Consider the following 72,089-nt stretch of genomic DNA (forward strand, 5'->3'; position numbering starts at 1 on the left):
AGTAGGTAAAGTCTGCGTAGAGATCCTGCATCCTAGGCATTTTCTCTGATGTCCTCATTCCCTTTATGACATTTTTGGGTTTCTTCAAAACTCCCTTCATCACACCTATGGCACCTCACCTGATTTGTCTTTTTTGGCTATAATCCATGTTTTGGCTTTAAATAAGAACCTTAGTTAAAGTATAATTGATATACAACAAACTCCTCTTATTTATAGAGTATGATTTGATAATCTTTGACATATGTGTACCTCGGTGGTCACTACAATCAAGACAATGAACGTATCTACCACCAACCAACGTTTCCTCATGCTTCTTTATGAGCCCTCTTCCCACCTATCCTTGAGCCCCACTTCATCCCTAGACAGCATAGATTTATTTTTATTTTCTAATATTTTATATAAATTGAATCATAAAGTGTGTGTCCTTTTTGGTGCGTAGTTTAGTTTGGCTTTTTTCACTCAGCATTATTATTTTCAGATTCGTCCATGTTGCTTTGCATATTAGTAGTTCATTCTTTTTATTGCTGGTAGTATTCCTCTGGACAGACATACCACAATTTATTTATTTACCTGCTAATGAGTATTTGGGTTGTTTCCAATTATTGGTTAATACAAATGAAGCTGCTATGAACATTACGCACAAGGGTTTGTTTGGACATGTTTTCATATTTCTTGAGCATTTACCTAGTATGTACAAATGGCTGGGGCACATGCTAGATATACGTTTAACTTTTTAAGAAACTGCCAAACTCTTTTCCAAAGTAATTGTACCACTTTACATTCCAGTTGCTCCTAATCTTTGTCAACTCTTGGTATTGTCAGTTTTAATTTTATATATTCTAATAGACATTTAGTGCTATCTATTTGTGGTTTTAATGCTTATTTCTCTAACAATGTTAACAGTCTTTAATGTTCTACTTGCCATTTATGAATCTTCTTTGTTGAAGTGCCTATTCAAATCTTTTTCCTATTAAAAAATTGAGTTGTTTTCGGACGCCCGAGTGGCTCAGTCAGTTAAATGTCTGGTTTCGGCTCAGGTCGTGATCTCATGGTTTGTGAGTTCCAGCACCACGTTGGGCTCTGTGCTGACAGCTCAGAGCTCGGAGCCTGCTTCAGATTTGTGTGTGTGTGTCTTTCTCTCTGACACTATCCTGCTTGTCCTCTGTCTCTGTCTCTCTCTCAAAAATAAATAAACGTACACAAAATTAAAAAAAAATGAGTTGCTTTCTTATTGAAATTTGAGAATTCTTTATATTTTCTTGATGTAAATTCTTTGTCAGATTTATGACTTGCAAATGCTTTCTTCTGGCTTCTGGCTTGTCTTTTCATTCTCAGTGTCTTTCTCAGAGCAAAAATTCTTAATTTTAATAAAGTTTAACTTACTAATTTATCCTTTTGTGGATCACATATTTACTATTGTACCTAAGAAATCTGTATAATCCAAGGTCACAAAGATTCTCTCCTATAGATTTTTCTAGAACTTTTATAGTTTCAGATTTTACATTTGGGTTTATAAGCCACTTTGAGTTAGTTTTTGTATATGGTGTGAGGTATGAATCCAAGTATCTTTTTTTGCATATGAGAATCCAATTGTTTATTACCCTTTGTTGAAAAGAATATCTATCCTCTACTGCATTTCTTTTATATCTTTGTCAAAAATTAATTGGTTATACGAAAAACAGAATCAGACCTATAAATACAGAAAACAAACTGATGGTTGCAAGAAGTGGGGAGATGGAGAAAATAGGTGAAGGGGTATGGGAGATACAGAGTTTCAATTACAGAATGAAGTCATGGGAATAAAAGGCACCATACAGGGAATATAGTCAGTGATACTGTAATAGCATTGTATGGTGACAAATGGTAGTGGCATTTATGATGAGCATAGCATTATGTAATTATGTAATTCAGCATCAGAGATGCTGAAACTAATGTAATATTGTGTATCAACCATACTCAAATAACAAAATTAAAAAAATTAATTGGTTATATATGTAGCTCTAATTCTGGACTCTGGAAGTCAGGTTGTGTAAATTCTTCAACTTTGTGCTTCCTTTTCACAGGTTTTTTTTTTTTTTTTTGCTTATTCTAGGCTCTTTCCACTTTTATATAAATTTTAGAATAAGCTTGGCAATTTCTACCCAAAAGCCTGTCACGATTTTGAGCGGGATTACATTGAATCTATAGATCAGTTTGAGGTAAAAATGACAGCTTAAGGATATTGAGTCTGCTGATACATAAACATGGAATATCTGTCCATATATTTAAGCCTTCTTTAATTTCTCTAGCCAGTGTTTTGTGATTTTCAGTGTATACATCTCAAACATCTTTTTTCAGATTTATTCTCAAGCATTTCATAGTTTTGTGCTATTGTACATGATGCTGTTTTAAAAAATTTTACTTTCCAATTGCTTGTTGTAATAGAAATATAACAGATTAAAAAATTTTTTTTAATCTTTATTTTTGAGAGAGAGAGAGAGAGAGAGAGAGAGAGAGAGAGAGAGAACGCACCAGTGGGGGAGCAACAGAGAGAGAGGGAGACACAGAATCTGAAGCAGGCTCCAGGCTCTGAGCTGTCAGCACAGAGCCTGAGGCGGGGCTCAAACTCACAAAGATCATGACCTGAGCCAAAGTCAGATGCTTAACTGACTGAGCCACCCAGGCACCCTTTTCCAGACTTGATTTATCGCCCAGATTATAGTCTGTCTTGGTAAATGTTTTGTTGCACTTGAAGATAATCCTGTTGGTATTGGATGCAGTGGTCTGTAATTTTCAATTATGTCAAATTGGTTGATAGACTGTTTAAAGTCTTCCATATCCATACTGATTTTCTACTTCTATCAATTATTGACAGAGAATGTTGAGATTTCTGCCTACAATTGTTGATTTGTTTAGTTCTTTCAGTTTTATCAGTTTTGATTCATACATTTTGAAGCTTGTCATTAGGTACATAAGCATTTGGGCTTGTTATATCCTGTTTTTGAATTGATACTTTTATCAGTATGAAATGACCCTTTATTTTTCAAAGTAAGTGAAGCCTTTAATGATGTTAGAAAGGTAGTTGGGTTGGGATAAAGGGATAGCTGTCTCCTGCACTTCCCTTCCTGGGATGACCAGCTTCAGAGAAAGGTCTCTTCCTGATGCCCACCATAGTATGTCCATGCCACCCCACAGCACCTCAGGTGTAGAAGATGAGCTTGGGCATCTGCCCATCCTGGACCTAGGTCCCATTGGTGCTGTCTGAGGAGCACTGGAACTGGAAGGTCACCTTTCCACACTGTATTTTGTCATGTCTTCCTGCCCAAAGTACCTGAGCTTACTGACATGCAGAATAGCACTAGCTTTGTAGAAGGTGTCCTGCTCTACCTGCCCAAGGTGTTCAAACCAGACCAAGAAGAATTTGCTGGAGCCATCTGAGACAAATTTGGGGAAATAACCCTTTTTACAATTGGTAATATTCTTTACTCTAAACAGAAAGAATATTTACTATGTCTGTTTTTTTTAATTTTAATGTTTAATTTTGAGAGAGACAGAGAGATAGAGACAGAATGTGAGAGGGAGAAGGGCAGAGAGAGAGACACACAGAATCCAAAGCAGGCTCAAGGCTCTGAGCTGTCAGCACAGAGCCCAATGTGGGGCTCTGACCCACAAACCGTGAGATCATGACCTGAGCCAAAGTTGGACACTTAACCAACTGAACCACCCAGACACTCTACTATGTCTGTTATTAATATAGCCACTCCAACTTTTTAAAATCCAAAATTAGCATAGCATATTTTCCCTCATCCTTTAACTTTTAACCTAATTGTGCCTTTATATTTAACACTTGCACTTTTTTTATCCAGTCTAACAGTTGCTGCTTTTCAATGGGGATATTTAGGCCATTTATATTTAATGTGATTATTACTACAATTAAGTTTAAATTTACCATCTTGTTTTTGTTTTCTATTTTTTCATCTGTTCTTTATTTTCCTTTATTGTCTTTATTTGCCTCCATTTTGTTGAATATTTTTAATGAATCTCTTTTAACTTTCTTGTGGGCTTATTAACTTAGTAACTCTGAATTATTTTGGTGATTGCTTTAGTGTTTATAGCGATAAGCTAGAGACACCACACTTCCCATATTGGATGCCAGATTTTATTTAGAGCATAAGAGCCTCACAGCAGCATAGTTACATTTCTTCCATCCTGAACTTTGTGCTGTTTATATCTTACATTTTATTTCTACATATGTAATAACCTGACAGTACATTGCTACCATTTTTGCTTTCAATAGTCAATTATCTTAAATATCTTAAATAGGTTTAAAAATGAGAAAAAAGATCTTTTATATTAACTCTTGTAAAACTGGTGCTCTTCTTTTCTTTGTGTAGATCCATACTTCCATCTGTTATCATTATCCTTCTGCCTGAAGGACTACTGGTGATTAAACATGTCAGCTTTTGTATGCCTGAAAAAGTTTTCTATTTTATTTTATGTATTTATTTTTTAAGTAGGTTCCATGCCCAGAACTCACAACTCTCAGATCAAGACCTAAGCTGAGATCAGGAGTCAGACATTTAACCAACTGAGCCACCCAGGCACCCCTGCTCTCTATTTTTAAAGATATGTTGCTGTGGGGGTGCTGGGTGGCTCAGTCAGTTAAGTGTCCGACTTCAGCTTAGGCCATGATCTCGTGGTTTGTGGGTTCAAACCTTGCATCTGGCTCTGTGCTGACAGCTCGAAGCCTGGAGCCTGCTTCAGATTCTGTGTCTCTCTCTCTCTCTGCCTGTCCCCAGCTTGCTCTCTCTCTCAAAAAATAAATAAGACATTAAAAAAAAGATATGTTTGCTATACATAGAATTCTAGGTTTACTTAAAAATACAAAGAAGATAGTGCACCATTGTATTTTGGTTTGCATTACTTCTGACAAGAAATCTGCTACCTCCCTTATCTTTATTTCCCATGTACGTATCTTCTTTTTTGTGTGTGTGAATTCTTATTTTTTTTCTTTTTTAGTGATTTTAAGCAATTTAAATATGATATGCCTTGGTATAGTTTTCTTCAATTTTCTAGTGCTAGGGTTTGTTGAGCTGCTTTTGAACTACTTGGATCTGAAGGTTTATACATTTTATCAAATTTGAAAGAATTTGGTCATTATTTCTTCAGATACTTTTTCTTTAAAAAAATTTTTTTTAATGTTTATTTTTGAGAGAGAGAGAGAGAGAGAGAGAGAGAGAGAGAGAGAGAGCGTGCGCACACGACTGGGGGAAGGGCAGAGAGAGAGGGAGACACAGTATCCAAAGCAAGCTCCAGACTCTGAGCTATCAGCACAGAGCCTGATGAAGGGCTCAAACCCACAAACCGCAAGATCATGACCTGAGCTGAAGTCGGAGGCTTAACTGACTGAGCCACCCAGGCACCCCTTCAGATACCTTTTTGGTCTCCCATTCTCTTTTCTTGTTTTTGGGGACTTCAATTACATGTATATTAGGTCACTTAAAATTGTTCCACAGCCTACTAAGTCTGTGTTCATTTTTTTTTTTTTGTGGCAGTCTATTTTTTTTTTCTGAGTTTCATGTTGGATAGTTTCTATTGCTATGTCTTCAAGCTCACTAAACCCACCCCCCCTCCCATGTCTAATGTACTCTTAATCCTGTCCTACTATTATTCTTTCTAGACATTATAGTTTTGATATCTAGAAGTTTGACTTGAGCCTTTTTATATCCTCCACATTTCTGTTTAACATGCTTAATCTTTCTTCTAGATCCTGGAACACACAGAACATAGTTATAATAACTTTTAATGTTTTTGTCTACTAATCCTATCATTTGTGTCCTTTCTGGTCAGTTTAAATTACTTGATTTGTTTTCTGATCATAGCTGGGCTCTGAGCAGTACTGCAGCTCTACTGACAAAATTGGACAACTCTGGTGTGCACTTCACTTTACCCTTGCCTGTGGGACTCAGCGATTTGGAACTGATCATCCACTTGGAGGCCAGTCCTCCAGCTGGGTGGTCTTCCCAACCAGACCCCATACGCTCCTGGCTTACTTCCCTCTCCTCTGCTCGGCCACTCCTCTTCTAGATGTAGGATGCCTGGTGACCAAGGCTACACGGGTTATGTCAGTCAGTGAAAAGTACTTTTTTTCTTTTGCAAGTTAACCCCATTTATTTAGTTTTCACAGATAAGATATATTATTATTCAAGCTTATAAATATAATACATACTCATGTGGACAGCTTAGAAATTTTGGAAAAATGTGTATCACAAAGTTAAAATCAACCAGTAGTAACATTTTGTATACTTCTGTCTGTTTTACATAGTGGAATCTTATACTGTATGCACACTTTAAATCCTGTTTCTTTTCAGTTATCTTTCCCGATATCACTAAAAATATTTTAATGATTAATGCTATTTTACCATAGAAGCATGCCATCATTTATGTAACTATTTCCCTATAATAAGACATTTTTAGTTTGCTTCCATTTTTTTTTTGTTATGTCTTTCTACAGAATTTCTTCCTGAATTTGTGATTATTTCTTTAGGATACATTCCCAGAAATGTAATAACAGGGATGAACATTTTCAGGCACTTAAAACATAATGCCAGGTTGCTTTTCAAAGTGATTGTAACAATGTACACTTAAACTCAATCAGCATTTGGCACAGCTTTCATTTTTACCCAATAAATGTTTTTAAACTTTATGTTTGTTTATTAAAGTGAGATAATATTTAATAAATTTGGTATTTACCTTGAATTAAATGGTCAGTTGAGATTTTTCTTGGGTAACTAAAAAAATAGGAGAAAGTGTTCTACTTTCAGATCAGTTTTTAAAAATTCACTTGCATCCACTTTATAACCCAAACCAAGTCGTGTGCATCCTTTTCCTTCCATTTGGAGTCCTACATTTGCATGAATTTGACGAATCAACCATAGAATGAACGTGTTATTCCTTAATTTGGGTGAGTTTCCTTTCATGACTAATGTAAAGAATTTTGGGGGGATCTGCTCAAGCCTGGTAGAAGCCCTTAATTCACTATGCTATTTGTTTTATTTATTCAGGATTTATATCTTGCCTCCTACTAAGCTGGACTTGAGGTGACTTCTACATAACAAGAAGAGTAAGATAAAGAATACCAAGAATAGAGAAAAAATGTTAATGGGAAACTAAGTTAATTTTTGCATCTGGATATTGGTTTTCAAATCAGTGCTTTGTGGCATTTTTTTTGCACATTATTGTTATTATTATTATCATTATTATCTTGCCCTTGAGCTCTGCAGGCATCTTGTAAGAACTGACTGGGATGAGAGAGCAAGCCAGAGGCTGGGGAGGTTGCTGGTACCTCAGCATTAACCTCAGAGGTCCTCTGGGGATGCTGGGGTCTCACTTTCTCACCGGAACACTATCATCTATCATATTCATAGTGTCCCAGGAAACCCCTGAGAGGGTACCCTTGCCTTAGAGGACAGCTCTCCAGGAGCTCTTGCGGCATTTGGCGGGCAGCATTTCACAGACTACCGGCTTCTGTGGTGGGATGACAATTTGTCTTTGACTTCATCGAGGGTCCTTTGCACAGTGGTGCAGCAGGAAGTGGAAGACCGCGGCCCTGCTGTTGTGCTAAGAAGTCATTATCGCCAGACAGAGCAGAAGTAGGGACTGCAGATAATGGGCCTCTCTGGCTGTCCAGAAATCATTACATGACTGAGGAAGAAGCAGCAACTGTTTTAAATCCCATTAGTGGGGCTGATGGGCTGTCTGGGACAGGATGCCTATCCCTGAACCAGCAGCTTAGAATAACTTCTTATTAACCCTCAAATGCTGGGAGCTGTCATTTGTCAGGCTGCAGTACGATCACTTTTCCAAAAAGGACAGGAAATTGTGTCAGGTGCCTCATACATTATCTCATTTAATTCTAACAATCAACTTCTGAAATTGATACTCACTCCTCTTTGCAAGTGAAAAGCCTGAACTCCACTTAAGGTCATATAGCTCGTAAGTTACAGAGCCAAGATTTTAACCCAGATCATCTGAGTCTAAAGCCTATGTTCCTTTCATATACGAATTGACTCTAAAATGCTGTGTGTATGTGGCTGAGGAGGTGCCAGAGTATTGTGCCTCATGAATGATCTTCACAGTGGGTGACATTAATGACTGAAGACCTGACACTAAGCCTTGACACACACATTTTAGCTAACTTGAAATACCTACGTTTCTCTCTACCGACTCCATTTTCAGAATTTACCAATACCAATGCCACTTAAAAATCTTCTTTCCCTTTCCAGAAAAAGCTTTCCTTCCTATATTTTGTTCTATAGAAACTCAGAACTAAGATATAGTTAATTTCATAGGCTGATGGCCAAATATGATCCAATGGGGAGGAGCAGCATATATTCCTTTTAGCTAAAATCTAAGTTTCTCCAAGTATCCTCAGTAATCCTGATTTTTTTCTTAAGCCTAAGAGTTTTAGTGTTACAAAATTAGTAGTTTTAATTGTGGCTTTTGGGGAATAATTTTTATTTGTTTAAATGACTACAGGTTATTATTAAACAGGTTTTTAATAATTTTCAGAATAGATATAATGATTTTAAGGTGAATATTATAATGATGTCTTCTAATAACTTTTTGCTTTACAGAGTTACATGATAGCTAAAGAATCATGGTTATGGGATATGCTGAATGTAGGTGTCTTCAAAAAATATTCACCTTTTTTTCATTATGCTATTTTGTGTATTGAATAATTCATTGCCAAAACATAAAAAAATTCTCAATAACAAAAACATGTTTTTAGTTAAGGACCACCTCATTTTTTTTTTTATCAGACTATCTGCAGGCTTGCAAAGCTAGATTGTATAAACAAGTTTTTACAGAAGAATTGCCACAGTGCCAATTCCAATGTTTTTGCCACTTGGATTCCACTTTCTTAACAGAATAGTTATGAGGCAAATTGGTGTCCAAAACAGAAATAGTGTACAGAAATAATCTGACTCTTAAGGAGTCTTTTTGCATGTTGTAATCAATGCCTAATTATATTTATTCCAGCTGTCTAAGGCACTGTGCTAGGCACTTGGGATTTTTCCTCAACTTTTAAATAACTTTTTTTAAGTAGGCTCTACAGCCAATGTGGGGCTTGAACTCATGACTCTGGGATCAAGAGTCGCATGCTCTACTGACTGAGCCAGCCAGGTGCCCCTGTCTTCAACATTTAAGATGTGATGTTAGCAAAAAACTTCACTTCTGTATTATTTGGAAATCTTGTGGAGTGTTTGAAGCTCATATCTATTCTTCAAGCTCAGCTATATATTAGGATGCAAGAATGTTTTGGGCATTAGGGCAATAAACTAGGCAGATGCTGGAATCCACATGATTCTTAACAATCTACAAGTGAGTTATCCACTGTGTGGCTGTCCTACAGCAGATTTCTCATCCTAGGATGCTATTCCTTGCTAAAATAGTATTTCTGAGGGGACCTCCTTTTATACTAGTCAACACACTAATCATCAGTCTACTGACCTTGAGTAAATGTCTCATGTATGAGGCACTTATGTCAGTAGTAATAGGTTTATACTGAGAATTCAAGGATGAGGAAAACAGCTCTGACCTTCAGTTTGTGGGCATTCGTGAAAGGTTTTAAATCATGGATAGTATTTTAATAATTAGAATGAGGAAAGTAAACTCCAGGTTGGAGAGGATGGTGTATATTTGATTGGTTGCAGGATGGGTGTGGTAGGAGCAGGAAGGAGGAACTAAGCATTAGAGACTTTGAGGAGAGAGAATGCATGAAAGTTGGCAACAGCTCAGACGCGGAGGTGGGGCAAAGGAGGAGAAAAAATGGATAAAGCACACTGAATTTGGTGATTAGGAAGTCATTTTTGATGCCTAAATGTGCCATGTCAATAAAATAGCTGAAGATAGAAGGCACATTATAGGGAGTTGGGGGTACGTGAAAGGACAAGAAAGTGAATTCAGTCTATTCCTTAAGAAATTTGTTAGTGCAAGAAGGGAGAGAGGAGAGGGACTGACTGACTGAGAATTGAGCAGGTTTGAAGGCAAAAGAGAAGGGGCCAGAGGCAAGGTGGAGATTAAAAGAATGAGCACAATTCACAGAAAGAGGAAATGGAAGAGAATAAAGTGAATTTACAAGTGGAAGGGTTAGCTCTGAACAGGAAGAGAGATGTCTATTCTTTTGAGAGAGAAAAGAAGAAAAAGCCAAGACTAAGCAAACATAAGAGAAATTTTGAAGTGGCCTGTGGGTAAGGAATTGGGTCTCAAATTTGTTGATCCTGATTGTATAAAAATCTATTGGGAGGTGAGGATGATGTAAGAGGTCTGACCAATTTTTGTGGAGTAGAGGCTAGGAACCCATGGTGATGAGGAAGATAACTAATCATAAATGAGTCCTAGCTGATGTTAGAGGGACAGACTATGATGTCAAGGGCAGGGCTAGGGCTGAGCATGTTAGGGACGGGAGACTAGGCTGCCACCAGGGCCATCTGCTCTGTAAATGTTGCTTTTCTTATTAGCATGGAGAAAAGTGCACTAAGGTTAATATGATGTGAAAAATCATGTAAGTTTGAAGTCCACATGAAATGGTATTTAGGTTCTGTGTGCCTCTGTTCTGTGAGTGCGGGTGACTGAGGATGGACTGCACTATTGGTCTGACATGATCTAGCTAGGACAGGTCTAAATGCAGTAGCCTCAGTTAAGCGGCCCTCCCATGACTCTCCATCTCAGAGCTTATAGGATCTATAGGATTGGCTCAGAGTAGAGTATGGAATAGTGGTGTGGGCAGCCTCTCTCGGGCTTGTTTTAAGTAACTTGAGATGTCAATGGGAGGAATCATAAAGGGAAAAACTTGCTCTGTGTAGGATTTTACAGAAATCAATAAGCACACAGAAAAGAAATGAAATATATAGTCTTTCCTCTTTAATCCTTTTGTGGGGTAGAATCTATGTAAAAATCTGTGTTTATATGGAGGCTTAGAGCAGTTGTAAGAAAAAGTTTAAGTCATAAAATTTAAATGGGAAGAAGTTACAAAGACATGGATGGCTAGAAGTGTTTGACAGTATAGGGATAATGTAAGTTTTATGGGTCAAGTTTTGCATGGCTGTTAATAGTTGAGTATTACAAGGCTAATTTGAGTAGATGAGGTATCTTGTGGGGATATATGTTTAACTGAAAGAATTTTGTAATGACAAAATCACATGAGCTGAAAGTCAGGAGAAACTGAATTGTGATTCTGGGTTTTCTAGAAATGAAGGATGGAAACTTAATTTCCCCAGGCCTTATTTTCCTCACCTGTAAAATGATGGGGCTGGACTCAGAGGTGCCTTCAAGCTATAACATTCTATGATTTCAGGATTAGAATTATCAGGTTGGTCATGATGTTCCTGAGGGGATCATACAGGCAGCTTGTCTAGTTAGACTGTTACATCACTGTGCATCAGAGATGTGGTTAAAAAGAGCACAGAACAAGGAGTCAGAAGGACTATATATTTAAAAAAAATTTTTTTTAAATGTTGTATTTATTTATGAGAGAGATAGAGACACAGAGAGTGAGCGGGGGAGGGGCAGAGAGGGAGACAGAATCGGAAGCAGGCTCCAGGCTCTGAGCTGTCAGCACAGAGCCTGATGTAGGGCTCAAACCCGCGAACTGGGAGATCATGACCTGAGCCGAAGTCAGACGCTTAACCGACTGAGCCACCTGCGTGCCCCGAGAAGCACTATATTTTAGTTCCAGTTCTGCTATTTGCTAGCTTTGTGACAGAAGTTTCTGTGAGCTCTATTGGTAGGCGGGATAATGTTCCTCCCCTTGCTCCCACCCAGATGTCCAGGTCTTAATCCCTAGAACAGGTGATATGTTAAATTACATAGAAAAGAAAATTTGCGTATGGAATTAAGGTTACCAACCTTAAAGCAGGGAGATTATCCTCTGGATTATAGGGTTATTAAAGTGGAAGAGGAGGGCAGATGGTAGGTTAGTGACATCTGACTATGGAAGAGGCAAGCAGGAGAGATTTGAAGTATGAGAGGGACTTGACCCACCATTGCTGACTTTAAAGGTGAAGGAAGCTGGCCACAAACTAAAAAGAGGTGGTGGCCTATAGAAGCTGGGAACAGCCTTCAGCTGACAGCCAGAAAGGAAATATAACTTCAAGAATTGGATTCTGCCAACAACTTGAATGAGCAAGGAAATGAATTCTTTCTTAGAGACTCTGGAAAGAAAGGCCTTGATATTAGCCTGGTGAGATTCATGTCAGACTTCTGACCTACAGAACTCTAAGGTAATAAACTTGTGTTGTTTTAAGCTGCCAAATTTCTAGTAATTTGTTATGGCAGCAATAGAAAATGTATACACCTACTTTCTTCATCTGTAAATGAGTGGGACTAATAATAATAGTAATTATAGCCTATTTGTCTCTATATGAGGTTAATTGTAAAAGATACAAGTGACATCAGCAAGAATGGCAGATAAAGACATTTAAAAATCTACTCCTCCAAAAAGCAGTGAGAACACTGGAAAAAACTATCAAAATCAATTTTTTTCAAAACTCTTGGAATTAACCGAAGGCTTGCAACAATTCAAAGAGTATTCAAGAAAAATAGCTGAAAAAAAAAAAAGAAAAGAAAAATAGCTGAATCTTGATAAGAACATTGAGTTTTTTTGTATTTTAACTTGCCTTACTTTCATTTCCCTCTCCCCAGCTCTGCAGTAGTTTTGAAAATCAAACAAAATATTTAACACAAAAGAAGGAAGAAATGGATGGGTAGGAGAGCAAAAAAGACAGAAAACATGGAAAACAAATCAAAATGGCAGACATAAACCCACCCTTATTGGTTATTTATTTATTGATAATTTATTGTCAAATTGGTTTCCATACAACACCCAGTGCTCATCTGGTAATTACTTTAAATGTAATGGATTAAAAGGCAGAGGTTGGAAAAATGGATAAAAGACATGATCAACTATATGTTGTCTGCAAGAGACACTCTTGATTCAAGGACACAATTAAATTAAAAATAAAAAGATAGAAAAAGACATATATGCCAACAGTAGCCCAAAGAGAGCTGGAGTAGCTATACTAACAGCAGACAAAATAGACTTTAAGACAAAAATTGTTACAGATACAACGAAAAACACTTTTTAATGATAAAACAGTCACTCTTTCAAAAAAAACAAATGACAATTATAGACATATATGCACTTAAATACAGAGTCCCCAAGAAAAGAAAAGGTGTTAGAATTGAAGGAAGAAATAGACAATTCAACAATACTCATGTGTAGTAAAATAGAAGATAAACAAGGAAATGCGAGACTTGAACATGAATATAAATCATGTAGACCTAACACTATAGAGCACTCTAGTCAAACACTAGAATGCACATTCTTCTTAAGTGCATATGGAATATTCTTTAGGATAGATCATATATTGGGTCATAAAAGAAACATCAATAAAAAAAAATTTTTTTTAACGATTATTTATTTTTGAGACAGAGAGAGACAGAGCATGAACAGGGGAGGGGCAGAGAGAGAGGGAGACACAGAATCTGAAACAGGCTCCAGGCTCTGAGCGGTCAGCACAGAGCCTGACGCGGGGCTCGATCTCACGGACCGTGAGATCATGACCTGAGCCAAAGTCGGACGCTTAACCGACCAAGCCATCCAGGCGCCCTAGAAACATCAATAAATTTAAAAGGACTAAAATTATAGTCCTTCTCTGATTACCATGGAATGAAATTAAGAATAATTAACAGAAGGAACTTTGGGAAATTAACAAATATTTGGCAAGCAACACACTTCTAAATAATTAATGAGTAAAAGGAGAAATCATAAGGAAAATTAGAAAATATTTTGCTATTGGGTGCCTGGGTGGCTCAGTTGGTTTAGCATCCAACTCTTGATCTTGGCTCAGGTTATGATCTTGTGGTTCTTGGAACTGAGCCCCGTGTCAGGCTCTGCACTGTCAGCTCTGAGCCTGCTTAGGATTCTCTCTCTCCCTCTCTCCCTCTCCCTCTCCCTCGCTCCCACACACATACACTTCCTCTCTTGATATAAAGAAATAAACTTAAAAAAAGGGAAAATATTGGGACGCCTGGGTGGCTCAGTCGGTTAGGCATCTGACTTCTGCTCGGGTCATGATCTCACAGTTTGTGGGTTCGAGCCCCATATCAGGCTCTGTAATGACAGCTCAGGGCCTGAGACCTGCTTCGGGTTCTGTGTCTCCCTCTCTCTCTGCACTTCCCCCACTCATGCTCTGCATCTCCTTCAAAAATAAATAAACATAAAAAAAATTAAAAAAAAGAAACTATTTTGCTCTGAACAAAACCAAAAATACAACATAACAATGCCTGGAGTATAGCTACAGCAGTGCTTAAAAAGAAATTTGTAGCTGTAAATGCCTATATTAACAAAGGCATTTAAATCAATATTAAATCAATAGTGCAATTTTTACCTTAAGCAACTAGGTAAATAAGAGCAAACTAAAGCCCAAACCAGCATAGTATAGGAAAGGAAATAATAAAGATTAGAGTAGAAATAATGAGATAAAGGATAGAAAATAGAGAAAAATCAACAAAACCTAGAGTTGGATAAAGATCAACAAAATTGACAAATATTAAGCTAGATTGATCAAGAAAAAAGTTTCAAATGACTAAAATCAAGAAAGAGAGGACATCATTACCAACATTTACAAGAATAAAAGGGTTATAAGGGAATACTGTGAATAATTATATGGCAACATTAAAATAACCAAGATGAAATGGATATGTATATATCCAAGAGAATTGGGTCTATGTACATGCCACAAAGAATTGAAAACATGTCCATTCAAAAACTTGTACAAGAATGATCATTGCAACATTATTCATAGTAGCCCAAAAGTGGAAACAACATAAATGTCCATCAAGTGATGAATAAACAAAATATGGTATATCTACAGAAGAATATTATTCAGCCAAAAGAAGAATGATTGTAATGATAATTGCTACAACATGGATGAACCTTGAAAACATTATGTTAAGTGAAAGAAGCCAAACACAAAAGACCATATATTGTATGATTCCATTTATGTTAAATATTCAGAATAGACTGATCCATAGAGAGCAGAAATAGATTAGTGGTTGCTGGGGATGGGGGATGGGGGGGACTGTTAATGGGTTTTTTTGGGGGTGATAAAAATATTATGGAATTAGTGGTGAGCATTTGTATTAGGTTTCTAGGGCTATATAGCAGATTACCACAACTTTGGTGTTTTGAAACAACAGAAACTTATTCTCTCACAGTCTGGAGGCCAGAAATCTAAAATCAAGATGTCAGCAGTGTTAGCTCATTCGATGGAGGCTCTGAGGGAGAGCCTTTCTCCTACCTTTTTCTGACTGCTGGCAAGTGTCGATATTCCTTTGGTTTGTGGATACATCACTCCAATCTCTGCCTCCATCCTCACATCACCTTCTCTGCGTTTCTCTTCCTTTATGTCTTCTTAAAAAACACTTGTCGGGGCGCCTGGGTGGCTCAGTTGGTTAAGCGTCCGACTTGGGCTCAGGTCATGATCTCGCAGTCTGTGGGTTTGAGCCCCGTGTCGGGCTCTGTGCTGACAGCTCAGAACCTGGAGCCTGTTTCAGATTCTGTGTCTCCCTCTTTCTCTGACTCTCCCTTGTTCATGTTCTCTCTCTCTCTCTCTCTCAAAAATAAATAAATGTTAAAAAAAAATTAAAAAAAAAACATTGTCATTGGATTTGGGCCCATCCAGACAAGCTAAAATGATTTCATCTCGAGACCCTTAACTATATATGCAATGAACTTAACTATAATCTTAAGGTTACATTCATAGGCTCCAAGTGGACTTACATTTTGAAGGGTCACCATTCAACCCACCACAGAATTGTGCAACTTTGTAAATATACTAAAACCATTGAATTGTATAATTTATAACAATGAATTTTATGGTATGTGAATTAGTTTTCAATAAAAGAGGGATAACACGTAAAATGCTTTCTAATGTCTTTATAAGAATATTTCTTATAAAGGGCAGTGGTTAAAGATCTATTTAGATAGATTTAAAAATTTTTTCTTTTTTTAGAGTTTATTTTGAGCATAGCCAACACACAATGTGACCTTAGTTTCTGGTGTACAACTTAGTGATTTGACAAGTTATATATTATTCTGTGTTCACCACAAGTATAGCTACCATTACATCACTATTATGATATCATTGACTATATTCCTTATGCACTGCTTTTTATTCTTGTGACTTACCCATTCCATAACTGGAGGCCTGTCTCTCCCTCTCCCCCTCACCCATTTTGCCAGGCCCTCCCCACGCCCCACCCCCCACTGGCAACCATCAGTTTGTTCTCAGTATTTATAGTTCTGATTCTGCTTTTTGTTTATTCATTTTTTTGGATTCCGTTTATGAATGGAGTCATAAGGTATTTGTTTTTCTCATTCTGACTTATTTCACTTAGCATAATACCCTCTAGATGTATTTATGTTGTCTTAAATGGCATGATCTTATCCTTTTATGACTGTGCAATATTCCTCTTTGTGTGTGTGTGTGTGTGTGTGTGTGTGTGTGTGTACCACATTTTCCTTATCCATTCATCTACTGATGGACACTTAGGTTGCTTCCATGTCTTGGCTATTGTAAGTAATGCTGCAGTAAACATAGGGGTACATATATTTTTTCAAGTTAGTGTTTTCATTTTGCTTGGGTAAATACCTAATGGTGAAATTCTTGAATCACATGGTATTTTTATAGAAACAGTATTTTAGTATAATTTTTCTATTATTATATACAAATGGTATTTCCCATACTGGTTTCCACAGTGGCTGCACCAGTACGCATTCCCACCAGCTGTTCATGAGGGTTCTTTTTCTTCACATCCTCACCAACATTTGTTGTTTCTTGTCTTCTTGATTTTAGCTATTCTGGCAAGTGTGAGGTGATATCTCAGTATGGTTTTGATTTGTATTTCCCTGATGATGAGTGATGTTGAGCACCTTTTCATGTGTCTGTTGGCCATGTGTATGTCTTATTTGGAAAAATGTCTATTTAGAACCTCTGGTCAGTTTTTAATCAGATTGTCTTTTTGGTGTTGACTTGTATAAGTTTTTTAGAGAATTTTTTAAAATTTAAGTATTATTGATATTAATCTTTAATATACTAATGTAATAAGTTAGGATGGTAATCTCTATAAAGGTTACTTAAAAAATTTTTTTTAATGTTTATTTATTTTTGAGAGAGAGAGAGACAGAGCGTGAGTGGGGGAGGGGCTGAGAGACGGAGACACAGAGTCTGAAACAGGCTCCGGGATCTGAGCTGTTAGCACAGAGCCCAACACGGGGCTTGAACTATGGCATCCCTGAAAAGAGTCCTTCAAATAATATTTCCTTCATGTCAATGCCATATTTTACCACATTTAGTTTGGAAAAATTTTTTGATGGCTATTACTGAAGGTAGATGATTTCTAAGTTTTACTGCTATTTTTTAATTTTTCCTTTTCCTTTTTTTTTTTTTTTTGCACACGTACTATATAATGGATATAAACAAAGAAAAGATAATCTTCAGATAGTTATGATGTGCCAGTATTCACCTAAATTCTCACAAACTTCTTTATTAATATACATATATCCAGCATCACTTACTGTTTGATGGCAGTTATCATGTGAGATTTAAGATGAAAGTAATTACTGACCTGAAAGAACAAAATGGAATGTCAGTACTCATGAATAGTTTCAGAAGTAGCCTAGAGTAGGTGAATCAAGTTTTAGCTTCCTTTTTGAGAACCAGCACCAGAAATTGGGGCTTCATTCAAAACAAGACTTGGATACTGATTACCTGTATGTTCTTTCATTCTTAAAAAAAATTTTTTTATTGAGATATGTGACAAATAACATTAAGTAAGTTTAAAGTGACAACTTTCATTCTTTTTTTTCTACACAATTTCCGTCACTTTTTACTGTGAAGACATTGACATTGAGGCCAGATAGAGAAGAAAATCTTATATGTTAAAGTATTGCTTCAGTTTTGGTTGAATGTTAAAAAGTGACAGGTCTCTGGTATTTTTTTTTGAACAATTTGATTTTCTTGCTCTACAAATAACAAAGATTGGTTCTTATCTGTATGAGCCAAATACATATTTATCTTTTTGCTATGAAGTCTATGTCAATGGCTCATTTTTGCTTTATTCTTTGAAAATAGTTGATTTGGGAGGCTTTTTTTTTTAAATAATGAATGAATCATCTTCAGTTTATTTTTTATTGGAGATAAAATAATTTTATCCTTATTTTGCTGACTGCCCATCTAGACCTACAATGATAATATTAGATCTCTACACATCCCTTTCTTCATGCTATTAGATGTTATTATTTATCTTATTTTTTATCACTTGAAATCTACATTTTAGTCCATCAAACTGCTGACAAGTATTCACTCAATGCTTTCTCTGTGTCTGATGTTATAGGGAAGAACAAAAATATAAGCCCTTGAGAAACTTGAATTTTTCTTAAGGAGTGAGGACTTATGGCCATGGAAACAGTATTTTTAAAACTAGGGAGAACTTTGGAGAATACATACTTGAAGATAAAAAAACTGAGGCTCAGAGATTAAGTGACTTACTGAAGGTCACAGTGCCAGTCTGTGGTCAATCTGTGCTAGAACTCCACTATATCATGCTGCTTCTTCATGTAATAGGTTAAAAAGACTATGTGATGGTTAAGTGCTAATGTAAATGGGTCCAGCTAAGAATGATTTAGTAGGTAAAGGCTAAAAGACATTGCTTTGGCTGGGAGTGGAGAAGAAGGCTCCCAGGGAAGTGAGACCTGAGCTTGAGGGTATATAGGATTTGGGTAGGTGGAGTGGAGAGAGAGAAGACCTTCCAGATTAGGAATGCTGATTGATTGCAGGAGAAATGCTGTTGATGGAGACTGGAACAGTCTGGATTCCAGAAGAGGCTGCTGGGTGTCTTATAGTTTCTTTAAGTTTGTTTGTTTGTTTATTGAGAGAGAGAGAGAGAGAGAGAGAGAGAGAGAGAGAGAGAGAGAGAGAATATGAGTGGGGGAGGGCAGCCAGAGAGGAAGAGAGATAATCCCAAGCAGGCTCTGCACTTGAACCTGTGAACTGGAGAGATCATGACATGAGCAAAAATCAAGAGTTGGACACTTAAACGATTGAGCCACCCAGGTGCCCTTGAGCTAGTTTCTTAACCTCTGTAGGTCTGACTGCAAAGTGGAAGTAATAGTATCTGCTTCATGAAGCTCTTGAGGATTAAATGAGGGAATATGTGTGAAGAGCCTAGTACCATGCTGGGCATGAGGTATGTCCTCAATATACTGTAGGTATGATTACTGTTGTTGTTATGTTCTAGGTGCAGATCACCCCCGAAATTTGGCCAGTGACAAAATGCAAGTTTCCTGGGAGATTTGTTTCTTCTGAATTGCTGTTTGATGTACTGCAGTTTGGGGCACCATTGAACATTATATGTATGCAGAACATCAGATGGAGGTGGTCTTTGCCTTTGAAGAGCTTCCAGTTGAAATGACAGCAAGCACACGCTTTTGCTGATAGATGCTTGCACACACAACTAACACTTCCCGCAAGACGGGTCATTGAAGAGTAGATGCTAACAAGCCCACAGAAGTCTACATTTTGAGAAACTCATGTCTGAATGTGAGTATTCTTATTTGATGTAGAAACTGTGATGGAAAGCTAGAGTTCTCATTGATTAATTGACTCATACTGTGAGAAACTCTGGCCTTTCCTTCTTTCTATGGTGAACTCATCTTTAATGATCACTCACATGCCAAAAAACATTTTCTTCTGATTGGTAGAGGCAGCAAGATACAGAGGAGAGATGCCCTAGAGAGCTGAAAGGATGTGAGCTTTGTTGAAAGAACTGGTGTGAGTGCCAGCTCCCTGCCCCTTCTTGGTTGAGTGACTACAGGCAATCCAATTAGTCTTGTTCCAAATGGACATCCATGTCTGTAAAATGGGGCTAATTCTGCCTCACAAGGTTGTTGTAAGGATTAAATATAATAACATCTCTGAGGATGTTTTGTGAAGGTTAAAACACTATGTGAATGTTCATATTTGTTCCAAGTGGGTGGAAAGGGGCATTGTATTTCTCAGGAGAGTTTCTTTTAGTGCTGAGAAAATGACTCAAGGAGTATCTTAAACTTGAAGTGAACAGAGCAGAATGATTTACGTAGCCAGAAGCTCTGCAGAGAGTATGATAGTAACAGTGACTTACTTATTAAGCATCTATTATTCACTTTATATACATTCTCCCCCAATATTACCCGAGTCCTGCAATGTACTTATTTCCATTTTACAGAAGAGGAAACAAACTAAGAGAGGTCATCTGACTTTTCCAAGGGCACACATAGAAAGTAGTGAGCTAAGATTTGAATCCCGGTATACCTGACTTAAATGGACCACATTCTTTTAATTTAATATAAAGTTCAGTTTTGTAGTAAACATCAACTGGGCAATTCACATGAGAAATAAATCTACCAAGAATCCTGTATTTTTTCAATTAGTTGCCCTCAAGACATTTAGAAAATAATAATAACTATGCTCACAATATATTGAGGACATAATTTTTGCCCAGCATTATATTGGGCTTATCACATACATTCCCTCATTTTGTCCTCAAGAGCTTGATGAAGAAGATATTATTACTGCCACTTTGCAGGTAAGGAAACAGACCCACAAAGGTTAGGAAACTTGCTCAAGGCCATTTAACTGCTAGGTGAAGTGGTGTCAGAAATTGAAGCCACTTGTATCTTACTCTGGACATTGCTCTTTCTATTAGCTTACATTTCCCCCATTAAAGTCTCTATCCAGCTCTTTCATGCTTGGATGGGTGTATGACAGTTTGAGGTGGACTAACGTCCTATAGCCTCTCCCAGAATCCAGACTACCTCAGACTTCATCACCAGCATCTCACCACATCTAATCTGGAAGACCCTATCCTTCTCCATTCTTCCTGCTTCAGTCCTACAAACCTTCAAGACCCTGCTCAGGGTGTACCCTGAACTTCCTCTTCTGCCCCACACTAGGGGTGGTCCGACACCACTCCTCAACCATCTAATTCAAAGGTTTCTCTAAAATGTTTGCAGTGATAAAGATCTTTAAAAGGGTCTTTGTCATAAGATATAAACTGATGTATCTAGAAAACTATTCCAATTATGGCTGTTATTTATAGAAGTAAATACCATTGGTAAGTTTTAGCAAAGCACTTACAGTAGAGTGGTTTGGATCGAATCCAAGTTATTCACTTGTTAATATATTATTTATATTAACAAAATCAAATGTTATGCTGAGCACCAAGGTCCCCCCCTCCCAATACTAGGTGTTTACCAAGGCTATTTTCCTTCTTAATAATTATTTGTCAAACATAAATTTCATGAGATGCACCGTAATTTCTGACACCCTCCACAATTGGAAATGCAGATACAGAGGACCAGCTAATTTGAAGGACAACCCACTCAATCAATTTTGTATCATTACCCATGAAGCTCTTGTCCACTGTTGTTTAGAAAGATTTAAGATGAAACAAGGCCATGGCTTACTGCCGTTTTATGTACTCCCCCACTCTGCACTCCGCTGGGTTGTTTGCCATGGATTACTCATTCTCTCCCAGGTGGCTCTCAGCAGTGGTCAAATATTTAAGAAGTATATATTTCATCAGGACTCTATCACACACTTCCCCTTCAGTGCCTTCCCTCCCTCCTAGTCTGAGTCATCACACTTGATAATCTATTAAAGCATTAACCTGCCTCCATTTTATTTTCCCTTTTCTTGCAGAGCAAGAATTTACAATATGGCAAACTAGAACACATCTAACTATGACTCAGGTGGGCAAATTAGAGCAGGGGGGATGGGGGTGCCATCCAAGTATAGTGGAGTGGAAAACCTGTTTCTTTCCCCACACTGCTCCATCAGCTGCCCCTTGTGACTTCCAGATGGGTACGATGGGTAGAACCTGGCCCTACAGCAAGATTTCAATGCTGGCTCCAATATTCAGTAGCTCTGCTATTGGGCAAGTTGTCCTCTAAGTCTTAGTTTCCACATCTGAGCAAGAGGCTGATGATATATCTACCTCACAGGGTTGTGAAAATGATATGATACCACAGATGTGAAAGTACTTTATAAATTCTGTTTATAAGGCTGGTCATTTCATTACTGGTCCTGTAATTATTAAAGAGCTCATCATTAATTCAAAATCTGCCTTCCTCTAAATTATGTCCATTGCCAGGGGCCTGGGTAGCTTGGTTGTTAAGCTTCTGACTTCGGCTCAGGTCATGATCTCACAGTTTGTGAGTGTGAGTCCCACATCAGGTGAGTTTGTGCCCTGCTTGGGGTGAGCATGAGCCCCATTTCAGGTGAACTCGAGCCCCAATTCAGGTGAGCATGAGCCCCGCTTTGGGTGAGTCCTGCTTATCTCTCTCTCTCTCTCTCTCTCTCTCTCTCAAATAAATAAATAAGTTATGGCAATTGCCTTTCATTCTAATAATAAACATTAGTTTACCAATAACAATTATGATGATACTAATGCCATTTGGCATTTATTGAATGCCACTCTTACTATAAAATGTTTTACGTAAATTACATAGTTTTCATAGAGTGATTTTGAAATTGTCATTGTGATGCAAACTGGTGCATTGAAAGAAGATTCAGTAAAAAAAAATGCTAGTGGGGGGCACCTGGGTGGCTCAGTTAGTTAAGCGTCTTTTTAATATTTTATTTATTTATTTATTTATTTATTTATTTATTTATTTATTTTTATATTTACATCCAAGTTAGCATATAGTGCAACAATGATTTCAGGAGTAGATTCTTTAGTGCCCCTTGCCCATTTAGCCCATCCTCACTCCCACAACCCCTCCAGCAACCCTCTGTTTCTTTATATTTAAGAGTCTCTTATGGTTTGTCCCCTTCCCTGTTTTTATATTATTTTTGCTTCCTTTCCTTTATGTTCATCTGTTTTTTCTCTTAAAGTCCTCATATGAGTGAAGTCATATGATATTTGTCTTTCCCTGACTGACTAATTTCACTTAGCATAATACCTTCTAGTTCCATCCATGTAGTTGCAAATGGCAAGATTTCATTCTTTTTGATTGCTGAGTGATACTCCATTGTGTGTGTATATGTATGTGTGTGTGTGTGATTGTGCGTGTGTGTGTGTGTGTGTGTGTGTGTGTGTGTGTATATTCCATTACATGTATATATATATTTACCACATCTTCTTTATACACTCTCTGTCAATGGACATTTGGGTTCTTTCTATACTTTGGTTATTGTTGATAGTGCTGCTATAAACATTGGGGTGCATGTGCCCCTTTGAAACAGCACACCTGTATCTCTTGGATAAATACCTAGGAGTGCAATTGCTGGGTTGTACAGTAGTTTTTTTTTTTTTTTTAACTTTTTGAAGAACCTCCACACTGTTTTCCAGAGTGGCTGCACCAGTTTGCATTTCCATCAGCAGTGCAAAAGAGATCCTAAGCGTCTGACTCTTGATTTTGGCTCAGGTCATGATCTCATGGTTTGTGAGATCAAGCCCCACATCAGGCTCTGTGCTGACAGTGCAGAGCCTGCTTGGGATTCTCTCTCTCCCTCTCTCTCTACCCCTTCCCTGCTTGCGCTCTCTCTCTCTCAAAATAAACAAACATTAAAAAAAAGTAATAAGGATCTGGTAGAAAGCATCATGCTTATAAATCCATGGTTGTGGTTGCATTACTCAAGATCTCAGCAGGATTTTTCCCACTCTGGGGACAGTTTAATGATTGGGACTACTTAACAAAGGTGTGGGCAAGACATGGGGAATTGCCAAGAGATGGTGAGGTACCCAGGGACAGAACAGGAAGAGCTGTTAGTATCTTTAGGCCAGAAGGAATAAAAGGAGGGAGCTGCTATCAGACCTCCATGGGAGCTGTAGTTGTCAGGGAGAGGTTGCCTCCCAGGAACTGTGGCTAAAAGTAAAGGAACACAGCTACTGTCAAGCTGACACAGCAGGGAGGGATGGAGGGAGTAAGTACTCAGACTCCTCACATTTTGGATCTCCTGCCATCACCTCCCATTTGCTGAACTCAGTCAGAAACCAGAGGGGCAGGAAGTCCATCTAAAGCACAGGGAGCAGTTACCTGGAACACAGAGTGGTGTGGAAAGTCTATCTGATATGTCAGCCTGGGAACAACCAGTGCAGGATCATAAGAAATGCCAGCATAAATGATACATAAGTGTAGAAGAAAAAGTATAATGAATGATTATAATGAATGATTAGTTATGCATACTTTGCTTTAAGAATGGGCTATTTCTGGGGTGCCTGGGTGGTTCAGTTGGTTAAGCATCTGATTTTGGCTAAGGTCATGATCTCATAGTTTGTGAGTTGAAGCCCCGTGTCAGGCTCTGCGCTGGCAGCTCAGAGCCCACCTCGGATCTTCTGTCTCCCTCTCTCTGACCCTCTCCCACATGTCCTCTCTCTCTCTCTCTCTCTCTCTCTCTCTGTCTCAAAAATAAATAAGTATAAAATTTTTTTAAAAAAGAATAATCTATTTCCAAAGCTTTGTTTTTCAGTTGTTTGGTGGTAACTCAGAATGTAGTTTTCTTAGATTTACGTTAGATGATGATTCTGGTCTCTATCCACTCCTCCAAAGCTCTGTGATTCACCTTAACTTGAAATCTTGTAGCAGTCAGACAAGGATGAATTCTAGGTATTAGGAGCAAAAAGTCATATAGTGAAAGAGAACATCTCCTCTCCCTTTTCAGGGCATGGGACTGGCCATAGTGAACTTTGAACTGGATAGTTTGTTTTGGTCCTACTCCTACTTTTGCTGGGTACCCCTCTCATTCTGCCCTAAATAGTTGCTGTGGCAATTGTTGTCCCCTATGAAATACTTCATGCTCCCAAATTACCCACTCATCCTTTCTCCTTATTCAAAAGTGGTTTACAGCTTGGATTTTGGAGGTGACCTTCAGTTTCTCTAGGCTAGACTTTGCATATTCCTACATGTGATTAGTTAACCTAAGTCTATGCACTGTGAAATAGGGACACTACTTGTATTCCTGTGGGGGAAATGAGCTTGTGGGGATTCCTCCTAGCTGGGGGCAGAGAAATCAGATGAGCAAACCAGTGGGGGCTGACTTAGCTTTTCTTCCTGGGTTTGAGACTTTTTTTTTTTTAATTTGTAACAGTTCTTTAATTGTTATTGAGCTAGTTTAATGAGTATTAATGAACTTCTCATTATTTCAGCAGGCAGGATTGGATGATATTTCAATAGTATACTCCCGATTTTAATAATGCATTGTAAATGTTGTGATACCAAGATATTAGCATTTAAAACCCAGGAACAATGGAAAACTGTGGAATGTGCAATGGCTGATTTTTATTTTGAAAAATAGGGAGTAGAAAATGTTTTCCTTGCAATTTTAATTAATTTTTTCTTTTTTTTATTTTAGACAGAGAGAGAGGCATGAGAAGGGAGAGGGGCAGAGGGAGAGAGAGAGAGAGAGAGAGAGAGAGAGAGAGAGAGAGAGAGAGAGAGAGAATCTTAAACAGGCTCCACATTCAGCATGGAGCACAATGCAGAGCCTGAGATAGAGCCCCATGCGTGGCTCGATCCCACAACCCTGGGATCATGACCTGAGCCAAAATCAAGTGTTGGAAGCTTAACAGACTGAGCCATCCAAGCACTGCTTCCCAGCAATTTTTAGAACTTAACTCTCTTACAGAGAGAATGTGGTCTTTAGGTTTATTCCAAGGATTAGGAAAGGCCGGCGAGTGGTCACCAATTCTCTTATTAGTTGGGAGATTTCCCGAGTTCCTTTGAAAGAGTGGACTATGGTGCAGCTCAAAGTTAACACCTTGGATCTGACTTGCAAGGACATCATCAATCACTGTTGGGGATCCTTGCTGGGGCCTTGTGCAGCAACTCTGGGATGTGCAATCTGCCTCTGCTCTTTGGGACCAATCATTTCTGCTTAAACTCAGTATTCTTTCATAAATAGGTTGGAAACTCTAATTTAGTACATGTGCATGCGTCTGCATTTGTATGTATGAGTGCGTGAGCCTGTGTATGTGTACTTGCATGTGACTTTTCTCTACAAATCTATACAGCCCAGTGTTTTTCAAACTTTAGCAAGTGTCAGAATCTCCTGGAGGTTCTGTTACCACACAGACTGCTGGTTCGTCCCCAAAGTTTCTGTTTCAGTAGGTCTGTGGCGGAGGCTGAGAGCTTGAATTTGTCACAAATTCCCAGGGAATGCTGATGCTGCTGGTCCAGGGACCATATTTTGACAACCACTGCTTTGCCTCTCTGAAATGCTTTCCCAGGATTTCTGAGAGTGTTAAATGAGGCAATCCACACAGGGGTGTTGGCACAGGGTCTGGCACAGAGTTAATGCTTGCTACTGCTGCAATACAGCCATCACGACAGCTGTTCCCTGTACTGTGGCTACTGGTCAGCTGCTATTACTGCCTGGTAATCCTTCATCCCGGATAATGTTAGTTAGGTATCAGGAGCAATGCAATCTGCCCTAATTAATTAAAGAATATAATTACCTCTCTGGGAGTCATTTGCATTTTAAAGAAGCTTGTTAATTCAAAGAGATTTGTAATTTGAAGAATATTAGACACTGTAATAAGGAGATAGAGAAAACTTCTGGCATGTATGGGGGTCATCTCTGTATGCCTGTTGTATAGCATTCCACATTCTTTCTAAAAGTTCTGAGCTTTTTCATAATGGCTTCCATATCAGGACAGCACATGGCCTGGGGGTGGGGTAGGGCAGCTGTGGCCATTTAGATCTGTGGATTTTTTGCAATCTGGTGTTTATAAACTGGATGATGCTTGCATTGTTTTTATTTATTCAGTGATGTAATAGAAGATGCACATAAGATTTATTTGAGAAGTATGCTTTTCAGTTTCATGCTGAGAATAATGCAGGAAGTTCAGTGTAATGCAATTATAGTAAAATAGTAGCAGAACAATATTTTGTTTTAAATTGCGGAATTAGCAAGTAGAAAGCTAGTTGGAAGCTAGCCTTCTGAAAGTCCTTTGAATGTAATTTTGATTTGGAGAACATGGCTTGATGGCTATATGGACTTAATCTTCTGACCCAACCCCAGAATATATATAAAGAACAAAAACAGTATAATGAACAACAGTTTCAAGCACGAGCTTACCAGCCATCTTGATAAAATGAGTATTGGCATGTATAGGAATGTCAACGTTGTGTTTTTCAATTCAGAAATATGTTATGCCATATAACTGCAGCAGTTAAAAAAAATTAGGATTAGTTAAAACTGTTGAAATCCTTAAATTTTTCCTACTTAAAAAATCCGGAAAACATCAAACTTTTTCTAGAAGTTGAAGTAAAGAAATTAATGTCAGTGACAGAAATACAGCAAATCTAATTAGAAGTCCCTGGGCAGCAGCTCATTAGTGTGGTTAGTTAGTAAATGAAATTTCAGCTGAAATGAATTAGACTATGTGTCTTCGGTTATTTTTTCTAAAAAGAATTACAAAACGTCTACAACTGTTTTTTGTTAGGAGAGTATTTTTTTTTTTTATCCTGCAAACAAAAAATATTTAGGATCTTTTGTCATGAGGAAAGAAATGGCCATTTGGGGACAGATTTCCTTAAATGTCTGTATGTTAAACGTGGGTGAGTGAAGCAAAAGCCATTTTCTCTGGCGAGGGGGAAGCTTTCATTTGTCTGGTAAGCTGCTCAGTTTCACGTGTTTCTTTTGTCAAATCTTTTACTCCGTTCGTTTGTTTGTTCATTTGTTTTGCCCATTTGTATGTCTTGATTGGGTTTCTCTAAAAAAAACAATCTCAGCTAGATTGAACAATACATTTCTAGTATCAGATATTTAGAGCAGATTGGAAAATTTGTTAATTACTACAATGTGACACTTGTTTCCCTTTTTATGTCACTACCAGGGATGTTTACATTTTTGCTGTTTGAGAGTTCATGGGTAATTTGGTGACCCAAGAGCCTAAATTCCAGTATTTTACAAGTGTTCATGAGTAAGGTATGATAACCAGCTAACTGCGGCAGGGCATGTTGCCCTGTCCTTCCCAAGGTGTTTAAATATTTGTAGATTATATTAGAAGTTTAGCTCTGGGTTCATACCTTTCTTTAGAGAGCCTGGAATGCACTGACTGGATCCTCCGATGCCCACAGGTTAGCCATGATTCCAGTGTTTTGGGGTCTGTAGGTTCAGACTGGGGATAGCCTCTAGTAATTTTTCAACTGGAGGTGACTTTGTCCAACAGAGAATAGTTGGCAATATGTGGAGACAATTTCAGTTGCCAAATTCACAGATGGGGATGTGGGGAGGGGGAGTGACTTCTGATATCTACTGGGTAGTGAGCAGGGATGCTGCTAAACATCAGACACGACAAAGAATAATCTGACCCAGGTGCCCTGGCTGGCTAAGTTGGTAGAGCATGTGACTCTTGATCTCAGGGTTGTGAGTTCCAGCCCCAGGCTGGGTGTGGAGATGACTTAAAAATAAAAGCTTAAAAAAAATCTGACCCCAAATGTCAGTGCTGAGGTTGAGAAACCCTGGCCTTTGTCATAGAGCACTTGCTGAGTGAGCACACACACATGTAATGGATGGTACACTTTTCAGCTGCCTGAATTCCTGCAGAATGCAAGATGGGGTGTGCACTGGAATATAGCCAAACATTCCAAAGACCTCTTAGCTTTGTCATTGAAAAGACTTTCGAGATAACTGTTTATTCCTCTATTATCCTTTAAAAAATTTACATTTCCAATTTATTTCTCTGTGGAAGTCCTTAGGTTAGAGGCACATAGAGCATAGTGTTACACTGTCAGCAACTGACAAATAAATTTTCCAATATGACTGGTCCCAAATAACAGTTGCCAAAATATTCTTCAATTGAGCTTAGATATATATTTTTTAAATGGAAAGAATCATATGAGGTCTTGAGTGAGAAATTTAAAACATCATATTTCCTTTGCTGTGCATCCCTTGATAATAAGAGTGCATGTGTATTACAAGAAATGTAAAGCATAGGACATAGGCTGGCTTGCCAGGCAGGGACATGGCAGGTGAATTACAGTGGAGACCAAAGCACAGGAAGAGTAAAGCAATGGGGAGAAAGAGTTGGGTCTCCCTCTTTCCCCACCTTGTTTTGATGGGGTTGCTATTGTCCTTATTTTCATGAAGTCAAGGAGGAAAAGTTTTGTTAACATACAGTATCATTCTTTACTATTTACATTCTCTTCTCTGCTTTCTAAAAAATTTCCCACTGACAGCAGAAAGGAGAGGAGATATGGGCATCAGGAGAAATTGACATGCAAAGTGGCAAGAAAGGGAGATATTTTCAAGTCATGAGAAATGGTACTCAGCAATGTCAAGAAACAGCAACTTGACTTCACAGGTACTGCAAGCTACAGAAAATGGTGTCAAACTTTGGTATAATTCACTTGGTGCAAAGGCAATATCATAAGTATGACTTAAACCTGGAAACCAAATGCTTGGGAAAATGCAACATACAAAGAATCAGCGACACGTATATATGTGATGTTCTACTTCACTTATTTTCCTTCACTGTTAGAGAATTTGAAATTTTGTTGTTTATACCAAATATTTCTAAAATTCTGTAACGTCTTGGGTGTACAATTTGAGTCAAAAATATAAGCACAAAGAATAAAACACAGAAAGCAAGGAAGCACTGTGTCTGCTTTCACAGTCCATGGTGGTATGGCTTCCTATATTTGTGTATGTCTTTCTTTTCTTCTATTCCATAAATGTTCCTACCCCCTCCATACTTCTTATTCTTCACTTCTCCTACCTTTCTCTCTCTCGCTCTCTCCCATATATATATATATATATATAGATATATATATATATATATACACATATATATACATATATATATAATCTTTCAATAGCTTTATTGAGGTATAATTTGATACTATATAATTCACCTATTGTAAATGTATAATTCAGTGACTTTTAGTAAGTTTATGTAATTGTGTGACCATCATCAACACTCAAGTTTAAAATACTTCTATCATTCAAAAAGTACCTTTGTGTTCATTTGTAGTCAATTTCTGCTCGTACTCCTAGCCTTGAGCAACTACTGATCTGCTTTCGGTCTCTATAGTTTTGCCTTTTCTAGAAATTTCATGTGAATGGAATGAAACAATATGTAGTCTTCTGTGCATGGCCTTTTTCACTTGACATAATGCTTCTGAGATTCATTTATGCATGTGTTTCAATTGTCTATTCCTTTATATTGCTTAGTAGTATTCCATTATATGGATGTAGCACATTGTCATAGTCTGTCAGGGTTGCTGTACCAAAATACCACAGATGACGTGGATTATAAACAGAAATTTATTTCTCAGAGTTCTGGAGGCTGGGAAGTCTAAGATTAAGATGTTGACAGATTCAGTGTCTGGTGAGAGCCTGCTTCCTGGTTCTTAGATGGCTGGTTTTTTTGTTTTTGTTTTTTTGTTTTGTTTTGTTTTGTTTTGGTGTGTCTTAACATGTCAGAGGGGGTGAGGGATCTCTGTGGGGTCTCTTTTATAAAGGCACTAATACTATTCATGAGGGCTCCACCCTCATGACCTGATCACCTCCCAAAGGCCCCACCTCCAAACACCATCACATTGGGGACTAGGTTTCAGCACAGGACTTTGGGGGACTGCAAACATTAAGTCCATAGTATACATTTTGTTTAGCATTTACCATGTGCTTGGCATTTGAATTGTTTCCATTTTTTGGCTCTTATGAATAGTTCTGCTATGAATATTTGCTTTTAAGGCTTTTTGCTGATATGTTTTCATTTCTTTTGTATATATACCTAGGAATTACAGGGTCATACTGTAAGTGTCAAACTGTCAAACTGTTTTTTAAAGTGGCTGTGTACCATTTTACATTCCCACAAGCAATTTATGAGGGTTTCAATTTCCCTGCATCTTCACCATTTAGTAAGTCCACCTGTTTGGTTATAGCCATACTAATGAGTGTAAAGTACTCTTCCTCCATTTTCAATGCCCACTTCCTTTTACTCTCTCATTCTTTTCTTCCCAACTTGTGCCTCTAGTTGCTTGAGTTAGTAATGCAGATATACAGATCTTTCATGACTGACTATGGGGTTCCATCCCAATAATATTATAATATTAGGAAAATATCATAACTCAAAACTGCATTAAATATGTCTAACCTACCAAACAGCTTAGCTTAGCCTGGCCTACCTTAAACATGCTCAGAACATTATCATTAGCCTATAGTTGGACAAAATCGTCTAACACAGAGCCCATTTTATAATAAAGTGTTGAATATCTAATGTATTGAATACTGTACTGACAATGAAATAAAGAATGACCATAGGGGCACAGAATGGTTGTCAGGGTATCAGTTGTTTGACCCCCTGATCACATGGTGGAGTAGGAGCTGTGAGTTTCCCTCATCATCCCTCATCAGGAGAGTAGTATCATGCCGCGAATTTACTGCATATCGCTAGCATGGAAAAAAGATCAAAATTCAATATTCCAAGTACAGTTTCTACTGACTGTTTATCACTTTTGCACCTTTGTAAAGTTGAAAAATCTTAAGTTGAACCATCATAAGTCGGGACCATGTGTATCCATTTATATCAAATCTCATTGCAGACCAATTCTTAGTAGACAAATAGTCAGGAAATGACGCTGGTGTGGATTCAAAGACTAATTCCCTTTGGCAATCCATTCTGTTCTTTTTATAGATGTTCATGTTTTTTCCCAAATGCTCTAGTTTCACATGTAGGAGAGTAGAACAAGCAGCTTTGAGGGCCATGAAGTATATCTGTTTGGAATTAATTTAACAATGAGGGTTCAATGACATTATGGTCACACCTGTAAGCATTTCCCCCCTAGCACATAGGAATGCTGCATCTCGCACACATCCTCTGTATATGGCGGAATTGGAAGATTTCTGTTATTCCCTCAGTTGAGAGGGCAGATTTACTTATGCTAGTGTTCTGTTCTTTTGTTTTTCTACCCTGAGTATTTTGCCCTCTTGGCCTGAGGGGCAAGCCTGTGAAGCTGAGTTTCTCTATGTTCTGTGTAGTGACTGAGCCTAAGTTGATTTAGCTTGGCAGTTTATTTATCAGCAAGCCACTAGGAGCCAGGCTTCACCCTGGATGCTCATTAGAATTGCTTACTGAGCTTCAAACACTACCCTTGTCCCAGTCTTGCCCTAGACCATTTAAACCAGAACCTCAAATGATTTTGGAAATACAAAATGGCCGAGGCCCGTCCTTCCTGTCCCCCAAAATAGGTATTTCAAAATTTTAAAGACATGGGAAGAAACAGGCAAAATAATCATAATAAGGAGTAAAAAAGCATCCCCTGAAAGCTATGTTTTAAAGGTAGCTGGACAGTTGTGGAATTGGATGTGGATTTGGACTCAGAAGAGCAAGGTGATAATTCAGGCCCTGACCATGACGAATATTCATAGGTTAGTCTGCTCTTAGTTGGGCCCTTCCTGGCTGTGACATGGGACTCACATTTGTCTTGTGGTTGTGTTAGAAACAAAGGGATGATCTACCTCTAAGTGCTTTAAAATGATATATTTTTAGAGCACTCCACATCTGCTAATTATTTCAACAATATTTTATTAAATTTGTCTGGTCTCACTTTACCACACATAATTTGAGTTTGTTTTTTTGTTGCTTTCCTCTTTTGATTGGGCCAAGAGCATGGGTTCTAGAACCAGACCGCCCAGGGCCAAATCCCAACCCAGTCACTGATTTGATGTGGGACCTTCCATTGTTAACCTCCTTCAACCTCAGCTTTCTCCTCTGTAAAATGAACATAAAAGTACCTACCCCATGGTTTCATGAGAATCAAAAGAGACAATGGTTGCAAAGCATTTAGTACATCCCTTTCTGGAGACAAAGGAAATATTAGTTTATCTTATCATTATTAAAAGAGTGAGTTCTTAAAAAAATCCTGTGATATTAGACATTTTGTGGTAATGGCTGAAAGGACAATTTCACCCCAAGTGGGCCCCCACTTCTTTTAAGTAGGCTTCATGCCCAGTGTAAAGCTCAATGTGGGGCTCAATCTCATGACCCTCAGAGCAAGACCCGAGCTGAGATCAAAAGTTGGATTCTCGACCAATTGAGACACGCAGATGCCCCCTAAGTGGCCCATTTCTTTTTAAGTTTACTTATTTATTTTGAAAGAGATGGAGAGAGACAGAGGCAGAGGGAGAATCCCAAGCAGGCTCCCCACTGTCGGTGCAGAGCCCAGTGCAGGGCTTGATCTCGTGAATCACAAGATCATGACCCAAGCCAAAATCAAGAGTCAGATGCTCAACTGACTGAGTCACCCAGGTGTACCCTAAGTGGCCTATTTTAAAAGATTTTCATGTCTTGAGTGGTAATGCAATCAGTCTGAGGGTATTTTTTTTCAGACTAATTTTTCAAATTAATGTCAAGGTTTGTAAAAAATCTTTATTTGGAATTTCTTTGTCATTATTGCACGATTGATTTTTTCCTTCCATTCAGAACATGTGAAAGGAAGCATTTCATGCAAGTTTCATTTTCTTTACATTTTTTTAAACATTTATTTATGTTTGAAAGAGAGAGAGACAGAGAGGGAATGGGGGAGGGGGAAATGTGGGGAGGGAAACACAGAATCTAAAGCAGGCTCTAGGCTCCGAGCCATCAGCACAGAGCCCGATGTTGGGCTTGAACCCATGAACTGTTTGATCATGACCTGAGCTGAAGTTAGATGCTCAACCAACTGAGCCACCCAGGTGCCCCGCAAGTTTCATTTTCTAAAATAAAGTGTAAGAAATTGTGATTCCTTCTGTAAACTTCAGCTTTCTCCTCTTGGAGAAAATCTCCTCTTCAGATTCCAATCTGTAAACTACAGATTTCAGAAAACCTGTTTCCCTAGAACTACATATTTGAAATTACCCAAATGATTCAGTTTAAAAAACCTTTTTGTCATGGATATTGCCAAATAATCCACAACCCATAAAGTCAGAACAGTTAAATGAATCCCATGTACCCATCACACACCTTCATCAATTAACAATGCTTAGGTATGACCAACACTTGAAAGTGTCATATAACAGAGAGGTAAAGGAATTCCAATCAAAATGAGTTGATACATTTTTATTGCCAAAAAACATCTGAATAATACAAAAGTGTGTGAAGTACAAACAGAATACCTATATTTCCAATCATTTGTTAATAAACCCTTTAATCAGGATGCTGTATCAGTCAGGGCTTATAAAGTCACACAGTGTCATAATTTAATGAGTGATGGATAAAAATTCTGGTCATATCCTCACTGGGGATGGTTCTGACATATCAGTTACTTAGAAAATCTGATCTTTTCAGACTAAAGCCCTTTGGCTGCCACTCTGTTTTAGATCATCATAATTTACTTGTTTCTTCATAGATATGGATTACAAAATTTACAAGTTTCTGTAATTGTTTTCACGGCCACAGAGGGAAATGAAAACTTGCATAAATAGCAAAATAAATGACTACAACTGTATTATGGGATGGTTGTATTCTAATGAAGCTTTGGGTGAGGGATTACAAATGTGAGGAAAAGAAAGCTCATTATCTCCTGGTTAGGTTCAAGGACACCATCTTTCTGGATGAAAGGTGATTCTGGTATTCACATTTAGTACAGATTCTGAGCTGTGCATTGAAGGTTATAGTTTGAATTTTTCCCAAATTAGTTATATAGCCATTTCTGTCTGTGAGAGAAAATGGAAATTCAGGTCACATTTCAACGTGAGTTCAGTTTTTAAATTGCACCTTCAGAAGCAGTGTCTACACAACCAACTGCAGAGTTAGCCTTCCAGAAAGCCCTTTCCTGTTGTCTCACTTTCCAGTGAAGATCGCATTTGTTTACCTTAGGCCTGGGTACACCATTTCATTTTATTTTAGATTTTGCAGAAGTCTTGAGACCTCTCATACTTTTTTTTTTAAAGAAGTGGTTATTTCATGGTTCTTAATCTGATTCCACTAATTAATTTTAATGCTTTCTATTAGACTCCGTTTGCAATTTTCCAGAAATATATGATGAAACATCTTTTGCACCATCCACAACATTTTTAGTGAGTTTTAAAGAAGTATCCTAAAGAAGTATTATTAAAAAATATTATACAAATTAAATTTAGGCCTATATATATACAGTATGTTCTAAAATATTACTGACTAGATTAGTTCAACAATTGGGCCACACAGGATGTTTCATAAAGTTTAGACACTAGAATAACATCTTAAGGCAACAGTAATTTGATTTTTTTCCTAAATGTGTTGCCATAGATTTTCCTAAATGTTTCACAAACAGTTATTAAAAGCACATTGGGAATCTGAATTCCCTCTGGGCAAAATGTTTTAGTACTTAACTTTCATTTAATTCAAAATTACATATGGTTAGAGTTGCAGAAAAACATCAGAAAATCATAACCAGCTATCACAACACCACATATTTAAATCAACGCAATGCAGCCTCATCAGAGGCACCTCAAGGTGCCTAATAATAAAAATAAATAAAAGCAATCAGTGTTACTCTTCCTTACACTAGAAAAAAAAGGGGGTATTTTAATTTTAAGTTTATTCCTAACAATTCAAAAGCTTTTCTGAGACAGTGTAGAGAGATTTCCAGTTATTGGTGAATTTTTGAGATGGGCTCACTGCCAGAGAGAGAACAGGAGGGTTCCATGAAGGAATTCTTACAGGTTGGGGAATGTGAATATCTATCTGGAGAAAATGCTGATTAAGAATTTGATCCAAAATTCCAGCTCACAGTCACGCACACACACACACACACACACACACACACACACACACACGCACACACGCACACATGCACACAAAGCTTTATTTATAAAATGAAAACATTTAGGATTACCTGAATTGAAACTTGGGCAATTAAATTTTATAATATGAAGGATGTGCAAATAGGTAATGGACTAACTACTAATGTATTTGGAACTCACTGAAGAGGGAGTCTATGAAATGAGCCAGCTGGTGGATGAAAAGAGCCAGAGAATTATGTTTTATTTCTATTTAATGTTTCCATTTTAATTGTGCCTCTAGGTAACAGGCTTATAAATGGAAAGCCTGTCTTTTGTATGGAAGGGAGAATTACTCATCTAAAAAAGTTTTAAATTGTAAGAGTTGAAAAATACCTTCAAGAGAATAATTTATCAAAGAAGAATACAGAGAAAATTTGCCGATGCAAAATTATGCTGTTTCTGTACCCAATACTATTTGTATAAAAATGCAAATTAAAGCTAGCATGTGTTTTAGTTGGCTTAAAGCAAAGGCAAGCTTTAAATTTTTCTTTTAGGCCCTATTTCAATAGAATAATCTCTGATCTGGATTACAATTAGACATCTCTCTCTAAATCTATGTATCTTCCTTGCAATCAGCACTTTTCCAGGGAATTAGAAAAAATTTTTGATGGGTGCTAGTTGAATTGGTACAACGCTTTGGGCTTGGGTTTTTAAATCTAACTCATACTCTGCCATGATTCTAGGCTTCTTCATGAACACTTTAGCCCCAAGATTTGTACCTTGTTTCTACTCTCTGGGGTTTAGACTTACTGTGCCACTTGATTTACTTGGTGCCTGTGGTTTACCATCACTTCTGAATAAAAATATTTAAATTATACTAAAAAAAGTTCTCCCTTTTAGGGAAATCAAAGAAACAGAAATTCTGGGATTCAATAGTTTTGATTTCTTTACGCAAAAGAGTGTTACAAAAGGGTACAAATGGCAAGTAACTACCTCCTAACTGTGTTATTAAAATTTTAAAGTCATTGCACTGGAGTAAAGCAAGTTTTCTCAAGTATTTCACGGATTTAAGACAATATGTTATAAGAGCTTTATAAATTTGTAAGATTTGCCAATCTGTTCATGTGGGTTGGTGTAAACAGAAGCTCAATCATGCTGATGGATGAGGACAAAGAATAATGTGTATTTTTCAAAGCCATGACAAGATGGCCATCTTTAGACAACAGAAACATTTCAGTGGGGACCAACCTCTTAGCAGTCTCCTGTAATTGGAGGACAACTACAGGTAAAAGAATTCCAATCCAACCAGTTGATTTGTAGAATGTGGAAATATTGACAACAACAACAAAAATCCTGTGTTCCTTGTTAGCACAGATAATAAATGAATAGGTAAGTATGTCCATCTGGGTTTTGGCAAGTATAGGTACTGAATCCTGATAGCATGAAACCAGGAAAGAATTTAAGAAATTATCTCTTGTGAAGTAGAGAAAGTCTGAGACTCACTTCCCCCTCCTGAATTTCTTCTCCAAGAGGTTGCCAGGTCCAGGTGATCTTAACCAACACTCTGACATGGTGGCTCCACTTTGTAATCTTATTATGGGTCCTCTTTGGAATCCCCACATTTGCTCCATCACCAACCAGATGCTGCCCTTTTACATGCCAAGTCTTTTAGCATTCTTGCTCTCTTCCCTCTGCAATTGGTGTTGTCTTGGTTCTGGCCTTTGTCTTCTCTTTTGCAGATTATCACCACCACTCCCTTGACTTTGTGTCTTTAATCTCACCTACTTGCAATTCACCCTCCATTCAGCTCTCAGAATGATAGTTCCATCACAAAGATCTCCTTGGATCATTTTCAAGCTCAACATTCTACAGTGGTTCCTATCTCCTGCCTGAGAAAATGGAAACTTCCTACATGGCCTATCAAACACTTTCTGACCAGACCCATGCCCACATGCCCAGCAGCATCACTACCATTATGTTCAAGCAAGGCAGACCTACATAGAGCCCCTGCCATTGAATCTTTGTGCCTGTTCTCTCTTCTCTTCTCTTCTCTTCTCTTCTCTTCTCTTCTCTTCTCTTCTCTTCTCTTCTCTTCTCTTCTCTTCTCTTCTCCTCTTCCTACCCTTCTCATGCTCAGCATCTGTTGGTCCTCCAAGCATCATTCTTTCACTTGAAATGCTGAATTGACCCCTTTCGTCACTCCACTATTGCCTCCCCTAATAGAGCATACTCAGGCCTTTGTTTCTGCTCCCATGGTACCTGGTTCCCCCTCTGCAGTCATGAAGGATGTTATGTTATAATTGTTTGCTTATCTATTTCTACTATAAGTATAAGCTGATTAAGGTCAGGGAGGGTGTCATTCCCTTGAGTGTCTACAATGCATAGCACAATAATTCCTGAATATTGTTGCTCAATAAATCTTTGTTGAATGGATGAATGTGTGAATAAGTTGCATGAATGAAACCAGGTGCAATAGAGAGACGAAAATGCCATATATCATTGAGAATGCACCGACCTGGTGATTTTCTGTATTTAGAATTCAGGTTTTGACCTTAGCTCTCACTAAAGAAAATCCAGCAGATATTAAGATCAGTTGTTTTCCAAAGGAGGTTTACTGGCTTAGATTTTGGAGAATCATGAAGGGATAAAACCATGAATGCTATTTGCTACCATAGAAAAGCCTTCAAATCAAAAACACCAACAACATTCACTGTGCTTACCCTTTCCTGTAGACAAAATAAAATGATGATGGAAAAACTCAGCATGCTGTTTACAGATGTCTAAAAGATTTAGGGCTGCATGTCAAGGCTGATACTGGAACCATCTTGGATTGGCACATCAGGTGACTTCAGAAGGAGGCCCACCCGGGAGACCCCAGAATCTGGAGAGGACTGGAGGCTAGAAATGGAGCAATGCTGGATCTGGGAAAGATGGGACAGATACCAGTCCAAAGTGGAATCATATGGCAGCAAAGGCATAACATGTCTGCAGGAGAATCCAAACAATACTTTGGAGTTGTAAAGTTCTTTTCATCCTAAGAGCTCAAAGCACTTTGCTCTAGCTTTCTGTGAGCAAGAAACCTTGGGTCTAAGGCAAGGAGACTAATCTGTAAGCAGAAAGTTTCAAAAGTTATGAGTAACGTTTTATGATCTGACACTTCTCCTGATTGTGAGTCCCAAGAAATCACTAAAATGTCTTAAAATTTTTTTAATGTTTATGTATTTTTGAGAGATAGAGCATGAGTGGGGGAGGGGCAGAGAGAGAGGGAGACACAGAATCCAATCCAGGCTCCAGGCTCTGAGCTGTCAGCACAGAGCCTGATGTGGGACTCGAACTCACAGACCATGAGATCATGACCTGATCCAAAGTCCGATGCTTAACTGACTGAGCCATCCAGGCGCCCCTAAAATGTCTTTTATAAACTCATGTGACATTAACTGTCACTTTATAAGTCTTCACATTTAGAAAAAAATGTGTACCCTATTTCCTAGGCTTTGTTTATCTGTGTCAATTTAGAGTAAGATATAGGTGAATGTTAGAACCAGATTTTTACTTTTCAACATGGAATAAATGCTTCTCACCTGTTTAATGAAGAATGACTGAGAAATAGCACCTCATATGGAGGAGGTGGTGGCAAACTTATACCAAACATATACCTAAAATTGGATATCAAGTTCCGTACTCTAGCACTTTCTAGAATACTGGTTAAACCAGAGAACCACATCTATTAAATATATGTCAGATACTGGGCTAGACCAGATACTATATTTCCAAGTCAAGTGAAATAATTCCTGCCTTCAAAGAGCTTATAATTAAATGAAAGAGAAGAAGAATAGGTCAACACTGTGGGACACTGTGGTAGGTACACTGAACAAGCATACAAGGAAGTATTGTGGGAACTCACTAAGAAGAGGGACCCAAACCAGATGTGTGTGTGTCTGTGTGTATGTGTATGTGCGTGTGACAGTTTCTTGGAATTGAGTTTCAAGGTTTTATTTTTTAATTAATTAATTATTTATTTATTTTTTGGGGGGAGAGATAGAACATACAAGCATTACCAGGGCATGGGCAGAGGGAGAGAAAGACTCTTAAGCAGGCTTCATGCCCAGCACAGAGCCTGCCACAGGGCTCAATCCCACGATCATGAGATCAGGACCTGAGTCGAAATCAAGAGTCAGATGTGTAACCGACTGAGCCACCCAGGCATCCCAAGGAATTGAGTTTCAAAAACAAGCAGGAATTAATATTCTTTGTAGAGGGCAGCATGTGTGGGGGATGGAGGCTTAAGAACACAGTGCTGCTTTCTGCAGTTCATGTGACAAAAGGGAAGAGAGCACGGGGTGGGGGTGGGTGGAGGGAGATGAGTGATGAACAGCAGGTGGTGTCACACAGGGCTTTGGTGTTAGGGTGAAGAATTTTAACTTTCTCTGAAAGCTTTAGACCCACTTAGGGTTTGAAGGAGAGGAAGGACAGGATCATATTTACATTTGATTAAGATTCCAGTGGAAGCAGTAGGGAGGCTGGCTTCTCATGGAGTGGAACCAGAGGTAGAGAGATGGGGAATATGCTTGTACAGCCATCCTGCGGAGACAGTGGTGGGGTCCAGTCCTGAGGCAGGACATGTGAAGTGGTTATGAGAGAGGACTTGGTGACAGGTATGTGTGTGTGTGCTCCCACGACAGGGGAGATGTCGATTTGGTTTAATACATTGCCAGATTCTGAAATTTTTTCTTACAAGAAGTACCTTTACACATGTTTCTTCAAAATCTACTTTTGGTTGTAGTCTTCAATAATAAAATTAACCTGTCTCATTGTATATTTAAGGTTCCTCATGGATACCTCAATTCACTCAGAGAAGGCCAAATCCTGCTTTACAGACAGAACCTGTGAGCAGCTGACAGGCAGTGATATACCAATCATAAGTGGGAGAGCCAGGATATCATTTCTTGATTCTGAGCCTAGAGTGTGGTTTACCAAGTATGCTTTCTCTAGGGGAAGGCTGGCATGTCTGCCCTTTCCTGGGATGTGAGGGCTGGGTTTGGCTATCTTATCCCTTTGATGTAGATTTTACAGCCTGTATTCTTAGAGAGAAAGAATTCCTTAGTGGTCCAAAGAAATTACTCTCTGGTTGGGGCTGCGGCTGCTTGCTTTGGCCTGGGAAACTCTTGCTGAGCCTGACCCACAGCTACTAAGAGAAAGGAGGGGTTTGCCAGTAAGTTCTATGACTCAGACAGATGGTGTAAATTTAATTCCTGGGGTCCTTATCCATACCCTGGGCTCCTGCCTGCTTATAAAGTTATGCCTTATTGCTAGGAGAGTTTATGACTTGGATGTAATGGTTTCAGAATTTCCTCCAGGCCCTGTTGTCCCAATTTCTCTCACTGTCTTTCCTGTCGTCATCTTCACCAGCAGCTATTTCCTATGGAATGTTTTTATTAGAAGACTGGAACCATAACGTCAAGGTTGGCCAAACCTGTCTTTTCACAGGCCAGGGTGTCTGCAGGCTGCTGTGTGAGGTTCTGCCACTGACCCCAGCCCTTTAAGCCATGGCGCTCTCTGCATGCGAAGTCAACCAGGCAACAGTTAGGCTGGTTTTGCAGTGTGTTGGGTATTGTGTTTTTTCCATCTCAGCCAGGCAGAGCCTAGAAAATGTTACTTGAAAAGAAAGGAAAAAAGTGACTGTGGTTATAAATATGGTCTTGAGATTAGAGAGTTCTGGAATGGAAATGTGAAGACTGAACTCAGAATATAAGCCTTCAGCAGTGATATAAGTGGGATGATATTTGTAGTTGGGGAAACAGTTTGAAAGTTTTTTGTAAGTTATGTATTTATTTTAAATAAGAAACAGCTGTTACACCTGTGATTTTACAGATATTAAGGCTTAGAATGGAATAATGATTGTTTTAAAGAGAGGTTATTTTATTTATTTATTATTTATTATTTTTTTTTTAGAGAGAGAGAGAGAGAGAGAGAGAGAGAGAGAGAATCTTAAGCAGGCTCCACACTCAGCACAGAGCCCTATGCAGGGCTCGATCCCACAACCCTGGGATCATGATCTCAACTGACATTAAGAGTCAGATGCTTAACTGGCTAAGCCACTCAGGTACCCCAAAGAGGGATTATTTTATTTTATTCTATTTTACTTTATTTTATTATTTTATTTATTATTTATTTATATTTTTAAAAACTTATTTATTTATTTCTTAATTTACATCCAAGTTAGTTAGCATATAGTGCAATAATGATTTCAGGAGTAGATTCCAGTGGTTCATCCCCTATGTATAACACCCAGTGCTCATCCCAACAAGTGTCCTCCTTAATGCCCCTTGCCCATTTATCCCATCCCCCTCACCCACACCCCCTCCAGCAACCCTCTGTTTGTTCTCCATATTTAAGAGTCTCTCAAGTTTTGTCCCCCTCCCTGTTTTTATATTATTTTTGCTTCCCTTCCCTTATGTTCATCTGTTTTGTATCTTAAGTATATGTGTGTGTGTGTGTGTGTGTGTGTGTGTATATATATACATATATATGTATATATATGTATATATATATGTTTCCATTATATATATATATATACGTATATTTACCATATCTTCTTTATCCATTCTCTGTCAATGGACATTCAGGCTCTTTCCATACCTTGGCTATTGTTCATAGTGCTGCTATAAACATTGGGGTGCATGTGCCCAAAAGGGGTTCTTTTAAAGAAAAACATTCATTCAGTGATATTAGAAGTGGTGTCCAACTGTAGAGGACTTTGTGATGCATCCCCAGTACTCTTCTTCCTCTCCCATCCTAGATAGCCAGGCTGAATGGGTGGACTAGGAAAAGACTCTGAATGGACTAAGCTCATTAGTGGAGTCTCAAACTCTTATCACAGTGATTGGTTCAGGTATAGGCGCATGACCTAAGATGATCCAATTAGAGCGAAATTCAGGATTTTCCCTCAATGGTTGAAGGAAACAACCTCATTCCTTCTGGATAGTCTTGTGTGGATGAGAGGCCTTGGGAGGGAGGCAGGCATTCATTTCTTTCCCCCTACACAGGAAAGCCGTCAGAGGATAAAATCGATAAATCAAGGAGGGCAGAATTTGGAGAACTGCAGAGAAAGGGAGTCAGAGCCCTGCTCAAACTTCCATTTTGGAATTTTCAGATACTTGAGCCAATATACTCTTTATTGTCTTGTTTTCTGCTACTTGCAGCTGAAAGCATCCTAGTAGGCCAGATTTGGCAATGTGAGGAATGACACAAGTGTGTGAAGTTTAGGAAACACAGGTTTAGAGGACAAAGTTCAGACTCCTTCTCTTGCAATCAGATCTGTAATAACAAAAATGATAAAAATAGTAATAATAGCTAACATTCCTTGAGGGCTTACTATGTGCCAGGCACTGTTCTTAACGTTTTACACAGTTTACCTCATTGAAGCCTCACAAAACCCTATGACAAAGGGAGCCAAAAAATCTGGATTCTTCTCTTGCCTCTGCCTTTTACCGGCTGGTGAACTCACACACGGCAACTAATCTCTGTGTCACTTGTCTGCCTTGCAGGGTTGTGAGTATTGAATGAGATAATATGATCCAAACACCTTAGGGTGTTGCTTTTAAAAAATTACATCTCAGAGGCACCTGGATGGCTCAGTCAGTTGAGGGTCCAACTCTTGATTTCAACTCAGGTCACAATCTCACAGTTCATGAGATTGAGCCCTGCATCAGGCTCTGGGCTGACAGTGCGGAGCCTGCTTGGGATTCTTTCTTTCTCCCTCTCTCTTTCTGTCTCTCCAGCTTGTGCTCTCTCTGTCTCTCTCAAGATAAATAAATAAACTTAAAAAATTGCATCTCATATCCTATTACTTGCCTCTGAAAATTCTCTGTGCTAGGGCAAATAACCTCACAGTTACGCAAATATAAACACATGTAATTCTACCTCTTCTGTGAGAAGCCCTCGTTTCTCCTCTCTTCTTGCCTACATCCTGCCCTTGTTGCAAAGTCTGGTTGAAGACACACCCTTCCTCTTAGTTCTCCGAGCACCTGCTAGCTAATGTTGCTATCCTTCCACGGATTACCTGTGCCTTTTACTGTCTGTCCCACACATTGGCTCTCCTCACATGCCAACCCAGTTCTATTGAATCCTTGAGGTCCTGTTTTCCCACAAGAATGTAAATTACTAAAGGACAGGGACGCTATACTCTAGCTCATAACTTATCACTCACCCGGGACCATGATAACTAACACAGTGACTTTGAGAAAATCCTTTTTTTTTGCCTTAATTTACGCAACTGCACACTTGCTTGGAAGAGATGTGGAAAGGAAAAGTCATTTTTGGTCAAAGGCATCAAAACTAGTTGTTTTTCATTTTTGTTGAATTTAGCTACCTGTATACTTGGCTCTTACCAATTTAAATGCTGGTATCCATTCCCCCTTCTTCATCCTCCAAATAATACAAATAAACAAAAAGCAAACAGTAATAACCACCAGGAAAAAAAACCCACACAAACTAGAAGCAGCTAGTGATTCATGATGAGGAGCAGGATGCTTGTGAGTGGCTACAGAGAAACCTGCTGGAGCTGACTTTCCTCCAGGTATCAAGGATTGTTGCAGACGGTCTCAAGGAAGAGGCAGGTATCCTGTGGGAAGAAAAGAGAGGAATTCTTTGGAGTGTGAGTGGACATAACCACTTTCAAATAAAGAAAGTGTGATATATGTACACAATAGAATATTATTCAGCCACGAAAAAGAAGGGAATCCTATCATTTGCAACATCATGGTTGAATCTTGGGGGCATTATGCTAAGTGAAATAAGTCAGAGAAAGATAAATACTGTATGATCTCACTTATATGTAGACTCTAAAAAAATGGAACTCACAGAAACAGAGAGGAGATTGGTGGTTACCAGGGGCTCTGTGGCTGAGGGAAATGGGGGAATGTGGTCAAAGGGTACAACTTCCAGTTGTAAGATGAATAAGTTCTAGGGATCTGCTGTACAGTATGGTGACTATAGCTAATCATACTGTATTGTATGCTTGAATGTTAAAAAGTGAGTAGATCTTAAAAGTTCTCACCACACACATATACACAAAGATAACACGTGAGTTGATGGATGAGTTAGCTAATTTTATTGTGGTAATCATTTCACAACAAATGCATATATCACCTTTTATGTTCACCTTACACAATGTTATACGTCAGTTCTATCTCTATCATGTTAAGTACATACTGTGTGTGTCAGCTATGAGCTAGTTACTATCTTTGGTCCCTTTTTACAGATGGTGACACTGAGGGTTAGAGAGATGAAGTAATTTACCCAAGGCTACCTAGGTAGTAATTAATGGGATTGGGATTTAAATCTATGTTTCTTGGCTTTAATAAAGCTCAGTATGTTTAACCATTGTGCCATATGTGCACAAATGCTGACTGCAAAGCTGGTGGAGGGGAAATCTGGATTGGCTTCCATTGATACCTGTCAGAACCAGCATTAGGATCAAGCCCTGTGGTTCAGTGGCCACACTTGAAAGGTGTCTTAATTATGTACTTAATAAATTTGGATGACAGGTATTAAATACAACTCTTAGTAGGTAATCATTCAATGCACTCAGGTGCACTGGAGACCATCTATGCATCCTCTGAAAAGCATGAGTGTTCTCAGGCACTGAAGTTATCCATAGCTCTTTCTTTTTATCGCAAGGCTTGGTTCATGAGTTCATTGCTTATATTGGGAGGGACTTCCCAATAAGGCATAATTATTAGGAAGTTACTTCTCTTTCCATTTAGAGTTTATTGAAGTAGCAAAAATAAATTTCATTTTAAAAGATCAATGCAAACTAAGTTAATCATTTAAAAATGCTGTAGAACATTTCCTGAGTATTATCTTACAGCACCACAGGGACCACTCTGCGGGCTTGTTTCAAAAACAAAGCAAGAGCAAAACAAAACAAAACTGAACTCCAGAGATAAAATCTTTAACTTTTATCCAACTTAACACTCATTTCTAGCTGTGATTAAACACCAAGAGCGTTTTTTTTTTTTTTTGCTTTTAAAAGTCCTATGCCATTAAGTTTTATATGTTTTTGTTTTCTAGAAAGGCTGTTGTTTTCCTTTAAAATAAATCATGAAACAACTGGCAAAAGTGTGAGGAAAGGTTGCGTAAGTAGCATCCCACACCTAAATGGAGAAGAACAAGGTCCCTGAAATGTATACACAGCTTCACCTCTGACCAAATTTTTTTGTTGATGTGTTTGTAACAGTGTAGACATTTGTTTCTGGAAAATGGAAGTGACTTGTCGAACTATTTGCTATTATCTTAAGCATCTGCTTGTGGGCTGGAAGACTTGTTTGATTTGAATAAGCAGGCACTTATTTTAACTATGAAGAGGCACAAAATCAATGGAAGAATAGAAATAGCGATAACTTCATAAGCTGGCTTTCACTAAAATTGAACCGTATAGTATTGGTTGATAGAATTGTTTGCAATAATTTTGAATTTAAACATTTGTATATTCTCTGGGTTTACTGAAGTTGTGTGAATGTCTTTTCTTGGCATTTGGTGTGTAAAGCCAATTATTTAAACATGGCCTAGATATTGCATAACATGCAATGTGAAAGTGACCATAATGTGATTTCCGAGTTTTCAAAAAAGCTTCCTAAAAATTCTATTGTTCTGCTGCGATTATGCAAATGAGAAAAGAAACAGGCTTTGGCTCCCATATCCTGTTTATTAGGTGATGGTAGAAAATATGAAGGTTTTCAAAAAAAAAAAATGTCCAATGTCTATTTGTTTCTAATTTTCTTTCTGTTAATGTCACTGTAAATTTCAATGTCATATTCCCGCACGTTGCTGCCCCTAATCTGACAGTGTCAGAGGATCTATCTTCATTTTCTCACTCGTTTCATAATCTAATCCTCAGCTCTAACATGCAATTAGTGCCCTCTTCGCCCCCTGCATACCAAACAGGCAGACTGCTACAGCTTTCCCTGTGCAATCCGTTTAGCAAGGCCGCCCGTAATGAATATGTACATTTAGAAGACCTCAGCGCAGAGGGTCACAGGCAATCAACCTTGAATTCAATTATGCGAGTCAAGGTTAATGACTCGCTGCAGTGGTCAGAGGCATTCAGAATCCTGCAGATTAAATCAGCCTGTCAGAGCTGACAATGTAGAAAGGACAGAATTACTTGTGTGAGAAACAGGGAATCGTGCAAAGATAAAATGGTGTCACTCCTCAACGAAGATTACATGGAGTTCTCTGTGGCAAATCAGATTGTAAATCTCCTCTGGACTTGCAATATGATTAGTCTACATAAAGACGTTTCTAGATTGTAATACAGAGCTACTAATAAGACCTCCTGAACTCCACCCTCACTAGGTAACTTCGTTTTTTTACCTCATCATTAACATCTTCTGATTGTTCAGCGTGAAAAATAAAATTATTATTTTTTTAAGTTATTTTCATGAAGTGTGCCCTACGTGATCTTTTATAACATAACCCAACATTTAATTGGTAGAAAGAATTAAAAATCTTTTTGACTTTTTTTTGCATTCCGTTTTTCCTTAGTTTTCTTTTATGCTTTTGTCTTGATAATAGTAGAGCTAGTCAGGGAATAAAAATCAGAAATAGGTTAAAATAGTGTTGCTCATGAAAGGAAGTGTCTTGTGATTTAAAATAAATATAAAGTATGTAGATATTACATTTTTGTTATAGTTCATTTGCAGAACAAACAAATATAAATTTGGCTCCAGAGACGAGCCAATTTTTTTGTGTGCGTTGAGATATGCACGTATTCCCCAAATTCACGTGGGAGAGAAACTTTCCTCTTTCCTTCCATATTCTCATTAGAGCAGAGTCCCTGATTTAGACTCATTTTTAGCTGGAGGAGCCCTGACCTGTGAATAATCATCAGGAACTCATCTCTTACACATTACAAAAAGAATGTCTATACAACTATACCTTCCTTTAAATGACAGATATGTTCTTTAAATGTTAGGTTTCATTAAGACTTTTGTGATTTTAAAAAATATATTAAATTCAATAGGAAGATTATTTTTCCTTCATTTTCATTTTCTTTCCCTTCTTTTTTCCTTCTCTCTGTGTCTTCCTTTCTTTCTGTATTTATTGAGCACGTACTATGCGTCTTGTTTGTATTAATGCAGGATCAGAAAGGATTATCTTAATCTGTAAGAAGCTCACAGTTAAGTGAAGGAAGGATGAAACCAGCTAACAGAGTAATATAGTATGGTAAGTGTTGCAATAGAGGAATATGTAAAATAGTATGCTAGGTCCTAAGAAAGAGGGTGTGGATTCATGCCTGTGTCAGTGTGCATGTCAGGGCATGGAGATGGTGTGTTAGGAAGTGGGGCCCAAGCAGCAAGGAACACTTCACAGAGAAGGGAATATCTGAGTTGAGGTTTGAAGCATAAATAGGAGTTTTCTAAGTAGACAAGTGGAGAAAGGCTAGACTTAGAGAACACACAAGCAAATGTAAGATGTGTTTGTGATAGTAGCCAGTGATGTGAGCTGGTCAGGATACATGGAGAGCAGCAGGAGACAAAGAGAGAGGTCATCTGGGGCCTTGAGTACCCCATGCTCTAGTGTCAGTAAACCTCTTGAAAAATCTTGTCATAAAGCAAAACTCATTATCTAAACCAAATCCTATCACTCTTTCCCACTGATCTTTTCAAGATATCTGGGTTTTTAATGTTGGATTTGCCAAAATAGACTTGAAATGCCTGTTATTTTGCATCCCATAGTGAAGTGCAAAAGTCTACTTCCCAGCTTTCACATGGGGAGACAGCAGGTTGGTGGAGAGGAGGATACATGGCCCTGCTTCTCTATCTTCACTCTGGGGACTCAGGGGATCAGCCTTGTGCCAACCAGGACACCAAGCCATGTTCATGTGTTGAGCAAAGGGCTTTATGGCTGTGTCTTAGCCCCCAAAGTGGATATACATTCTTTTTTGAAAAAATGTTTATTTTTGAGAGAGAGAGAGAGAGAGAGAGAGAGAGAGAGAGAGAGAGAAAGAGAATGAACGAATGAACAGGGGAGGGGCAGAGAGAGGGAGACACAGAATCTAAAGCAGGCTCTAGGCTCTGAGCTGTCGCACAGAGCCTGATGCGGGGCTCAAACTCATGAACCTCAAGATTATTGACCTGAGCCGAAGTCAGAAACTTAACCAACTGAGCCACCCAGAAGCCCTGCATATATGTTCTTTTACGCCTTTAAGCCTGGGCTTACACCATATTCCTATGACTGGCACTGGCCTGTTTTCTCTGCTCCTCTTTTCTGCCTTCAAGTCTTGAGTTCTCATTCCCTGGAATGACCTTCCAAGCCATGAGGCCAACTGTGAGCTCTTCTGCTTCTGGCCTCAGAGCACTTGCTGCCTAGAACATGAACGTGGCCAATAAGCAGTGCTGAGGTGGCCTTTTTTTTTCTCATTTGATTCTTGTCTCTTAATTACTGAGAGGATTATTGTTTAATCACTTATTTAAAGGTTGACCCCATAGCATGGCCCACACTGCGTGGTGTGACTGGTTCCTCTTACTCAGTGATTTTTAATGTTGGCGAAGGGAGCGTTGGAAATATGTGGGAGAAAAGTCTTTATTGTCTCAATTCTTGGATGACTGGGAGGTGCCACAGAAACTACTGTTCAGTAATGGGCAGAACAGTCTCTCAGTGAAGTGAGGATTGTGCCACACTGAATTTTGATACAGCAAACTTGATCCTACATCAGAGCCTTCACACATGAAGTTCCCCCAATCTTCCTGTGGCTAGTGACTCTTCATCCTGCAGGTGACAGGTTCATCCATTGTGGATGCTCACCCTCCCGATATTCACTGCACAGCTCTTCTGACTCCCTTCATAGCATGTCTTTGTAGTTATTTCTTTGTTTTCTTGTTTACTATTAGACTTTTAAATCCAGAAGAACAGGGACTTTTGTCTGACTTTTTACAATTCAGCATCAAGACCAGTCATCACCACACACTTGGCACTCAGTAACTATTCGTTAAATGATTTTTCATTTACAGATAGGGTCTTCAGATTTAGCAAATGAAAATACAAAGCACTCAGTTCAATTTGAATTTCAGATAGACAGTGAACAATTTAAAAAATATAAACATGTCCCAAATATTACACGGGGCATACTTATATTAAATATGTATGCCAAAAAAATGATTCATTGCTTATGTGAAATTCACATTTATCTGGGCATTCTGTATTTTATTTGACAAACTTAATTTATCAATTGCCTGAGGGTACACACATACATATACAGCCTTCTGTTCTTTCTACTGCCTCAGTTAGTGCCTTCCAAAAGTAGGCACTCAAACACGTGCTGATGTTATTTGACTTAAATGCATCCCATTTTGATATAACTGAGGATTGAATCTCTCAACTAATAGATTTCATAAGTGAAATCCCAGGGTAGTAAGTTTCCTCAGGAAAAAATAAGAGTGAAAAATACCTTTTCATTGGGTCTTTTTGTCTAGATGTGGTTATTGGAGTTACTTCCAGGAAAAACTTGCCATTTCTTTAGTTAAAACAAAGCCTATAATTCAAAGAACTAATTGTATTATGAGACATTTTAGCTGCTAATCCCTAAACGAGCTCCATACGTCACCGTCATTTTAAAGTTTGATATTACTCATAGGACACTCTGTTCTAAAACATTATTCTGAGACATGTTGAAAAATGTCCTCTACACAGGATTCAATGATGGTCAATGGCCAAGGAACTGTCAGTGGTTTTATGGGGACTGGGTTTCTTTTCATTCAGTTCTGTCAGAATCCCAAACAAAAAAAAACAAATGGTCTAGGGCTAGTTTTGTGAGCCCCATTGCCCAGAAATGGCAGAAATGATGAGAAGGCAATAGCTGGGTTTCCAGTCCTAAGTTTGGTAGGGTCCAGCCATTCTCAGTACCCATTTGGTGCCTCGGCTGCAGAGTGCTACATCCTCTAGGTCCTTCTCTTTTGTAGGTGGATTTGTCTGGAGGAATCATGAATGTCTGGAGGAAGACCCTGGCTTCAGGCTTGGGATACTGCAGGTCTTTTGGCAGGAGAAGTGGTAAATGAAGTGCGTGAATGCATTTTTCTGCTATACTCCCAAAGGTAAATGTAGCTGAAGGAGCAAACATATGGTGGGTGGAAGAATGAGAGACCAAGGAGAGAAGAATTAAATTTGACTAGCTCAGGAGATATGAGTTAAATTGAAGATTCTGTTGAATGGTCTAGTATATATCAATAAAAGGAACTAGAGTTATATAAGATTATTTAATGCCAGAAATTGTTGTTATTGTCTTTGTCATTATCAGTATACTTCCAATAACATTATCCTGAGGCATCAAAATTAAAAAACTTCATAGGATCTGAAATTTCATCTGACTGTACCCAGACCTTCCAAACAGAAGAATACCTGTCTCTTCGAAAGGGTGTTGATATTTTGATTTAGTTTACATAGTTAGGAACAGTTAACATTTCAGAAGATTTTTATATTCTTTATTCTGTAATATTTCCGGGTCTGTGCCTGTCCAATAAATCAAAATCAAAATCATTCCAGGAGAGCAGAGTGTAATCGCTACCAAGCTGTTTTCTGGTTGCACATGTTCCACTTTTATGATGTCTTCCCGTATCTTTGTGTTGTTTTACTTTTTCCATATCTTTAATATTATTCATCCCAAGTCATTTTTTTTCTTTCCTTATTCTTCTCCTGATCCTCCCAGGATTTCAATTTTTCAAGAAAGCCATCTGATTCTATTAAAAAGCAGACAATGAAACAAATGCTTCCAAGCCCAGACTAGCCTGGGAGGTCTGGCCAACACGGATACCATGGGACTCACAGGACACCCTCGTGATATACGGGTCACACGCCCAATTTAATTTTAGATTATTTATGCTAAGTCAAGGCAGTCTTGAATTGACTACAATGTTCTATTATTATTCCCCAGCTCTCTTCCTGATCAGTGGAGGTGACAGAGTTGGCTAGTTGAGTCTTTCTCAAACAGTGGTTCTTTCCTCTGTTGCTTTGTGAATGAGCTGTGCCCTTTATAGAATTGTGGAAGATTCTTTTAATGACAAATGATACTGGTTTTCTGTTTTTGCGTTAGTATAACGTTTTGCCTCTATAAGTAAGTTAAAAATGGTTTTGTTTTTAAAAATTAGGAAGCTAATAGTACAAAAAGTAAATGAGTATGGCTAAAGTAGTAAGGTGGCCCAATAATGATCCAAGTTTTAGAAACAATGGGTGAGGACCCACTGATTGATTCATTCCAAGGACACTGCACAGTTTTAGCCACATAGCACCAAGTGATGAGTCTCAAATTGTGCTAGCAGAGTTGCCTTTGCTAGAAGAAAGGAAGCAATGGAATTTCCAGGCTCCATTACTATATGAATTATGGATTAAATCAGTAAAAGTTCTGAGTTATAGATTGACATGATGCATCCTGTCAAAGGACCACTTATAAACTTGGAAGGTTCATTTATGATGTAACATGTCAAAAGCCCATTTATTAAAATCTCTATGCTCTGGATTGATGATATTGTCTTTTCTCAAAATATATTTTAGTCTTAAGTGAAGGGAAGTGGAAGGAAAAGACAGCTTTCTTTTTAAAGTGACAGGAGACCATTGTAATAGTCCAGGTAAGCGGTGGTGAAGGCCTTCACTGAGCTGTGGTTGTGGGAATGGTTTGTAGAAATATTAATGGGCAGAATCAATAGGCTTTAGTCGCCAACCAGGTTGTGTCCTGGTTTAAAGGTCTTTGAAAATGGGGCTTGACATTGTTTATTCTTATAGCCGCCCTCAGGGCCTGTAAGTGCATTTTGCACACGTTTGGTCTTTTCACAAATAAAGGGTTTGAAAGGAAAAGAGTGCAAACCAGTTTTTGAAGGGGCCTCCTCATCATCAGTGAATGCTTACGTATAAGAACAATATGCTTTATAAATTTAAAAAGCTACAATATAAAAAATGCATATTGAATGTATAATGATATTAAAGATGAGAAATTGGCATTTAGTTACAGTCATGAAATACAAAGGGGTACTGGTGTTGTTAATTAAATGGCATAACAGACTGTGAAGCAAATTCTACATTGGGTTGATTCTTCTGGTAAATAGGAAAGATAAAGGATTCACTCATTCATCCATCTAGTCTATAAATATTTATTGAGTACATTGATAATGGTTTTATGGATCAGCAGTACCAAGCATGGAGGTGGCCAGAATAGGGTGTGGACATTGTATTTCAGAAGCAAATGCTCTGCCTAGGAACTGCTAGCTAAGTGGGATGTTATTTACTGGTGCAGACAAATTAAAAACATAAATAACATCCCAGTGTCTAAATCTTTTCAATAAACACAAATTATGAGTTTTGTATATGTAAAACACAATCTCCCTGAGGAAAAACACTTTATCGATAATTTATGTTGTACCAATACAATTGTGGGGCAATTGCTAAAGTCAAAACGGTTTCCTAATTCTGTTTGCATTAACAGCACCCTCCCCCCCATAGCCAACCCAAATATATTTAGAGATTAATCTGTGAATAATAAAATAGTATCTGTTCGGTCAACTCCAATTCATTCGTTTCTAAATGGGTGGCTCTGGCATTGCATTCAAGTGTTTGACTCCCAGTTTGATTCCAAGTCTACTTTTGGAAATGGCAAGAAGCAAAGGGGCTGCCTCTGGTTGTACTCACACTCTGTGTGTGTGGCCAACCCAGGCAAATGGTTGAAGTCAGGATAACTTTCTCTGATGGGCCTAGACTAGGTCACAAGGAGGAGTTGCCTTCACCTCAAGCCCACTTCTTTCATGCCAATTCATCCCATCCCACCTTAAAAAAATTTTTTTTTAATTTGATTATCGTTGATCACACAATGTTACATTAGTTTCAGGTGTACAACTTAGTGATTTGACAAGTTTATACATTATGCTGTGTTCACAAGTATGGATACCATCTGTCCCATTAAATCACTATTATAACATCACTGACTGTGTTCCTTATGTTTTCCTTTTTATTCCCATGACTTTCTCATTCCATAACTGGAGGCCTGTGTCTCCCTGTCCCCTTTATCCATTTTGCCCAACTCTCCCCTCTGGGAACCATCAGTTTATTCTCTGTATTTATAGTTCTGATTCTGCTTTTTGTTTGTTTATTCATTTTTTTTTTTTTAGATTCCATTTATGAGTGGAGCCATATGGTATTTTCTTTCTCAGTCTGACTTATTTTACTTACTATAATACCCTCTAGGTCCATCCATGTTGTCTGACATGGTATCATCTCATCTTTTTTATGGGTGTGTAATATTCCTTTGTATATATTTATAATATTTTATATAATGTTATAAATGTATACAATGTGTATTATATATATTTTCCTTATTCATTTGTCTACTGATGGACACTTAGGTTGCTTCCATGTCTTGGCTACTATAAATAATACTGCAATAAACATAGAGATGCATGTATCTTTTTGAGTTAGTGTTTTCCTTTTCCCTAGATAAATACCCAATAGTGGAATTAATGTGTCATATGATATTTCTATTTTTAATTTTTTGGGGACCTTGCATATTGTTTTCCACAGTGGCTGTACCAATTTACATTAGCACTAACAGTGCATGGTGGTTCCTTTTTCTCCACATTCTTGCCAACACTTGTTGTTTCTTGTCTTCTTGATTTTAGCCACTCCGACAGGTGTGAGGTGATGTCTCACTGTGATTTTGGTTTGCGTTTCCCCGATGATTAGTGATATTGAACATCTTTTCATAGGTCTGTTGGTTCATCCCATCTTCCAAATCCATTCTCTACCTAGCAACCAGAAAGGTATTAAGAAGAAAACAACCCACCTAAATAGAGTCATGTCACCATTCTATGGAAACATTACGGTGCATTCAGAAGAAATGCTGACTCTACTACAGCTGATCCTACCTGGCCTGTCTCCTTTTTATCATTGTACCCCAGCCACATCAGTCTGTATTCTGTTCCTCATAGTCCCTAAGCTCTCTTGTATGTTTCGCATAAGCTTTTTTTCCAGCTTGAGGTCTGGTGGGCTCCTACTGACCCTTCGGGTCTTGCCTAGGGAAGCCTTCCCTGATCACCCAATATAAAGTAGACTACTTCCTTTTACCCACTGCTAATATCACTCATAGCACCTGATACTTTTCTTCATACACTTACCATAATTTGCTATGATGTCTTTATTTATATTTTTGTTTATTATTTATCTCCAGTCTAAAGTTCATGAGGATAAGCAAAAAACCTCTTTTGTTGACCAATGAATAATTAGCACAGAGTGAATATTTGGCACATAGGAGATAATCAATAATTATTTGTTGAAAATGTTGACTATAAACCTCTGTTCATTCAAATTCAACAAGCCTATTTTTGTTGAGGTGCAAACTTTAGGTAAGACATAATTACACAGCTGTGCTTCTGTGGACAAAGGGATTGTGAAAGTTCAGGGTATAGTTTGTGCTTAGAGAAGGTATTTTGTCTGCACCCCTGAAACTGTGTTATGTGGTGAAAGCAATATAGTATAAATAGTGCGTAGTCTTTGGCTCAGATGTTTTTCTTTGTTACTTTTATCATTATTGAGGACAGTCTGAATTGCTTGGAATTAATATGTCCTATGGTAGAGATACAGTGGCCTTGTTTGCTCTCAAGTCCTTGAATATGTACTGTCTCTCTGAACCATCTGTTTTCAGCTGGAACCCTGGCAGATACTGGATGTGAACATGTGAGGCAAGATTAGTGTGAGTTTAATAAATTTTAATAAAGAGCTCAAAGTAAACTGATTTTAATTTAAACCTTGGGCCAGAGTGGAGAAAGAGTCTTTGCAATTGCTTTAGCCTAGCTCCTTTATTTGAGTGTCTCCAGGGAAGTTTGGGGTTCCCTTTGTTGTGGTTCCCTTGATTCCTATTTGGCCTTAAGGTTTGGGCTCAAGGCAGAAAAAGGAGAAAAACCATAGAATATAGAGAGAGAATCCTAAGAGTGGGTTCTCAGATTTCTATAAATGGTACTGTTATTACCATTTTTAAGGTAATTAAATACAGTAACAGCTTGTAACCTGTAACCTCTTTATAAATTCCACTGAATTCTTTATCTGCTAGTACCAGGACCCCAAGTACCCTTGAGTTTAACTCATGCTGTTACCTTTTTTTTTAAATTTAAATTCAATTTAGTGTAGTCTTGGTTTCAGGAGTAGAACCCAGTGATTCATCTCTAACATATGACATCCAGTGCTCATCCCTAAAACTGCCCTATAAATGCCTATCACCCATTTAACCCAGCTTTCCACCCACCTCCCCTCCAACAACCCTCAGTTTGTTCTCTGTGTTTAGGAGTCTGAAATGGTTTGCCTCCCTCTGTTTTTATCTTATTTTCCTTTCCCTTCCCTGGTGTTCAACAGTTGTGTTTCTTAAATTTCACATATGAGTGAAATAATATGATTTTTGTCTTTCTCTGACTGACTAATTTCACTGAGCATAATACCCTCTAGTTCCATCCACATAATTGCAAATGGCAAGATTTCGTTCTTTTTGATTGCTGATTAATACTCCATTGTATGTATATATACCACATCTTCTTTATCCATGCCAGCCAATGGACATTTGGGTTCTTTCCATACTTTGGCTATTGTTGATAGCGCTGCTATAAATATTGGGGTGCATGTGCTTCTTGAATCAGCATTTTTGTATGCTTTGGATACTTAGTAGTGCAATTGCTGGAGCATAGGGTAGTTCTCTTTTTAATTTTTTGAGGAACCAACATACTGTTTTCCAGAGTGGCTGCACCATTTTGCCAGTCCCACCAACAGTGCTAAAGGGTTCCTCTTTGTTCACATCCTCACCAACATCTGTTGTTTCCTGAGTTGTTAATTTTAGCCATCCTGACAGGTGTAAGGTGGTATCTCATGGTGTTTTTGATTTGTATTTTCCTGATGATGAGTGATATTCTTTTCATGTGTCTGTTAGCCATTTGGATGTCTTTGGAAAAGTGTCTATTCATGTCTTCTGCCCGTTTCTTCACTGGATTACTTGTTTTTTTGGGTGTTGAGTTTGATAAGTTCTTTATAGATTTTGGATACCAACCCTTTATCTGACATGTCACTAGCAAATATCTTCTCCCATTCTGTTGGCTGCCTTTTAGTTTTGTTAATTGTTTTCTTCAGTGTGCAGAAGCTTTTTATCTCGATGAGGTCCCAACAGTTCATTTTGCTTTTATTTCCCTTGCCTCTGGAGACATGTCAAGTAAGAAGTTGCTGCCTGTTTTCTCCTGTAGGATTTTGTCTCACATTTAGGTCTTTCATCCGTTTTGAATTTATTTTTGTGTATGATGTAAGAAAGTGGTGCAGTTTCAGTCTTCTGTATGTCGCTGTCCAGTTTTCCCAGAACCGTTTGCTGAAGAGACTGTCTTTTTTCCATTGGGTATTCTTTTAAACTCAGGCTCTTCTGTTCTGCATGGCAAAATAGGGGATGAGCACAGGAAGACCTGAGCCCCCATTAGAACTTGAGAATATACTACAGCATTAACTGTGGCATTGCTTACTTGTCTGGTCATATTTCCAAAATGGGCATATGTGTGTACTTTAGATTTGGATGGACATTCCTCATCTGTTATGGAATGAATATTTGTGACCTCTCCCACAATTCACAGGTTAAAGCCCTGACTCTCAATGTGATGGGATGTAACTAGGTTTGGATGAGTCTACAGGGGTGGAGCCTTCCTGAATGAGATTAGTGCCCTTATGAGGGGCAAGCTCTCTCTCTTTCTTTCTAACATGTGAGGATACAACAGGAAGGCAGCAGTCTGCAAAAGGAAGAAGGTCCTCAGCAGAATCCATCCATGCTGGCACCCTGATCTTAGGCTTTCAGCCTCCAAAACTGAGAAATAACTTTCTGTTTTTTATGAGCCACCCAGTCTATTGTATTTTATTATATCAGCTAGAACTAAGATATTATTTCTGTTCTTCTCTTACTAACTCCTGGGGCTAATATTCTGGCTGGTGAACTCTCACTCATCTTTCAAATTTAGTTAAAAAGCCATCTCAAGACTTTTAATGCAAATACTCAAAAGAGTGCCCCACTCATTATCCCTTTAGCCTTTAAAGTTTCGGTGTTCTCACATATACCTTCCAACTGTCCCTGCCAGCACTGTGACATTTTTCCTGAGTGCTTTTTTTCTGGGACCAGATCCTACTCTATTAACAGGCAAGACAGGTCAGAAGTGCTGGGGAATTAATGCCCCTTTGGAGCAGCTCTCAAATAATGCTCGATAGGATGTGATGTGCAAATACCCCAGCTCCCTCACCCTTTAGTGGGATAACATTGGGGTACATGTTAGACCCTAGATTCCTGAGTTCTCAGCAGAATTAAGTGCTACCTACCTACAGTGGTAATGTAATTGAAACACACCTTTTTTAGGCCACCTTTTCTCCCAGGCTAACTTCCCTACTACCTGATATTTATTTGATTCCTTTTTGAAGAAGAAGAAGAAGAAGAAGAAGAAGAAGAAGAAGAAGAAGAAGAAGAAGAAGGGGAGGAGGGGCACCTGGGTGGCTCAGTCGATTAAGTGTCCGACTTCAGCTCAGGTCACGATCTCGCGGTCCGTGAGTTCGAGCCCCGCGTTGGGCTCTGGGCTGATGGCTCAGAGCCTGGAGCCTGCTTCCGATTCTGTGTCTCCCTCTCTCTCTGCCCCTCCCCCATTCATGCTCTGTCTCTCTCTGTCCCCAAAATAAATAAACATTAAAAAAAAATTTAAAAAAAAAAGAAGGGGAGGAGGAGGAGGAGGAGGAGGAGGAGGAGGAGAAAGGGGGAGGAGGAGGAGAAAGGGGGAGGAGGAGGAGAAAGGGGGAGGAGGAGGAGAAAGGGGGAGGAGGAGGAGGAGGAAGAGGAGGAGGAGGGGTGCCTGGGTGGTTCAGTCGGTTGAGTGCCTGACTCTTGATTTCTGCTCAGGTCATGATCCCAGGGTTGTGGGATCAACCCCTGTGTTGGGCTCCATAATGAGCATGAAGTCTGCTTAAGATTCTCTCTCTCTCCCTCTTCCCCTCTCCCCCACTTGCATTCTCTCTAAAAATAAAAAGAATGAGAATAAGAATAAAAATTTATTTCTGTTATTTCTGTGCCATTAACATGGAGCACTGTCCAGGGCACACAATAGGTATTAATTGTTGAATAGAACAAAGGATAGAAAATTACTAGCTTCTTGGGGTGCCTGGGTGTCTCATTTGGTTAGGCGGCTGACTTTTGACTTAAGTTCAGGTTATGATCCCAGGGTCGTGGGATCAAGCCCCGGGTTGTGCTCTGTGCTCACAGTGCAGAGCCTGCTTGGGACTCTCTCTCTCCCTCTTTTTCTGCCCCTTCCCAGCTCATGTGCACATGTGTGCTTTCTTTCTCTCTCAAAAGTAAATTAAAAACAAGAGAAAAATTACTAGCTTCTGGAAGCAATAGCTTGCCTGACGCTTGCTTGATTTTGTAGCAAACACTGTTGGTCTCCTACTGATATCCCCTTAGATCTCTTTTATTATTTCACTGTACCTCTCTCTTAACTTCATCCACTGACTGGAATCTATAACTCTTCTGTGAAAGTATGCCCTTGGGCTACTGTAGTCAGAAAGCTGAAAGTGTCTGTGAGTTTACAGCCCAGCATCAGGGACTCACTTATAGGAAAGCAAGTGGGTCCATGTTTGTGTGGCCACACAACTTTGGTTTTGTGGGGTTAGAGGTCCCGGTTCCCAGAGGAGGGATGCTTCCTCCAAGAGACACAGTAATAATTCCATTTACAATAAAGCTATGGCTTCCACCCAGTCATTAGGGCTCCTTGTGATAGTAGAAAAGAAAGGAGCTACCATACTGGCAGGAGTAACTGACCCTGAGTATCATGAAGATGTAGGGTTCCTACTACATAATTGGGGAAAGATCTAGGGATCCTCTGGGCTTTGTCTTGGTGCTCCCATGGTTATTTTTAACTGTGAATGGGCAATTGTAGCAGCCATGATCTAATATGAGAGTTGTATCTGGGCTCAGATCTCTCAGGGATGAATCTCTGGTTAATTCCACCAGTCAAGCTGTTTAGACCAGCATCAGGGTTAGCTAATGATAAGAGAAATGTAGAGTGGGTGATAGAGGAATGAGATCATGCATATCAGTTATGAACTTGAGATCAATTGCAACAGGGGGCTTTTACTCATCCTACTAACCCTCCTCTTATAAGTTTTCCCCTAGAAATTTTGACCACCTATCCCTCTGAAGAAACTATGCTAGTGTGAAGTGAACATAATCTGAGATGGAAGTGGATCTAAGCAATCAGATCACGTTAGATCCCTTTTCTACCTCTGTGTGCTTCTACCCTGGCTTCAGTATATTTTGCCTCCCGTGTCCCTCATCTCTGCCTCTTCTTCAGGAACCTGTCTGCAGGGTACTGGAGTGTCTTTTCCTGTAAGCACAGAGAGCTATAAATGCCTGAGAGTTAGTGTCCCACTGTCATGACCTTGGCCAGTGACTGAAAGGGGTAGGAGTTTTAAGCCTAGATCTCTTCCCTCAGATCAAGACAACTCTGAGGCATAATCTACACACCAGACTTTTACTTCAGGATAAGAGAATTTACTTAAAATCCCTCCTTCAGTGTTGGTTTCCCCATTCTTTTACTGGATTGTTCTGGGATAATTTCTTTAATGAATCACTTGCATATGGATCTTCATCTCAAAGTCTGCTTTTGGAGAGCCCAACATAAGACAGATTCTTCTTTGTCCAGGTTTTCAGAAAATATGTTCTGATTGGGTCCCAGCTCTTTTAGGTGATCACAACTGAGGAACTGGAGGTAGAACCACCTAGGAGGCAACTCTTTGTTGAGAGACAATTTTCCCCGAGTCTCTTGAATTTCTATGTATCTTTCAAGAAAGGCACTGATTGCTGTCAGTTCCAGGCTTTTTTTTTTTTTTTCAAGATATTTGTATAGTGAACAACTTTGGAAGATAGAGATAGTGTCTTTCTCCAGGGCAAAGGGCCAGCATGCTTACTGCTCCTTATAGAAGATTCTTGTTTCCTCAGGTCAGTGTTCGTTTCTCATAGGGTAACCCACTGCCTGTGCAAGCATCTATGGAGGTCCATACACATTGCCCCGGGGAACTTGGGAGCAAGGGGAATTGATTAGAATATACTGATGCTCATACTGTTTGGCAGTGCTCTGAGCATACAGTCCTTTGTATTTGACCCAAGAGTCTTGTGCCCTCTGTTAGCATCCATGAAACTGTGGCAAGCTAACTTCTTAGCTTGAAAATAGAATAAGATATCAGACTTTTCACTGGTCTTGACACTCTTCTGCTCAGCAATTGCCAATGTTTCTTTCCGTCTTCTGGCTATCTCATTCTACTCCTCATGCATTTGCCAAATCTGCCAGAAGAGGCTTTTCGGACAGACCCACTGGATGTGGCCCCTTCTCCCTCAGATCTCCACTCTTAGTATCTGCTGATTGGTTACATGCCACCTTGATCTTCACGCTCAACAACAACAAAAAAGCAATAACCTACACACCCAAAAAGCACTTCCCCAGGGATGCTCTGCCTCAAACACTCAGGTTTTCCTAATTGACTGTGACCTTGAAGCCCTAGTTCCCCTCTGAGCTCCTGAAGCCCCTGCTGGCTGGGTCTTCCTTCAGTCCATCCTCACCTGTGCCTTGGGCTAGAGGACATACCCAGACCAAAACATCCCCTCCCATATTTCTCTATTTTTGATGCTGTATACAAAAAACCTAAATTTTCAAATCGAATTTGAGTTGTTCATTTACATGTTAAAATAAGCCCAAAGGACTTCGTAAATTGGCATGTTATTATTTTAAGTGACAGAGAAAATTACACTGAGAAGTTAAGCCCAGTTTCTTGATGGCTCATTTGTGAAATCAGAAAATCTTATTTTTTTAAAGTTTCAATTTCTATTTTACTTACTGTCAAAATAGTGACTTTGTTTTTATTACCGCCCAAAGAGCCCATTATCTCTTTCATCACATGAGACTGCCCAAAATAACATGTCTCACTTAGAGAGGGACAACTCAAAAAACCATGCTGTGAAGGGTTGTGGTTTTGTTATGGAATCTCTCAGGCTTTGATTGGTTGAAAGTAACTTGGAAAATCTATATTATTCACCAGACTTAAAATCTGGTGAAGATTTTATTTTAGGATTTAGTACTTACACAGCTTTAAGCAAGATATCCAATTCCATGGGAAAACTGTGGGTTAAGAATGAGCTCCGTTTCTTATTTACTGATTTGGAACACTTAAATTCACTAAGCTTCTGTTTATTTGACTATAAAGCAGAAACAATAATAACAGTATCCCCAAAGGGCTGTTAGGAGGATCAAGGAAGATGGTGCATATGGATTCACTATGAACCATTATGCAAAGCTGAGCACATTGCCTGACACAGAAGAGGAATTTAATAAATGCTTGTAGAATGAAGAAGATGCTATTTAGCAACTTCAAATCTGCTCAGGCCCATTTCAGGAAATGATTTTGAATCTTGATTAAAGATGAAGCAATTTTTCATAAAATGTAGTTCACGAAAATTATTTTCCTGTATCTAAACTTAGTTTAAAAAAATGTGACACCAAGCGTTGTTTAGTAGGAACCCAAATGCCCTCCATGACTTGAGTTTCAGAAGTTTAGTGGCTCACTCCCAATCTATGATGAAATGAAAATTCCTATTCAATCAAATAATATTTTACATTGTACTTTCTGCAGATACGACCAGATCTATGGGTTTTTATACAGTGGTATAAAGCAGGTCTTTTACTTGCCCTGAAACTTCTGACTTCAGTTATCTATAAGAATTTATGAATGAGTAACCGCCAGAAAAAGAATTTGAGTAGCTATTGCTGTGCCATAGTAGGATGAGTTGAAATATGGTAATAACATTTTGAGTTTTGGGTTTAAACTCACATATAAGGACTAAGATTGACCTTGGCTATCTTGGACGTGGCCCTGGGCTTCCTCAACTGTTAAGCCTTAGTGTGAGCTGCATCTTCTTGCCTTTCATTTTCTCTCCTTGAAAGCATCTGATTCTAAGTGCTTAAAATGTGAGTTATTGAGCATTAGAAAACAATAACATGTTGTTGGAATGAATTAACTATCTAAACAAGGCATCAATCAATCAGTGCTGACTTTTAATTGGTTCCGTGAGTTTATAACCAATGCTTCACCTTATAATAATAATTCTCTAAGGTTTGATTTTTCAATCCTCTTTGACAAAGAGTTTCTCTTAAGTTTCATCAATGGTTTATTTTTTGTTTATCCTTTTTATCCATATTTTTCATCTGTCCATTTGTACATCCATTAATAAATATCCACTGAGTGCAACACAAACAAATTTACATGAAATCATTAATGTACATGATCACAAATGGAGGAGTTTGTTGTGAAAATTATTTTTATCAGATGTTATATGCTTCTTTCCATCTGGAAATTAAGCAATTTTACTTCAGCATGTTGGGATGAGAAAGAATGAGAAAATACAACATATTCAAAGGAATTGCAATAAATAATTTCCCTCCTTTTTTCAACCTAGCTTTCCTCCCTGATACATTTATTCTATCATCATGGATGGAAGAAAGAGGAAAGAGCAGAAGAACTATGTGAGCAACCGACTTCTGTTTCTCCTCACCCTCAATGAATACTAATCGTTCAAATTCTTACTGTTATTTACTAGAAATCACCTAGAGTTACCCATAACTAGTGACTGAACCAGTAGAAGGTGGAATCTTCTAGCACTGATTTCTTGGGCATTTCTTATTACTTAATGGCTTTCAAACCAGTCTTCCTAATGTTTGTGGGAGAGAAAAGACCAAGAGGGTGGTGATTTGCCATTGTCTGGAAGATAGTTTTATGCATATAGGATGATTCTTTTTTTCCCAGACTCACATGGTTTTCCGTGGTTCAGGAGCAGAAGACCCAGTCAGTGGCAAATAGCCTCAGACTCACTGTTCCAGATGAATGAAAAGCCTACCAGTATTGAACCACTAATGCTGGGGAATAAGAGGGAGGGGACAGACATTGTGAGGAAGGAGGAGAGGAAAAGATGGTGGCATATTCAAAGGTTCCCAGAGTTGCTCCGGGGATAGGAGCCTGTGTAAGAGCACCTTGCATACTGGTCTGGCCTGACTGTGTAACCTCTGAAGCCAGCCCATGTCTACAGGCCATGGGCCAAGTCCTCAGGTGAGTGATCACACTTCCTTTTTTAAAAAAAAATTTTTTTTTAATGTTTATTTACTTTTTGAGAGACAGAGACAGAGCGTGAGCAGGGGAAGTGCAGAGAGAGGGAGACACAGAATCCGAAGCAGGCTCCAGGCTCTGAGCTGTCAGAGTCCAATGTGGGGCTCGAACTCACAAACTGTTAGATCATGAACTGAGCTAAAGTCAGATGCTTAACTGACTGAGCCACCCAGGCATCCCAACGAGTGATCACACTTCCTAATAGGGCCCTTAAGGAGATGTTCTCCTTTTTTGGCAAAGTCAAAGCTTGAGGAAGTAGGAAGTGAACACATACTCCACAATTTAGTCACATCTTTCCATCTCTGATCACCTTTCCCACAGGGCAAAGAAACACCTCTTGAATGAATTTCTGGCTACACATCCTCCTGGACATTCCATGATGCAAGCTAAATATTTATCATTCATCCACTAAATATATTGATATGGCAGTTATTGAGGATAGTGCAGCAAACGAAACAAGTAAAGTTCCTACTCACAAGGAATTTGATGTTGTAATGGGGAATCAGCAAGCAATAAGTAAACAAATATATGCACTAGATAGTGGTGAGAAAAAGATAATAAAACAGGGTGAAATGACAGGAAGTGATGGGGATAGTTGTGGGAAGTAAGGGATGATTAGGAAGGCCTCTCTGGGGGCTGGTGAGAGATGATATTTGACTTTAGGCCAAAATGTCAAGGAGAAATTAGCCATGTGGGTATCAGAAAAAAAGCATCCAATGAAGAGGGAACAGCAAGTGCAAAGACCCTGAGGCAAAAATGGGTTTGGCATGTTGGAGGAAATGAAAGATGGTCCATGTGAATTAGCGTGAAGAGATGATATCTTTAAGACAAGAATTAGGGACCAAATATTGTGGGACTTTTATAGACCATGGTGAGAATTTCCTATTTTATCTTAAGTGTAATTGGAAGCTTTGGGAATATTCTAAGTAGAGGAGTGGCAAAATCCAATTGACCTTTTAAGTTGATCACACAGGGTGAAGAATAGACTGTAGGGGGATAAGAATGGAGGCAAGGATACTGGATGGGCTATTGAGTAATCCCTGGGAAAAATGATGGTGGCTTGGACTAAGGTGGTGACAGAGGAGGTTGAGAAGTGATTGGATATGGGATATATTTTGCAAGAAGAATGAAGAGAATTTGATGATAAATTAGATGTGAGGTTTGATAGAAAGGGAAATGTCAAGATGACATCAAGGTTTTAAGCCAGAGTACCTGGTGTGTGAAATGGTATGTACGATATTGAAGCAAGGCAGCATGGCAGAAGAACCAGTGTGAGTGACAGGGGAAATCAAGTGGAGATCCTGAGTAGGCAGTTCGAACGCAGGAGAGTGGTCAGGGCTGGAGATATACATTTGGGAGGCATCAGTGTACAGATGGGGCTTAGGGCCCTGGTATCAGAGGAGGTCACTTAGGCAGGAGCCTTGGAACATTCTGATAATCACATGCTGGGGAGAGAAGAAGGAGACAAAAAAAAAGAGGCAGAGAAAGAGTGGGCAGCAAGGTTGGAGGAAAACCAGGAGAATGTGCTTGTAAAAGAAAGCTTTCCAAGAAGAAGGAAGTGATCATCTCTATCAAGTGTGGCCGGTACAAGTTAGATTAGATGAGAACTGACCACTACTTTTAACAATATGGAGGGAGCATTTCTTGTAGTATAGTAGGAATTAAGCCCTGACTAGAGACAGTTGGGAGGGAATGGGAAGAAAGTCCCTGAGTAGCCTATATGGAGGAGTTTTATTGTAAAGGAAAACATAAATGGAGGGCAGCTAGGGGTGGGACATGGGATCATAGAATCTTTCCTCTCTCCCTCCCTCCTTACCTTCTTGCTTCCATCCCTCTTCCTCTCTCTCCCTTCCTTTCTTCTTTCCAAGATGGAAGACTACACCATGGTTGTGTGCCAATGGGTATGACCCAGAAAAAAGGAATAAATCTGATGGTATAAGAATTTACATGGGGCAGAGTGGCCCTGGGGAGATTTAGCGATTGCTCTCTCCCATGTAAATTGTGCATATAGAATCATTGTGACTTAAATAAAAGAAGCTATAACAGACTTATCTAACCCACCATGAAACGTGGAGAGAGAATTATATGATCGGATCTAGCAATTATAAAGCCCTATGTAAATAATCCATGAGCTCAGAGACTGGCAGGGCAAAAATAATTGTCAAACATGACCTCTTCGATGTACATCACTTCCAAGCAGTCTTTGTACCATTCTGCTCCTCTGAAGCCACAATCGGATGGGAGTTTCCAGGAAAGTATGGGCTTAGGTGGTTGGGGAGCAGCGTGGGATACAGGAAATTACTAATCCAGTGTTAATTATAAACTGGAGAACAGAGGACACATTTGTAGAGAAAAACAAACATATTTTATGAGGAAAAGTACTTTTATCATCCATATTGGCTATCTAAGTTGAACAGGTTAACCAAATAATTAATTGTTCAGTTTTCAAGTTTCAGATGTAATTAGGTAGATTGTACTGCAAGGTGACCCCTTTTCTTCCATGTGAATCTTTAATTTGGGTCTGTTGGGATTAAAGTATTTGCAGAAATCCACTAAGTTTCTGTTAAAGAAGGGAGTCATCGTATATTTAGAATGCAATAAAGACCATTTTTGAGGGGTTACTTTTTATTTGGTTCTGTCGTAAGAACTATACTTCAACACATTTAATCCTCACAACAGCATATTTACTATCATTGCCTCCATTTTATGGATGAGGAAATGGAGGTTCAAAGAACATGAAGTTACTTGCCCTAAGTCACAAAGCTGAAAAATGATAGAGCTAGGATGTGAATCCAGGAAGCCTGATTCCAATGTCTCTGCTTTCAATCACTGGGTTATGATTCTGGTATGTCTAAAGGTATAAAATATTATCCCATGGTGTTTAGATCAAGAATAAATATGATGAGCAAGCATGAGTTTCATTGTGAAATTCTTATTTTAATTATGTCTCTGCCTTCTCTTTTTGTATTTTGAGGCTTGCTTTGGCATATAAAACAAATTCAAACTGAAACAAAAACAACATCACAGTGCTCTTGGCTCTTAGGCACTATTTAACAATTTCTTATGTAGTGTGGATCCATTGGAGATGGGAGGTAACCAGCTCTTTCTCACCTTGCCTGAGCAAACAGCCCTAGGAAATGTAAATTGTAGCTGGGAAACTTCAGGTTATGAAGCTTTAATTTCTTACTTATGAATATTTCCAGCAGCTCTCATTTCTGTCATGGTTTAGGGGCTTTGCTCAGGAGGCCTCCAGCAGGGTTAGATGGGTGAGGGTTTGTGGCTTCTTTCAGGCTTTAATCTCTATAACAACACAGAACGTATCTGTCTTTGTACACCTGTTCCCTAACATTGGCCCTGGCATATTAGCATTTAACTAATCAATGAATGAATGACTCCATCATCCAGAGGCAATTCCTCCTGGCCCACTGGATTTTCTTCAAAGCGTATTAACAAATTGGAATTCTATGGTGTCTACTTATGTTTAGTATGTTGTTTTCTTCCACCTATAATAAAGTATGATTATTCATACATTTTCAATACGCTTATTTCTACAATTTTACATACTAATGTATAGTATTTCTCTGTCATTGGGTAGCTAGATTTTTTCCCACATTTCCTTACATTATAAACAAAATTACAAAGAAAAGACTTGTAGATAGGTACCTCCACAGATTCTTTTTTATTTAAGTCATGTTTCTGGGAGGGGCATTGCTAAGTCAAATAAGTATGCACTTTTTACAGATTTTTCCCAAGTTTTCTCCAGAATACATGTACAAATACCATATGGAATGTCTATTTCTAAGCATTCTTTCTATCATGAAGGCTATCCTCTCAAAGATATTTTTTGCCATTATCTTGAAAAATTATATCACAGTTTTAATTTACAACTGTTTCTGTTCGTTTGATTCTGGGCTTTATGAAAAGTGTAACAGGGATAATATTTTTGAAATATATTAATGTTCGTTTCCTTTTTGTACTTCCTTTTGCATGATTCTTCTGCTATCCAGCCAGAGGCATCCAGTGCTTGGGGGAAGCTTTGGACTGTTATAACAGAATGAAAAGAGAAAGAAAGATCCAATGTTTGGCTTTTGAATTCCAAAATAGGACTTCTGATCTGCATTAAGTCAATTGTCTCAAACAAAAGAGAGGCTTTTTTTTTTAAGTAAACTTTTGAATTGAATATCACATATTGACCAAAAAAAAAAAAAAAAAAAAAAGCATAAATCCTAAGTGTTCTGCTTGGTGAATTTTTACAAAGAGAATGCATTTGTGTAAGTAACTACTGTACAGATCAGGATAAAGAACACTGCCAGCACCCCAGAATTTCCCTGCCCCTTACACTTAATTACTTCCCATGAGAGGTAGCTTCTAGTCTAACTTTTATCACCATAGATTTGTTTTGCCTATATTTGAACTTTATGTAAAATGATTCATCTATTTTGTGATGATTTATGTCTGGCTTCTTTCTCTTAAAATTAGGTTTGTGAGATTTATCCATGTTATTGTGTAGAGTATTAGTTTGTTCAATTTCATTGATGTATAGTATTTAACTTCACAAATATACCACAATTTATTTTTCAGCACAGTAAATAAACATTCCAGACATCAATACTTTCTATTGTGACTTTTTTGTTTTCATTTTAGCTGTTTTATTGCATGCATAGTGTTATCTCACTGTGGTTTTCATTTGTATTTCCCTAGTGGCTAATATTGCTGACCACCTTTTCATGTATTTATTAGCCATTTACACACCCTCCTTTGTGAAAGTCTTATTCAATCCATTTTTTGGTTTGTTTTGACCATTAAAATTGTTCTGACAATTTTTTCTTGTTGATTTTATAGTTCTTTTTATATTTTAGATGTAAATCCTTTGTCAGATATGTATCTTATAATCATCTTCCACTATTGCCTTGCCTTTTTACTTTCTTTTAAAAAAATTTTTTTTTAACGTTTTATTTATTTTTGGGACAGAGAGAGACAGAGCATGAACGGGGGAGGGGCAGAGAGAGGGGGAGACACAGAATCGGAAACAGGCTCCAGGCTCCGAGCCATCAGCCCAGAGCCTGACGCGGGGCTCAAACCCACAGACCGCGAGATCGTGACCTGGCTGAAGTCGGATGCTTAACCGACTGCGCCACCCAGGCGCCCCTTTTACTTTCTTAATAGTATCTTTTCTTGAAAAAAATTCTTATTTTTTAAAGTGATCCTACTTATCAATCTTTTTCTTTATGATTTATGCTTTTGTATTTTGTCTAAGAAATCCTCACCTCTCCTAAAGTTCATGAAGACATTCCCTTGTCATTTCCCGGAAGCTTTTTTGTTATATTTTTCCCATTTATGTCTAAAATCCAGCTGGAGTTTATTTCTGTTTATGGTGCAAAGTAGAGGGTCAAGATGAACTTTCCCCCAAATGGATACTTAATTGACCCATTGCTATTTATTGAAATGATCATTCTTTCCCCCACTGCACTGTGGTGCCATCTTTGTTATAAATTAAATGATTACATATGTGAGGTCTGTTTCTGGACTTTCTGTTCTGATTTGTCTATTCATCCATACTCTACCAATGCCACACTGTCTTCTTCATTAATGCAGCATCGTAAGGAGTCCTGATAATGTGGTAGGGAGTTTTCCAGCTTTGGTATTCTTCTTGCAGATGATTTTGGCTTTTCTCGGCTTTTTGCAGTTCTATATGAATTTTAGAACCAGCTTGTTAATTTTTACAGAAAAAAATCTATTGGGAATTTGATGATGATTAAATTGTACCTACAAATTAGTTTGGAGGAGAATTGACGTCTTTAAATTACTGATGATCTCAAGGCATAAATGTAGTTATCTTTCCATTTATTTAGGTTTATAAATAAACCTTGTATAAGGAGAATTTGTCTCAGAAATATTTTAGTTTTCTCTGGAGAAGTGTCTCATATCTTTAATTAGGTTAATTTCTAGATATTTGATGTTTAAAAATTTTTTGTTGCTATTTTATTTTATTTTTTAAAGTTTATTTATTTTGAGAGAGGGAGCATGAATGGGGAAGAAGCAGGAAGAGAGGGAGAGAGAGAGAATCCCAAGCCGAGCCGGATGCAGGACTCTCTCTCCTGAAACAGAAGATCATGACCTGAGCCCAAAGCAAGAGTCGGACACTCAACTGACTGAGCCACCCAGGTTCCCCTTAGTTGCTACTTTAAATGATGTAATTTTTCAAGTTTCATCCTCAAATGTGTATTGCTACCATATAGAAATGAAATTGAGGTTTCCATCATGACCCTGTATCCAGACACTTTTCTAAGCTCATATATTAATTCTAGTGGTTTATTTGTAGATTCTTTTGGATTATCTACCTTCATAATCATTTGCAAACTAGAATAGTTTTATTTTTTTCCTTTCTGATTTATATGCATTTTAATTTTTCTTTTATAATTACATTGAATAGGATCTCCAATAAAATGTTAAATACAAGTGATAATAGTGAGATTCTTTTTCATTCTCGACCTTTGGGGAAAGTTTCCAATACTTCACTGTTTAAAGGTATTCTTTTTTTTTTTAAAGTTTTTATTTATTTTGAGAAAGGGAGAGAGAGAGAGAGAGAGTGAGCACAAGTGGGGGAGGGGCAGAGAGAGAGGGAGAGAGAGAATCCCAAGCAGCATCTGCACTGTCAACACAAGCCCCACATGGGGCTCAAACTCATGAACCAGGAGATCACAACCTAAGTCAGAATCAAGAGTTGGATGCTTAACCGACTGAGCCATGCAGGCATCCTTAAAGGTATTCTTTACCAGATTAAAGAAAGTCTCTTATTCCTAGTTTGCTTAGAGTTTTGATTTTTTAATTAGCAGAGTGTTGCTTTTCATCAAATAGCTTTCCTGTATCTACTAAGATGATCATGCCATCTTTTTTGTTATTGTAGTGAATTATATTGTATAAATAGGTGATATGAATGGAATGATTTCTGGGTATTGAATTAATCTTGCATTCAAACTGAACTTGGTTCTAGTGCATTAGTTTTTGTTATTTCTGGATTTGATTTGCTAAATTATGTTTAGATTTTTTGCATCTATGTTCATGAGATATACAGGTCTATTATCTTTCTTATAATGTCCTTCATGAAGTTATGTGAGCCTTATAAAATGCAATGGGGAATATTCCTCTTTTCTGCTTTGTGGGTAAATTTGTATAAGGTTACGTTACTTCTTTCTTAAATCCTCCAAATAATCCACTAATAGAGCCATTTGTGCCTGGTGTTCTATTTTTGGGAACATTTTAATTACACATAAAATGTATTTAATTTTAATACATTAATCCTAACAGACTTTTCTTCTTATGCAAATTTATTTATTTTTAAATGTTTATTTACTTTTGAGAGAGAGAGACAGGGAGAGAGACTCTTAAGCAGGCTGCACACCCAGCTTGGAGCCCGACTTGGGGCTTGATCTCATGGCTGTGAGATCATGACCTGAGCCAGAATCAACAGTTGGATGCTTAACTGACTGAGCCACCCAGGCGCCCTTATTGTGTAAATTTAGTTAGTCATGCTTTCAAGAAAATTATCTATTTGATCTAAAGTTTAAAAAGTGGTTGCATAAGTTTGTTCGTAATCTTATTACTACCTTTTTAAGGCCTATAAGATCTGTAGTGATGTCTTTTTTTAAATTCCTAATATTGCTATTTATGCATTTTCTCTTTAGAGATCAGTCTTTAGTACTTTATCAAATTTGTTAATCTTTTCAAAGAAGTCTGTTTTGTCGTAGTTGATTTTCTCTATTTTTTCTTTCATTAATTTCTGCTTTTATATTTCTTTCTTTCCTTTTACTTTCTTTGTGTTTTGTTTCCTTACTTAAAAAGTAAAATCCTAAAATCCTAAAATCATTTACCCTCACCCTTTCCTGTTTTCTAAGATATGCATGAAAAACAATCAAGTTTTTTTTTCTTTTAGCTATATCATGCAAGTTAGGATATTATATTTTTTTATAATTTTTAATCATAATTCAGTTCAAAATAGTTTTTCATTTCCATTGTGATTTCTTCTTTAACCGAATCTATTCAGTTATTAATTCAGTTATTTCTTAAATAACTGGA

General features: G+C 38.3%; 1 long non-coding RNA gene across 1 annotated transcript; it reads right to left on the reverse strand.

Annotated features, from left to right (window-relative positions):
• Positions 1–17,572: 17,572 nt before the first annotated feature.
• LOC109491720 lies at positions 17,573–38,041 on the reverse strand. The gene is made up of 2 exons (XR_002145187.3): positions 37,281–38,041; positions 17,573–17,673 (listed from the first exon to the last, which is right to left on the reverse strand). It is a non-coding gene; the product is annotated as an uncharacterized LOC109491720 (long non-coding RNA).
• Between the last annotated feature and the right edge of the window lie 34,048 nt (positions 38,042–72,089).

The sequence above is a fragment of the Felis catus genome, chromosome C2 (assembly GCF_018350175.1).
Source record: "Felis catus isolate Fca126 chromosome C2, F.catus_Fca126_mat1.0, whole genome shotgun sequence".
NCBI classification, from domain to species: Eukaryota; Metazoa; Chordata; class Mammalia; order Carnivora; family Felidae; genus Felis; species Felis catus.